The 71,629-nt window shown below is 48.8% G+C and overlaps 1 protein-coding gene and 1 long non-coding RNA gene across 2 annotated transcripts; both read right to left on the bottom strand.

Annotated features, from left to right (window-relative positions):
* Positions 1 to 13,688: 13,688 nt before the first annotated feature.
* A4GALT (alpha 1,4-galactosyltransferase (P blood group)) lies at positions 13,689 to 36,191 on the bottom strand. The gene is made up of 5 exons (XM_033118330.1): positions 36,122 to 36,191; positions 35,402 to 35,482; positions 16,913 to 17,059; positions 16,499 to 16,638; positions 13,689 to 14,936 (listed from the first exon to the last, which is right to left on the bottom strand). Exon 5 carries the CDS (start codon positions 14,888 to 14,890, stop codon positions 13,829 to 13,831), a length of 1,062 nt encoding a protein of 353 aa, XP_032974221.1. The 5' UTR covers positions 14,891 to 14,936; positions 16,499 to 16,638; positions 16,913 to 17,059; positions 35,402 to 35,482; positions 36,122 to 36,191; the 3' UTR covers positions 13,689 to 13,828.
* Positions 36,192 to 37,766: 1,575 nt separating this feature from the next.
* Positions 37,767 to 70,373, bottom strand: LOC117029225 (uncharacterized). The gene is made up of 3 exons (XR_004424192.1): positions 70,112 to 70,373; positions 41,553 to 41,637; positions 37,767 to 37,851 (listed from the first exon to the last, which is right to left on the bottom strand). It is a non-coding gene; the product is annotated as an uncharacterized LOC117029225 (long non-coding RNA).
* Between the last annotated feature and the right edge of the window lie 1,256 nt (positions 70,374 to 71,629).

Genomic DNA, 71,629 nt, shown 5'->3' with positions numbered 1-71,629 from the left:
AGAGCGTGAGTTTTATGCTCAAATCTTTACTGTGTGACTATCTCTCTGAGCCTCAATGACCTCATCTCTAAAATGGGGACTATTTTTGACAACTTAGTAAGGTGGTTCTGTGAATGAAACAAGAAAACGAAGGTGAGGAAGCTGCAATGTGCATCAGGACCATGGCAGTCTGAATTGATCTGTCCACTTCCCACTGACCCCCTGGAGGAAGACCACAGGAAACAGCCCCCTCCCCTATTTGATGTCACAGACCATTTTCTCTGGGGAACAATACTGTGGCCGTACCAGAAAAAAAGAATTAATTTTGCTTGGAAAATGCCTTTTTGCTAGGTTTTGATCATCTCACCTTCCCAGGTGCCCCGCTTGTTGCTGGGGTCCCTTACTGTGCTTGATTAAGCTCTTCGTACAAACAAACGGAATGTGTACAGGTGAAGAACTTGGCTAAACCATGGCTGGACAGAGGCATTGGGTGGCATTTTTTCAACTATCGATGCCGTCAACGAGTACCCCGTCAGGCTCTGTCCTAGGCACAAAAGAGCCAAGTTTTTTTAAAAACCCAAAAACTTACATTCTAAGATTAATGTTATTATAAAAGAAACCAACCCCATTGTTTAAAAAGATGAAATTACATAATAGTTTATATTTGAAGCCAGCACATCCTGGCTCCTTTACGTTTCCTCTTAATTCTACTTAAAACCTGAACGGTTCCTTTTTTAGATCCTCATTCCTCTTGCATTTGATCACAGGCAGCTAAAAGAAGACAGCTGGCATTTTCCACATTCTGCCTGGAAATCACTTTAACTAGATCTACAGGTTCATTACACACCTTTTCGATCCTCTCCTCACCACAGGCAACAGTTGTGCTAAATATTATGGTATAAAAACTAAAATGAAGGCCCAATATTATATGCTGCCTTGACTTCTGGTAAAATGTGCAGGACCTCAGTGGCCTAAAAGCAAGTCTCCCTTACGGGTGTGGGATCCCAACTCTGCTTCTGTGGGTAAAGTGCCCCAGCAAAACGTGCTGTTTTATCACATGGACCAGACACAATGCCTGTTTATCCCTGCATTGCAGGTTTTAGCTCCCTGCCAGCTGTGGAATTATACAAACAAGCCCATCACATCCTCCCAAAGGAACCAGGGGCACCACACTCTCTGGTTACTGTACAGCCTGCCTCCCAACCCCCCTGCTTGTTCACGCTGTTCCTGAGTGCAGCCCGGTGTGGCCTTGTGTGGCCTGTGGTATCCTCTTCCCCTGGGGCTGTGAATATATGTGACTCATAAACTGCTGTCCCTCTCATCTTGTCCCGCATTGGGTGTCATGTTTCGACCATTCCCTCATCCTAAGGTGGGGATCCCTCTCTCACCAAGGAGATTAAAGAGGAGGAGATTAAAACAAGTGTCTGCTTTTTTCTAACCTGGGTTACCTAAATGGGGTCTGATTTCTTTCCACATCCACTAGCAATTTCCGCACTGCTCCGTAAGCTTTCAGTTTCCCCAAGGCCGTTCCTACCACCTGGCGCAAGACCAATGCCACATGTTTAACATTTTGTTTTGACGGCATCCTACTTCTCCATATCAAACTGTCTTCTGGACACCATTGCTGCATAGCAAACCACCCCCAGTGTAGGAGCTTAAAACAACGATCGTTTATTTGTTCAGCTTGCAATTTCATGGGCTCAGCAGGGTCATCACTGAGCTTCACATGGCATCCATTGGGATAGTGGGATGCCAGGAAGATCCCTTCCCTCCGAGCTCAAATATTACATTCAGAAAGAGTTCATTCTAGTGGAGTCTGGGAGGAAACAACGGGGAAAACAGGATGACGATGCTGGCTATAGCAACTAACCTTTTTTGAGCCCTTAGTCTCAGCCAGACACTATCATAAACACTGTATATATATGTTAACTCAATCCTTACCTTCTCCCTTGGAGGAAGGGGCTATATTGACTCCGCTTTGCAAGATGTCAAAGTACCTACTAAGCCAGAATGATTCACTGATGGTCAGTGTCATTTTGACATTGACCTTTAACCATTTTCCACTTCTGCCATGTTTGGCCAGTCTTACCCCTGACTCCTCCAGGAAGGCATTACCAGGCGTGACCCCTTGGATGGGAGCACCCCATCTGAGAGAGAGGTCCCGTCCCAGTCATTGAGGCTGTGCCCCTGGAATCAGCCACCTGTTCCCTGACTCAGACCTCTGTCCTCAGCCGATGCTGTCCTATCACCCTCTCTTCCAGTTTTGTCTCTGCCCGAGCCTCGCCATGCTGGGGCTCCAGGCTCCAACCCTGGCAGCTCTCCCCCACCTCAGTGCTGCTTTTATCTCCTCCAAACCCTGAGACTCCCCATCCTGTTCCCTGTCCCAGGGAAGTCCCCAGATGTCTCAGGCTCAAATGAGCCTGAGAAAAGCCAGATAAAACCTGAATATTTCTTCACCGGGAAACTCCACACCCTAGCTATGCTGGGAAAACAAAGCTTTTTTTTTTTTTTTCCAAAAAAAAAAAATCAGAGTCAAAAAAACAACACAAAAAGCCAAATGCCTCCATGATGTTTTGGTAAAGGAAAAAAAACCAAAAAACAAAACACACACACATACACACACACACACACCAAAAACCCCCAGCATTTTACAAAATGGATTTCTAGCCATTGCAAAATGATTATAAACTGTCCTGACTCCAGAGAAACTGAAAGGAAAATTCATCTGCAAACAGCTTTTAACTTTCCATTTGGGTTTTAAATGCAGCCCAACCCCCAGTTCAATTACAGAAGGTCAGAACTGAGGTTGAGGGAAAATAGTTCACACGAAGAAAGGGAGGAAAAGATCAGATTCAATCCACAGCCTAGAAACTGCTGGAATTTTATTTCTCCCTCATGTAAGAGGCCAGAGGTGGGCAGTCAGGGCTCAAGGATTTAGCTGCCCCCCAAACTCATCCAAACACCCCCCAGGCTTCTGCTGCTCTGCTCTGTCTCTCAACACTCAGTTTTCATCTCGTAGTCCAAAGCAGCTGCTCCAGCTCCTGCCATTGCACCCAAACTCCACCAACAAACCTGACCCAGGGATCATCCCCATTACTTCTGCTGTTATCCCACTGACTAGACCTTACTCCCCTTAATTGCAAGGGGAGCTGGGAAAAACAGCTTTCAGGTGGAGAGCCAAGTGTCCAGTTATAAAGTCTATTGCTATATAAAAGAGAGGAGTCGATTTTGGGGAGAAACTGGCCATGTCTCCACAGAGGGCTCCTCTGGGAGAATATAGACCACTCCATGGCAAAATTTTCCAGAATGCACTGTGGTGAAGCATGAAGAATGTCGCGCTTTGTTTTGTTTGGAACTTGCAAATATCTTGGGCACAGTTCCACCTTGTTGTTAGTGCCAAAACCACATCCCAAGACAAGAATGTAATGGTTTTTGGACTTTGCTGCTGGTTCAGGGTGGGCTCTGGAGCCAGACTGCTCAGGTTTGACTCTGGGCCCTCTTCCTACAAGCCATATAGCTTTGGGCAAGTTACCTACCTGCTTGTGCCTCAGTTTCCTCATCTGTAAAATGAAGATAACTGTTCCTGCCTCATCTGACTGTTGTGAGATCACATGTGGAGGCACCCGGCACAGTCCTAGGCACATAGGAAAAGCTCAATAAACGCTGTTAATTATAGTACTTCTCTGCCGCTGAGCCTGCAGCCCTATGTCTGAGTCTCAGTTTCCTCGTACGTAAAATCAGGGGTGTATGGCTGTAAAAGATCCGTCCCCTCTCTGTGCACATATGCCGCCCCACCTATCAAGATGTGGAGCTTAGTTCTCACCCCGGGAGTCTGGGCTGGGCGTAGGACTAGGCAGGAGTGCTGATGTGCCACTCTGGGTCTGACTCTAAAGAGAACAGGCAGCTTCCACCTCTTCCCTCTTGGAACCCAAACACCATGCTGTGAGGAAACCCAAGCAGCTGCCTGGACAGGCCCACATTTGGGCCTTTAGACCAAGCTGGGGTCAAAGCTGACGCTCCCCTCACCCGTCCCCAGCCCCCAGCCCTGCTCTGCAGCTGGAGAGCACAGCTGTGTGAACTTCACCTACAACCCAGCGGGGCATCTCCAAGGGCAGAGTGGGCCTTCATTAAGCTGTGGTCTCTAAGATGCCCCACTGCCCCCCAGAAACAATAGAATGGGGCATGACCTACTGAAGACTCAAGTTATGTCTCCAGTTGGGAGGCAACACTTAAAAAGATGGGGTTCTGTCTTACAGGATGCAGAGACCAGCATGTCCCACGACAGAATGCACAGCCAGGAGTCAGGATGACACCCAGTAATCGCTCCTGGAATTTTTGTTTCTCATTCCTGAAACTTGGAAGGGGGAGTGTTTCCACTAGCGGACGGGACGACGGCTCCACCAAACTGAAAGCTGAGAGGGACACTGTCTCCTGGTCATGCTGGGCTCCTTATCCACTGAACCAAAAAAAAAAAAAAAAAAAAAAAAGGTATATATTATATATTTAAAAATAATAACATTTTTCAGATACCGTAGCATTGGCCTAGTGGCTTTCCCATCTATTCACAGAGTTGTACAAACATCACCACTAATTTTAGAACGTCTTCATCTTCCCAAAAAGAAACTTCCTTTCCATTAGCAGTCACTCCCATTCCCCTGGCAACCACTAATTTACTTTCTGTCTCTATGGAATTGCCTATTTACATGCAATTGAACATTTCATGTAAACAGAATCATACACTATGTGGCCTTTTCTGTCTGGCTTCTTTCACTGAGCATGTTTTCAAGGTTCATCCGTGTGGTAGCATGTGTCAGTACTTCGTTCCTTTTCATCCCTGAATAGTATTCCATTGTATGGATAGAGCCACTTATCCATAGAGGGATATTTGGGTTGCTTCCACTTTTAGGTTATCATGTATAATACTGTTTTTGTGTGGATATATGTTTCCAATTCTCTTGGGTATATACCTAGGAAGGGAATTTCTGGGTCATGTGGTAATTCTATATTTAACTTTCTGAGGAAATGCCAAACTGTTTTCCACAGCGGCTGCACCATTTTACATTCTCACCAGCCATGTATGAGGTTTCCAATTTCTGACATCTTTACTGACACTTGTCTGTCTTTTTGATGATAGCCATCCTAGTAGGTGTGGAGTAGTGTCTCATTGTGTGTGGTGTTTTCTTTTTTAAAGATTTTATTGGGGAAGGGGAACAGGACTTTATTGGGGAACAGTGTGTACTTCCAGGACTTTTTCCAAGTCAAGTTGTTGTCCTTTCAGTCTTAGTCGTGGAGGGTGCCGTTCAGCTTCAAGTTGTTGTCCTTTCAGTCTTAGTTGTGGAGGGCGCAGCTCAGCTCCAGGTCCAGTTGCGGTTGCTAGTTGCAGGGGGCACAGCCCACCATCCCTTGCGGGAGTCGAACCAGCAACCTTGTGTTTGAGAGGACATGCTCCAACCAACTGAGCCATCCGGGAGCTCAGCGGCAGCTCAGCTCAAGGTGCCGTGTTCAATCTTAGTTGCAGGGGGTGGAGCCCACCATCCTTTGCGGGATTCGAGGAATTTGAGGAATTGAACTGGCAACCTTGTGGTTGAGAGCCCGCTGGCCCATGTGGGAATCGAACCGGCAGTCTTCGGAGTTAGGAGCATGGAGCTCCACCCGCCTGAACCACCGGGCAGGCCCCCTCATTGTGGTTTTAATTCACATTTCCCTAATGATAAGTGATGTTGAGCATCTTTTCATGTGCTTGTTGTCCATTTGTTGTCTATACCTTCTTTGGAGAAATGTCATTGCTCATTTTTTAAATGGGTTGTCTTTTTATTTTTGAGTTGTGAGAGTTCTCTATATATTCCAGATACAAATCCCTTATCAGATAGAAGAGTTGCAAATATTTTCTCCCATTCTGTGGGTTCTCTTTTCACTTTCTTGATGATATCCTTTGAAACACAAAATTTTAAAATTTTGGTGAAGTCCAATTTAACTACTTTTTTCTTTTCTCATTGTGCTTTCGGTGTCATATTTAAGAAACCATTGCCTTATCTAAAATCATAAAGATTAATTCCTGTATTTTCTTGTAAGAGTTTTATGGTTTTTGCTCTTACATTAAGATCTTTGATACGTTTTGAATTTATTTTTCTACCTGGTGTGAGGAGGGGATCCAACTTCATTCTTTTGTGTGTGGATATCCAGTTTTCCATGATCATATGTTGAAAAATGATTCCCCCCCATTGAATTGTCTTGGCATCCTTGTAAAAAAAAAAAAAAAATCAATTGACCATAAGTGTAAGGGTTCATTTCTAGGCTCTTCAGGCAGCAGTGGCACTTAGTTTCACAATTTTCTCCACACTCTGAGAACCAGCTGCATCCCACGTCCTCACCGGCTCTGGCACCAGCTGATTGGTGCCCCCGCCTTAGAGGTCTGGGAGATGGCTTGACGGGACCATCCTCCAAGCTCCTGAGGCAGGAACACCAGGTGAGCAGCACTCCTCCTCCGGTAGGCTTCTGGGTTATAGGAATTCCCACCTTTTCCATTTGGTCCCCAGCTCTAGATTTGGGAGCTGCTTCAGGGGGGTGGCCGTCTCTGCTCACCTCAGGATTCTCTCTGGGTTTTTTAATTCCTCTTTAACCAACTCCTGATATAAAATTCTTTATGATAAAATAACTGGTAAGGCTTCTATTTTCCTGACTGGGCGCTGGCACATACAGTGGGGACTAGGCTTCCTTTCTTTCCTGCATTTATTCATTCATTTAGCAAACAGTCACCTGACACCTCCTTTGTGACAAGGCCCAGGCAGGGTGATGGTGGGGTCTCACGGATGAACCAGACATGGGTCCTCCCCGGGAGGAGCTCACAGTCTGAGGGGGGAGGCACTGACTGACACACAGAGTGAGTAGCGAGTGTGGCTGCAGAGGGAAATCAGGGCCATGCGAGCCCTTCGTGCTTCCTTGCTCTTCCCTGTCCAGCCCCAGGGGACTCAGGGGGACGCTCCACCTCTGTGAGCTACTGTGGGAGTAGGGGCACATGGGAGTAGCCTCAGCTCAGCTGTGGGTCCTCTGCGGCTGTGGAGCTGTTCTATTCTAGCCGGCACCTGCAGAGGGGGAGCTGAGGCCTCTCAGAGGAGCCGGGGGGCAGGCCAGACACTGGGACGGCTGCCCACAGGGGAGGGGACTCCACTTCACCTGGATTCTCCCATTGGAGAGCCAGGCTCTCGGCTTAGAAAGCCCTGAGGGAATGGACCTGACAGTGGGCAGTGCCTGATGGTGGAAGGAGGGGGTCCTGTGACCCTCGCTGCATTTCCCCATGAGTGATTTGGCCCTTCCTGGGTTTTCTGCAGGGGGGCAGGGCAGCGCAATGGCTGGGCTGGGGTCAGACAGACCTGGACGGCGTTCCGGCTCTGCCTGCACCAGCTGTGGACTTTGGGCAAAGTCTCCTTGGGGCATCCGATGTGTCCTGGGTAAAGTGGAGGTCATATAGCCTCATGGTCTTCTTGTGCAGGTGAGGGAGGGGGGCACTTTGTGAGACGTAGACTCCTGTACCTGTGAGAGGGGTTACTCTACCGTCTCGTCTGGTCCTTGAGGATCTCATTGCCGGCAGGGGAGACAGAAGTGATCTGTGCATGAAGTGGCCAGGGTGGGCAGAGAATGGTAAGTGACCACTGGGTCACGCTGGAGGTGGGGGCATTTCTGTGCTCAAGCTCCAAAGCCATCTTGGGCCTTTAAGGGGCCTGCATTGCAGTTTAACTCCTTCTCTGGGGCTGAGTTGTCCTATGACTAAATTCTTGCCAACGACATGAAGTACAAATACCACATGCCACTTTCAGGCACTCTCTCCAATGGGCAGAGTGCCCCATTTTAATCCTTCCTCTTTCATTCTGGCTAGAATGCACATGTGCTGCTAGCGCTTGAGTAGCCATCCGGGGCTGTGAGGTAGAAGCCATGTGCTGAGGGTGGTGGAGCCACCAGCTCATGGGAACCCTGGTCTCTGACACTGTGCAGCTGCCACACCAGCCCTGAGTTGCCCGCCTCTAGGCTTCTACACAAGTGAGAAATTAATTCCTGTCGTGTTTAAGCCACTCTTTTTTGTTGTCGCTATTTACGAAAAAATCCAACTGATATCCTCACAACAAATGGTGTCAGCATCAACCAGTCCTGGGATGAGCAAGGGGCCAAAACAATAAAACTGTGTGCTCATTTAGTAAAACCGATATAAAAGGACAATTTTGCAAAGAGCCTTAGGGTCCTGTGAAATGTGCATTCAGTTTCAATGTAGGATAAAACTTGTGTTTCTACAAAACACCACCATGAAATATTTCACAGGTTTAATTCTGCTGGTCTTAGAACTCTAAGAAGGGCTGGTCACAGGACTTCTGCTGGGGTATCCTGCAGTGGGAAGGAGACTGGCTTTATAGTTAGACACACCTGGGCTGGAATGGCAACTCTGCCAGGTACTGGCTGTGTGGCCTTAGGCAAATCCCCTAACCTCTCTGAGCCTCAATGTCCTCATATGGTGTCCTCTTCACAAGGGTGAAATGAATGAAATCAAACACAGGCAAGAGTCTACTGCTGGGCTTGGGGCAGAGCAGATGAGCAGGAAGTGACAGTTACCATAGAGGGTCCTTACCAGTCATCCCCACCCCTCTTCTTTCTTGCTAAAGGATCCCTGATTTTCTTTAACCCTCAGGTGATCTTGTGCTGTAGAGGAAGTGTGGTCCTTCCCAGCCCCTGGTGAATGTCAACTGGTCTAAGCCAGTCATGCTCATTCCATTCCCTTTGTTAGGCATGTGATATTATTCTGGCCAATAAAGATTAGGGGAAGTCAGTTGGAGAAAGGAGCTTCTGAGAAAGTGTTCCTAGACACAGGAGAGGAACATTCTCTTTTTTGTCTTTTTGCATTAGTGCATTAGGGTGTGATGCTTGGAGCAGTGGCAGCCACCTTGAGGCCATGAGAGAACAAGCCCTCGACCAAAGTCAACACACTGGGTCCTTGAAGATATGAAGATATTGATGAACTGCTGAATTCACTAATCCTGGAGGTCTCCTTTCACCAGGTTCCCGGTGTCACGCGGGGTGTCACGTGCGGTCTCTGGTCCCGCTCCCCGCATAAGAACACAGGACATGGTGAGACCAAAAGGGAACACCCACGGAGACATAGATAGGGGAATCATACCACTATATTCTCACTGGCAGCTGGGTTAGAGACACAGGAAGAAGGAGCTACACGATCCGCAACCCGCTGTCCGCTTTTCTGCCAACCAACCTCACTTGAAAACTGCAATCCGCCGTGTTAACTGCAATCCGCACCTCTCTGCAATCCGCGCCTCTCTGCAATCCGCAATCCACACTTCATGCTTGCTAGTTTAGCCATGGCAGTTATATCAGTGGCTAATGGCTCACTGGTTACAGCTGATGGCCAACTAGTCACAGCTGATGGCCACCTACTACCCGAGCCAGCACCTTTCCACGTGAGGCCGAGAGCCTGGAAACTGCTCTCTGGGACTCTGTCCCCACACCGGGTTACGTATGGCACTGTTAACTATCCTCTAGTGTCCATTCTTCCTGTCATCCACTTAGAACATACTGAGTTTTAGCTGGACATTTGCATCCCCTCCCCAGCAAGGTGCAGACTACACTTGCCAGCATCTTGGCAGCTGAGTGTGGCCATGTGACTAAGTCCAGGCCAATGGGATGTTAGCAGAATTAAGGCTTGCAACTTCTGGATTATCTCCTTAAAGACTTACAACCCCCTCCCCCCACCCACCACCTTCCTACCAGCTGGAAAATAGCGACAGCTGGAGCCCCTTGGAAGCCCCATCTTGGGGATGGCGGCGTGTACCCATGGGCCTTGGAGCACTCACCTTGGGGCTGCGATGTGAGAGAGAAACAATTTTCTACCTTATTTAAGTGGCTCTGTTTTGGAGCCTTTCATTACAGCAGCTTCCCCAGTGCCTTAGCCAATACATCGTGTGGGATAATAGTGCCCTCACGGCTGCAGCCACCTGAGTGGTTTCTAGCAGCCAGAGGCCTCCTCTCTTCTTTCACTCCTTGGAAGTCGGTGGGGACGGAAGCTGTGTTCTGATTTTTGTGGGTGGGGAACAATGGCTACGAGGAATGTCTTCCTGTTTGGGGGTGCCCCCGCCCTCCTCCCACCCCGGTACAGTCTCGCCCACCACCTTGATTCCTTCCTGCTGCTGTCCCCTGCCCAGGGAGTAGACGTTTCCCCCCACCCTCTAGGTAGCCCACATCGCACCTGAGTCCACGGCCAGTTGTCAGGTCCCGAAGCCACGTCCAGTCCTGACCGCCAACCTCAGAGCGGAATTCCCAGCATGCCTTGCATTGGCTGGCCCATGTTAGCACAAGCAGAGATTTAGGAACAAGCGAAGCGTGAAACCTGACTTCCAGGAACGCAGCCCCAAGTTACTCACTCATCCTGGGTCTCTGTGGGCACTCAGATGGAGGACATTCCAATGTAATATTTAAACAAGAAGTTGAATATTGATATAGCGGCAAGAAGAATTATCCCCCCACCCCAGAGCTGCTGGGAAAGCTTGACCAGCACGAAGGTTCATTACATAATTGACAGAATGCCTGCCTCAGCCCAGCAGGGGCCACTCAGCTGCCTCCCAATAAAGGGATGGGTCTTCATCTTCTTCCCCAGCTCAGACAAAAGCACATCTGTAAGCACACCGCCAGAAATCAACCTCAGGTTTCCTAGGATCTGATTACTGTCCCCAGGGCAGGCTTCCACTGGAGCCAGCCCCTCCCTTCCCCTTCTCCTTTCCGAGAACTGGAGTTCCAGCTCCTGCTCCTACTCCAAGGAGGGGCAGCTGGAGGCTACAAGGGCACTGGGCCCCGGCATGATTAGTTTGGGATGGGACACAGCTCAGGGTCTCTCTGGAATCAGGCCCAGGCAGAGGGGGCCCAGGAAGGGCTCTGGGCTCTGGTCTATGGGTGTTGCACAGGGAGGTAAGAGGCAGGCCTCTCCAGCTCCCCCAGCCAGCCTCCTTCCTGCCCTGAGCTCAGGCCCCAGGACAGCCAAGGCCTGGGTTCAAATCCCAGTACTGCCGCCTACTTGCTGAGCCTCAGTGTCCCATGTAGAAAGTGGAGGTGTGCTGTAATAGTGTGCTCCATGCCGGGTGCTGTACGTGCTTATTTTTTGTCACGACCACACTAGGAGGTAGGTACCATCCATCTCCTCTTTGCCAAAGAGGCAACGGGCACGGCTCTGGCCAGGGCACAGCCAGGACGCAGGGAAAGGGGACCTTTGGGCTCCCTCGCCCTGACCTGGGCATTCAGAACTGTTCCTGCCAGCTCAGAGGAAGTGCAAGGGGTGGGTGGAGGCTGGGGTCCTCAAGGCTGAGTGGTGAGGGCAGCAGAGATCATCTGGAATCAGGCCTGAAGATGAATCAGCCTTTCTCATCAGGCCACACCTATCCTCTTAGCATCTTTTCTCTAGGCTGCTGCTGTTATTTCTAGCCAGCTGGATCCTGATTGATTTACAGCTGCTGCATTAAGAGGCTGGCTCAGCGAGGTAGAGCACCCCCCTGCCCCCGATCCTCCACGCTGATGGATGCGGAGTTGTTACTAGACCGTGGAAGAGGAAAAATCAATCCCTAACCTCTGTGTCCCCATGCCCACTTTCTCAGAGACAAGGATGCCCGGAATATCTGCGAGTTCTTCCATTCGTGGCCCTGCCTGGCATGATGTGAGGGAAGTCTGGGGCCAAGGCCGCTTCCTGGCCTGTTTCCAGACCGGGGTCCTCTGGGAAGGCATGTGAACATTTGGGCAGCCTGCACTCCTACAGAGCTGCCTGCAGTTGCTCTGGCCTGGCCTAACCCTCTAGGTTAGAAGGTGTCGGGGTAGCTGGGGGTTCCCTGGGGACTGGGGGTCCAGAGCTGGTGCCTCTGGGCCCTCAGCTCTGCACAGACTGACAGGAACTTCGTGAGGCCCCAGAAAAACTACGTAGATGTGCCCACTGGGAGCCTGAGCCCAACCCCAGGGATGAGCCAGAGAGGGACTTGATACGGCTCTGCCCTTCGAGCTGTATGGAAGGACAGGCTGTGAATATTGCCATCCAACAGTCACGGTGGATGCTGGGAGCTGTGGGCCTGGAGGAGAGGCGGTCAGGGAGGGCTTTGTAGAGAACATGGGAAGGAACAGGAGTGTGTTGGCCAAGATTGTTGGGAAGGGCATTGCAGGTCGCAGCAATGGCACCGAGTATCAACACATGGACACTAGGGTGGGGTGGGGAGTCAAGAATGTACAGTTCAGTGTGGCTGGAGGGCAGCGCTCACGGCTGGGGAGGAACATGGGACCAGATCACTGAGGGCCTTGAATGCTGGGCCCAGGAGCCAGGCTTTGTTCCTTAGGCAATAGGGAGCCACAGAAGAGTTTAGGGTGAGGGAGTGAAGTGTCTGTTTCGTCTCTGTATGCTGACACATAGTAGGCACTCACTATACAATGGCCAAATGACTAATGAAACAATGCTTGACCCTAAGAGGTCATCTCACTTGCTTAAGTATATATAGTTATATATTATTTGTATTATTAAGGTAAAAACCTGCTCATTTGAAAAAAAACTTTAAGATAGGTGAAATGATACGGTGGTTGGAGAAATAATTGACATCATTCATTGTTTTCGTCAAAATACATCACCGGCTCCTGAACACCTCTAGAACCAGGGAACTCACCTCCTTACCAGGCTGCCCAAGACCACTGGAGGGCAGAATCCAGAGGCCTCTAAACACCTCCCCTCAGCTGGCAGAGAGCAGCCTGACGAGCTCCAGAGTTCCTGGCAGCACCCCCAGTTCTGCTGGGGAGGGCTTCTGAAGCCTGGCTGTAATGTCCAGCTCTGAGGCAGCTTCCTCAACACCAAGCGGCTAGGGCGTTGCCCTTCCCTTGGAGAGGTTTTTCTCTGGCCCAGTCCTTCCCATCCAGGCAGGTTGCATGACCTCAGGCAAGTGGCACAACCTCCAGCCCCAACGCTTCCCCATCTGCAGAGCAGGTCTGAAAAGGGCTGTGCAAGTGGATGTACCTTATCAGTCAAGAAGCACTAGATGTCAGTGAGTCATTTTCTGTCTTTATTATCTTTCTTTGTTTATTAGGGGCAGGGTCGGGTGTTTTCTTTAAATGCTTTACCCCAAGCCAAAATAACAATATGCTCCCATGCCCCTAGAGTGGGCAGCTGGCACATGTTACCCTTCCAACATCTCTGGAAAGAAGGATGGGGTGGGCAGACAGCCTCCCCCAAAATGCTCCCCAGGCCACCTCTGCCAGCCTCAGCTCCTCTGAAAAAGAAGCCAAAACCAGGAGAGCAAAGCCCCCATTCCCCAGGCCCACAAGGCTGGGTGTGCACACAGCTCTCCCACCAGGGGCCTCCTCTCCTCTCCTTTCCTCTAGAGGCTCTGCCCACCTTCCTCTCCCCTTCCCTGGGCTTCCCCATGCTGCCATCATGAGCACTTCGGCCCCAAACAGCCTGGCTTCCCTGTGATGCCTGAAAAATGCTTCGCTGTTCACAGCTCCCACGTGCCGTCCCAGACCCAGAATGCTCAGCCAGCTCACTCCAGCTGATTTTGGCTGGGGGCCCTTCCCCCACCACTTGTCGCTTCTACCCTGAGACAGTGTACTGGCCTAAGGGGTGTCCCTCTAGCTTCACCCTGGCTTGAAGGGAGTGGACCCCAGGGCCCACAGCCCGCCCTCCAACACCTCTCAAGCTGCCAGTTCCCTGCCATCCCCTACCCCTGCCCCAAATCCTGGGCTGCAGCAGCTCGGGGCCCCCCATCTCGCCTCCCCAGGAAGGACTGCTGGGAGCCCTTCTCCATCAGGATGTGGGGTGTGGGGAGGTGGCCTGGTAGGCCCCTCACAAGTACATCTTCATGGCCGCGTGTGTCGTGGGGCAGTAGCGGGCATGGAGCTGGGCCAGTAGCGCTCGGGACGTGGCCTTGAAGCGCGTGCCCTGGCTCTTCTTGTTCCACACGTGGACGGCGTAGGTGGCATTCAGCAGCTGGGGCAGCTCCTCGGGGCTGACATCCTCGAAGTACTTCTTCCAGTTCTGCCAGGGGATGGGGTAGAAGGCCTCACAGGGTAGGATGGTGACGCCACGACAGGCGTGGCTGTCGCCCAGGCTGCGGGTGGCGCACCACTTCTTGAAGACCCGCGTGAGCAGCTGCGGGCCCTGGTGGCCCCAGACCCAGCCGTTGTAGTGGGCCACGAAGTCCCGCATGCACAGTGCCATGAACTCGTGGTGGCGCTCGAAGGCCAGGAAGGCGCCGTTGAGGACATAGCGGGACTGGATGCCCAGCATGTTGGTCAGGTTCCTCAGGTTCTTGAGGACGATGAAGTCCGTGTCCAGGTAGATGCCGCCAAACTTCCACATGAGCGCCAGCCGGGAGGCGTCGGAGAGCACGGGCAGCAGGTAGGGTTCCCATCGCCGCCGCACGGCCGTGTACCAGGTCGCCAGGGGCGTGTCCCGGAACAGCTCCTCCAGGTCCAGCCGGAGCATCTGGACGTTGGGGAAGCAGCCCAGAAGCGAGAGGCCCAGGTGCCGGGGCAACGAGGCATTGCCGCCGGGAAGCCCCTTCATCAGGACCATGACCCGGGACTCGGGGTGGGCCCTGGCAGCGGACTCCACTGAGCACATGAACAGGAAGTTGGGGTTGGTCCGGTCTGAAGTCTCCAGGAAGAAGATGTTGCCCTGAGGGGGCGTGCTGGAGGGCGGGGTGGGGGGCACCAAGCGGGGGCAGGGAACGTCTACAGGCAGGTTGGAGAACTGCCCTTGGCGCCTGGGCTCCCCGACAACGTGCCAGTAGATCATAATGGAGACCAAAAACATGAACTTGAAGCTGATGATGAACAGGGTGCAGGACCGCGGCCTCGGGATGCCCCGGAGTGGCCACAGCAGGCAGTCAGGGGCCCTGGACATGGTCTCTCGGAATGACACCAGGAGCCTCCAGCAGGAACCGGCGGGTCTGCAAGAGACAGCGCCACATGTGGGCAGGCTGTGGCATCCCCACCCAAGAGAAACTCCTACAGACAGCAGCCGCAGCCAATGCCAACACTGGCTTCTGGAGCCCACGAGCTTGCTGGAGGCTCAGACCCCATCTCCTTCCTCACCTGGAGGAAGAAGTAGACCATGGACGGAGTTTATGCTCTGTGACACACCTGTGAGCCCCCCAAGGACCAGGCCAGTGCTTCCCACAACATGTGGCCATCAAGGGCCCTGGGCAGGATCTGGCACATGTAGGGGTTGTCAGACGTGATGCCTGGCCAGGCTTGTACCCCTGGGCGTACCAGGCAGGCAGCCCATGATTTGAGACCCAGCACACGTACCCCTCAGCTCCGTTCAGTTCCATAAACCAAGCCTGGAGCTGAGGTAGGAGGGCAGACTGTGGAGCAGCCTTGGGATCTCTCAGCGGAGTCCTGGGGGCTGGCATGCAAGCTCCCTCCCAGGCAGGACGGTGAGCTCTAAGTACGCCAGGGTGCTTGCTGGGTCCTGAAGCCTTGGCCTGGACACGCCAGGATCTCTTGGGCCCCTGGCTTCCCCAGCCCCTGCCCCGGGCTGTGCTTCTCCTAGACACAGGTCTGGAGGAAAAAGGGACGGAGGCCGCGCTGTATTCCATGACCTTGGCTAGTACCGCCCTTGGACCCTCACTCTCTCCTGGTGGTGCCCACTTGGCAGCAGCCAGGAATGTTCCTAGGAGACCTACAGGTGGCTGGGAGAAACAAGATAGGCTCGGGCCCCATCCCCAAGGGTGGGACTGTGGGACTCATGGGACCCCAAGTTGGCCTGAACCAGCTGTAAGACCTGGGGCAAGTCACTCAGTTCTCTGACCCTCAATCTTCCTACCTGCAAGACAGGAACACTGAAACCCACTAAAGGGTTGTATTCATTCATTCATTCATTCATTCATTCATTCATTCATTCATTAAACACTGACTATCTACCATGCACGTGCTAGGAGACCCTCTCAGCATTTCCCACATACTAACTCATTAAACACACAGCCACCCTATGGGGTGGCAATCGTCACCCCCATTTTATAGGTGAGGAAACAGAGAAGTCTGGTAACTCATGCCGAGTCCCACGACTGGCAAGCAGCAGGGCAGGGGTCTGAACCCAGGACGCCTGGCTCCAGAGCCCGTGCTTGCACCACTGCACCATCCTGCCTGGGAGAGATGGTGCAGCCAATGTGCAGACTTGCCTGGCGCTTGCGGGCCTCAGTGCCCATTGGCTTGGACTCTCCTCACTGTTGACAGAACCCCCGCCACCATCTACTCAGCGCACAGTGCCAGCTTCACACCCCCTCTGGCCCTCAGTAACCCCAGTGGGGTAGTTGCATCATTTCTACTTTGGAGGCCAGGAAACTTGGGCAGAAAGGGGTAGAGGGAGCTGGGGAAAACCCCTCCCCAGGACCGATGGGTCTCATGGCTGGAGAGTGATGCCAGAAACCTGGGACTTGAGCAATTGGGTCCGGCCTTCCCCCAGTGCCAAGGGCAGGGAACCGTGGCGAAATCAAGGACTGGAACTGACCAGCCTGGGTGGCCCATGGTGGTGAGGTGGGGATCCGGGCAGCCTGGCAGGCCTCCTGCAGACACGCCCTGGCTCAGCAGCCAACCTTCTCTGCAACACGAACACGGCCTTCCACATGCTTCCCGCGCCTGCAAATCCATCTGCAAAAGATGGTAAAAGACAGAGTGAGGTGGGCCTTGGGCTCTCGGAGCCCTGGGGCTCATTCGTTCATTGGTTAGTTCACTCTCTTGGCCCCTCAGGGAACACGTTCGGCAGAGGGAAGAATTAGGTGCAGCCCTGCCCTGGAGGGGCGCTCAGCTTGTGGGGAGACCATCTGAAAGGAGACGAGGACAAGAGACTAGAGGACAGCTGTAATGGAGCAGAGAGGCCAGCTGAGTGAGGAGAAGGTGGCTTCCCAGGGGAGGTGACACTTACGGAAGGGAGTTGGCCAGACAGACCTCCTTGGCACATGAGGGCCTGTACACTTTCTCTCTCCAGGGCCGTCCTCAGCGCCTGGCACACAGTGGGCACACAGGAAACTCATTCACTCCCTGACTCATTCACTTGGCAGCCAGAGGGACACTTTGAAAACACAAGTCAGGCCACGTGGTCACTCCTCTGCTCAGGCCCTGAGTCATGTGGGAGGTCCACCAGGTCCTGCGTGGCCCCCATCCCGACCTCATGCCCCACTTCTCTCCCCATCGTCTGCTCTGCCCAGCCACACCTGGGCCTCCTCATTCTTTCTCAAACCTGTCCCCCCCGTACAGCCACTTCAGGGCCTTTGCACCTGCTGCTCCCTCTGCTTGGAACACTGTTCCCACCGATGTTCACACAGCTCACTCCCTCACCTCGTTCCCACTTTCATTCAAACGTCATCTTCCCATGGGGCCCTCTATAGCCCCCCGAAAATGTCATGTTCCCCATCCTTCATAGTCTATTGCTTTCTGTACTTATTCTAACATACTGTACATTTTTGTCCTTGTTTGTACTGGCTGTTTATTTGGAGCCCTGGGGGACAGGTAACCCCACGGGGACAGGTATATTTCTGCGCTTTGTATGTTTTGCTCGGCATCTAGAATAGTGCCTGGCTCTTAACATGTAGTAAATACCGAGTGAGTGACTACATAGGTGAGTGAATAAGTGAGGAGCAAGTGAGCGAATCAAGGAGCAAATCAATGAGTGATCGAATCAATGAGTGATCAGGGAGTGAGTCAGTGAGCAAATCGATGAGTGACTAAATGAACCAGTGACCATGAGTGAGGAACCTGGGGCTCAGAGGCTGGGTGAGCTGCCTGAGAGCTCCCAGCCAATGGTGTAAACCAAGGACCAGTGTCCCCTGCCCCACCCTGCTTTTCCCCTGCAGAGAGAGACGCTATTCTGGTCCCGAGTATTTTTAACCCAATGAGAACCAAGCTGAGGAGAGGACAGACCGTTGAAAGGAGGGAGGCCCTGGCTGCTGGGGACCAGTGGTGCTGAGCTGATCTGGCTCCACCATGGTGTGAGGAGGGGTCTGGGCCTGGTGGGGAGGTAGGATGTGCCACTCGAGCCACGCCTGCCACCAGTTGAGGGTGCCAAATGCAAGCAGTACCATATTTGGTGCTGGAGCCCAAGACTCAGGAATAGAAACTCTGCATGGGGCCAAGTGGGCTCCAGCCAATACCCGTGTGACCTCAGGCCAAAAACATGCTCCTGGCCCCCTGGATGGGCCTCGCACTGGGGCCCGATCCTGGTCCTTCAGACAAGCCTGGCACACGCTTGCAGAGCCTCCTCCTACCTCCCGGCCCCCACATCCAGCCCTGCACGGGGGAGGGTTAGCACATTAATGGGGTCAGTCCCTGCTCTAAGCCCTCCTGTGGCTTCCAGCATCAGGAAGCCCCAGGTTCCCTGTCAGGCAGGACATGGGAATGAGAAGTGCACGGCTGGTGGAGATGGGGGCGGGGGCCTCAGGCCTAACCAGCCCCCTGCTGGCCCGGCCCTCAGCATCAGCTCTGCAGGGCCCACATGGGGGGCACTGGCATCAGGGGATCAGGTTCAAGGTCCTGGAAAAGGCTCGTCTTCATGGCCCACACCGACCTCTGCCTCGGCAGTGGGGGTGCTCCACCTCTGACCCTCTCTGGGCTCCCGTGTCCACCCCTGGCTGACCATGACCCAAACAGAACAGAGTTACAGTGATGGTCAGCTTGGTGCACCCTGAACCCCACTGCCAGGTGGGTACTGACCGAGTGGCTCCCAGAACACCAGAGCTGGGCCCTTGGAGATTCCAATGTTCCAATGGGGACACAGCGGCCCAGAGAGGGAAAGGCACTCAGCCCAGGTCCCACAGCGGCAGAGAGTGGGGCTGGCACAGGAACCTGGGAGCAGCTCTAGCCGGGCGCAGCTCAGGGAGCCCCCTGCCCCTCTGCAGGGTTGTCCCACACCCTAGAGGTCTTCCTAGAAGGGCTGACATCTCAGGGGACAGATATCTCAGAAATCTCAACCCAGAAATTGTGCCGACAGAAAGGGACCAGACTCTGATCAGCTCCCTACATTAGTTTCTTGCAGCTGAAACTTTGGGGCTTAAGAGAGACACTTAATTTCTCACAGTTCTGTAGAGCAAACGCTTAAAATCAAGCTGTTGGCAGGGCCGCACTCCCTCTCAGGCTCTCGGGGAGAATCTGTTCCTTGTGTCTGCCAACTTTCAGTGGCTCTAGGCTCCTGGGCTTGTGGCCACATCCCTCTAACCCCTGCCTCCATCTTCTTCACGTGTTCTTCTCTTCCCCTCCTCTGTCTCTTACAAGGACACCTGACACTGGCTGCGTGGCCCACCTGGGTCATCCAGGATCATTTCTTTATCTCAAGATCTTTAACTTAACGTCTGCAAAGACCCTTTATCCAAGGTCACCTTCACAGGATCTGGGGGTGAGGACATGACACATCTTGAGGTCACTATTCATGCCACTGCCCCTCTCCCCTTCTATGTCTCTATTCTGGAGCCTCAGAGCTACCTCGTAAAGAAGGAAGCTCTGTTCTCAAGTCACCGGTGAGGACACTGAGGTAAGCTTAGGGCAGGAGAGTGACATTCCCAGGGTCACACAAGCGGTCAAAATGGAGTGATTAGAACCTAGGATCTGACCCTGGAGTCTGAGGTTTGCTGCCTCACCTGCTGTACATAGATGGATGTCTTGGGGTCTTAGCTTCAAGGGTCCCCTCTGCAGAGAGGCCTTCCGGGCCATCGGCATGAGCGACCACCCTCTACCATCACTCTGGGTTATGTTACCCAGAGTTCCTTTCAGGACTCCGGTCACAGGCCTGTCCCAGGAAGCAGGCTGTAAATTGGAAAGCCACGTGCTCGCATCCCTGTGAGGGTGAGGGATGTACAACCCAACAGAGGGACAGGGACTGTGAGGCAGTCAGAGGCCTCAGCCGGTCCCACGGGAGCCCTGGAGCCGGCACAGCCTTCAGAGATGTCTGTTCCAAAGGAGTGTGGGGGCTTATACCCACACTGGCCACAGGCTGTTCCCAGGGTAGGGGGTTTGACTTTGGTGGGGGCCTCCTTCCAGCCAAGGACAATTCCCTCTGGGCAACAGGTATGACTGCTTCTTCCCCCACCCCAAAGAAGGTGCTCTCCCTGCCAGGGAAAGGACTTCCTCATCCCCAAGTGGCACCAGTGCCCCTGACAGGAAGGGGATACCTGGATTCATTATGTCTTGGGATATTTGGGGCTGGGGACACAGTGGGGGACAGAGGAGGTAGCAGAGCCCCTGCATTCTCCCACTCAGTAAGAAACCATCTGATAGAGTCAGAAGGCGCTCGCCTGGCTACAAGGGGGGTTAGTGTGTCATCTTAATTCAGCCTGACCACCACCGAGGGGGGCAGGTATGATTCCAGCCAATCCTAGCCCCTGCTCCCTTGTTTAACTTTCAGAAAAGTGACTTGTCCAAGGGGCCATAGCTAGTAGCACTGGGGCTGGTGTGTGCTTCCAGGTCTACCCTCTTCTGTTCCTGACTTGCTGTGTGGCCTCAGGCAAGTCACTTTCCTTTTCTGGGCCTCAGATTCCTTTTGTACAGGGGGGAGGAGAGCAGGACTAACCACATATTCTAACCATGGGGACACAGGGCACAGGCTGATCAACTTCCTTAAAAAGTTAACATCTGAGCAGATACCTTAGGCTTGAAGAAGCTTGAGGTAGCTGGGGAAGATTGCCAGGCTAGGAAATGGCAGAGAATATAGAATTCAAACCCAGGTCCCCCCTGAAAGCTTCTAAACCTGCCACTAATTGACTCTGTGGCCTTGGGCCTGAACCTGCACTGTAGCTTCTTCATCTATAAAATTGAGGGGTGGGGACTCTTTGGTCTCGGAACCCAGACCCTCCTTGATGTGAAAAGTCAATACCTAGAGCTTCCGAATCCTGCTTGAAGGGTCTGCTGTCCTCCCTCCACCAATCTTTCAGGGCACAAATGAATATATTATTTCTACTCAAGAAGTAAGACTGACAGTTATAGAAGGTGATGACCCTTGTAAAAAAAACAAACAACGTGGCTGTTTCAGAGGAGAGGTTACAAACTATTCCTCCTCCAAGGCCTGTAAGGTGTTCCAAAGCCAGAAATCGAGAAAGCAGTGACTTGCCTTTTGGGGGAATATTACAAACAGAAAAATTAAGGAGGGGCGACTTCTTTTTCCAATAGGAATAAGGCAGCAATAAGGAATAAGGCAGATTCTTGGTTTGGAATCTTCCATCGTCTACTGATGTCACACAGAGCAACAGAGGAAAGAAAAAACAAACCAAAAACTATAGCTTCAGGGAAACCAGGAGCGAGAAAAACCCATAAATTCCAAGTCACAGGTAAGTGTGGCCCAAAGCACCTGAGGCCAGCAGGTGTGGCAGTGAAGTGGGGAACAACAGGGTGCAGAGGGAAGCCAGTAGTGGAAGATCTGAACAACCAGGGGGGCTCACGGCTGGAGACAGGTTGCCTCTTGTACCAGGTTAGGTTCTGAGAGGCAAAAGAGGACTGGACCCAGGAGAGGACCATATTTTAAAGGAACAATCCATTGCCATAAGAACAGGGGAGGGAGCCTTTCAGCAGAGAAAACTAGAAAACCATCCTGGCCTCTCTCCCATTTTCCACCGAAACCTCCTGTTAATGGCTGGTCCAAGAAAATTCAACCAATTCAAATGCAGACAAAAAAACTTTGTGAAAGAAGTAAACACAGCACCCGTACAAAGATGCTACATGGAAAAAAAAAAGCACTAAAAAAAAAAAAAAAGCACTAAAAAAAAAAAAAGCACTAATGTTCCCCTACATATATAGAAATTTCACCATAAAACAAATAAAAATTCTAATCCAAATTATAGCATGAATGAAAAAACACTTGAAAAATTCCAGCTTGAAGGAAGACAAAGAGTAGAAAGAGCAGTTCTCTACAAGAACTAGAGAAGAAATGGGGTAGAAAAGTGCTGGAAGACATGAGGATGACGTGTGAGAACTGAAAGGAAAGAACTGGGAAAAAAAAGACAAAAACATTTCAGAAGTGAAGACCACACTACAAGAAACATAAGGGAGAACAGACTCCATACAAAGTGTAAGAGATAATAGAGATTAAATTGAGAAAAGTAAATGAAATCAAACAGAAATGATCAAGGAGATCAAAGCATTCTAGAAGAAGAAAAACAGATAGAAAAGATATGTAAAGGAGATCCAACAAGCGTATAACTGGAGTTTCGAAAGACGAAAACTAAAACAATTGAATAGGATAAATATTTAAAATTATAATTCAGGAAAAATTTCCTGAAACGGGGCAGACTCAATTTCATGAATTAAAGAGAGAACAGTGAACCAGAATGGCAAATCCCAAGGCATAGTTTAGTAAAACTACTGGAGATTAGCAACACAAAAATACATCTTTGGGCAACTATACAAAAAGATCAAGCCATCTATGAAGGAAGAGAATCAGGCTGGCATCAGATTTCTCAGCAGCAACATTCAAGGACAGAAGATTGTGGAGCACGCATGTACAGGATCGCCAAGGAAAGACAGTGTGAGTCAAACGTTAATATATAGGGACGGCCGGTTAGCTCAGTTGGTTAGAGCACGGTGCTCTTAACAAGGTTGCAGGTTCGATCCCCACATGGGCCACTGTGAGCTGCACCCTCCACAACTAGATTGAAACAACTACTTGACTTGGAGCTAATGGGTCCTGGAAAAACACAAATAAATAAAAGCTAAAAAAAAAAAAAAAGGTTAATATATAGCTGAGCTGTTCTTTAAATATAAAGGTTATACACCAATTGTTTTGAAGTACAAGGACTTAGGCAATGTCGTTCCTATGAGGACAACTGAGGAATACGCTTCAACCAATCAAATGGTTGAGCAAGTTCAGTAAGAGGACGGGATACATTTAACTGCAGATTAAAAAAGAAAAAAAGAAAAGAAATGAAAATAAATAAAAAATTAAAAAGGCTCGGCCATAAGAAAAGATGAAATAGTGCCATTTGAGATAATATGGATGGGTCTTGAGATTATCATGCTAAGCGAAATAAGTTAGAACAGTATGACTTCACTCATATGTGACATAAAACTAAAAGCAACAAACGAACAAGACAAATAAACAAACAAAAACTCATAGACACAGACAACAGTTTAATGGTTCCCAGAGGTTAAGCGATCGTAGGGGTGGTAGAAGGGCTAAAGGTGATGGCAGAACTGACTCTGGGTGGTGAACACACAATGCAATATACAGATGATGTATGATAGAATTGTACACTTGAAACCTATATAATTTTACTAACTAAGGTTACCCCCAATAAATTTAATAAAATTAAAAAAAGAATTTTTAAAGGTAGGAATAAGGATGACAGAATAGAATGGGATGTCATATAGTCAGTCAATGTAGAAAATGATACAGATAACAAAAAGTTGGTAGGGAAGGGAGAAAGAAGGTATTAAGTGGAACACGCTTGGTGGTTGCCTCATCTTCAATTGCTGAGGGTAAAAGCTAAAACATCAAAGAGTAAGTTTAAGCATATTTATTCTACAAAGGTGACCAATAAGAAGGATAATAATACCCTATTTTGTTGAATCTAATAAGATGAATTTTTAGGTACCACTAAAAAAAAATGCTATTGATTAAACAATGTCACATTGCTTTCTTTTTATATAATTTTTATTATTTATTTATTTATTTTTAAAGATTTTGTTGGGGGAGGGGAACAGGACTTTACTGGGGGAAAGTGTGTATTTCCAGGACCTCTTTTTAAATTGGGGAACAGTGGTATGTTTTTCCCAGGACTCATCAGCTCCATTGAAGTCAAGTTGTTGTCCTTTCAATCTTAGTTGAGGAGGGCGCAGTTCAGCTCCAGGTCCAGTCACCGTTTAGTTGCAGGGGGCACTGCCCACCATCCCTTGCGGGAGTCGAACCGGTAACCTTGTGGTTGAGAGCCGGCGCTCCAACCAACTGAGCCATCTGACCACCCGGGAGCTGAGTGGCAGCTCAACGGCAGCTCTTTAACTTCATTCTAGTTGTGGAGGGCGCAGCTCGCTGGCCCATGTGGGAATCGAACCTGAAGCCCTGTTGCCCAGAGCTCGCGCTCTAACCGACTGAGCCACCCATCCGCCCCTATAATTTTTATTTTGAAAGAATTGTTTAGTCGGATTTCTAAATCACCTATCACTCCTGTGCATACAGAAGAAGAAAAATAAGTGAAATAAATTGGTAATGTGTTCCTGAAACTTTGTCACCTTTAAAACCCGATTCTTCTGAATGACTTCAACTCAGTGTCACTGAGGCCTGCGTTTTCCATACAGTATGATCTGTACTATCCATTGTGGGTGAGGCAGCATTTCTTAAAAGAAGGCTTCACTATTGTCTCCAGAATTTTCTTCCTTCAGGTTTTCATGTCATTGCAGGGGTAGGCAATGGCCACTGTCATGAACACCACGTGACTAAGGGCCTCCAGAGGCATTAGAATAATAATTTCTAAAAAAGCCTTAAAATCACTGGATACAGTGTCAGCTAAAACGGGAGAGTGACAAGAAAAAGGGGAGGAGTAAAGAAGAGGAAACAAGTTAACGTATTGTTCACAGAAGAGAAACATTAGATACTGTGGAAAGAAAGAAGGAACTAGGACTATCAGGTAGAGATATAAATATAAATGTAACCACTAGAACAGAAACACCAGCTTTCCTAAATATCAGAAGCACTACTGTTTTTTTTTTTTAAAGTGAAGAAACAGACCACCAAAAGTGAAAGAATAAAGAATATAGCTCTCCCACATGCACAAAGACATATATATGTACATATACACAATGTGACACAAAGAAAACCAAAGACATCTACCATATCAATAAATATAAATAGATTTATCTCACTGATCTTAAAAAAAAAAACACAGATTTTTAGGTTAGATCACAAGCAAAACCCAGGTCTATCCTGCACTCAAGAGACAGACATCAAACAAAGTGATTTAGAATGGTTAAAATAAAAGAATGAGCAAAAGTATAAAGACAAATACAAACAAAAACAAGGCTGGGGCCATAATCTTAGTATCAGACAATGAAATTCAAGCCAACACTAAATGAGCCAAAGAAGGGCCATTTATAACGCTAAATGGTATAATTCACAGGGCAACAAATAACACTGCAGCGATTTTCAGGAAGAAGAAATTACAGGAATACTAGGATAGATTGGAACCACTAAGAAGAGATTTTAATTCAGCTCTCTGAGCCCAAGAACATTAAGTAGATGAAACATAAATACAAATTCAGAAGACCGAAATAAAATAATCAGTAAGGTACCACAATATAGCAAACTCTCTATGCTAGTAACAGATAATGGACTTTCAAGAGTGACAGAACATTCATGAAAATTGAAAACCTCAACAACGTCCAAAAATATAAAAAATATAGACATGTATGATCACAAGGCAGAATGACTAGAAATTAATGTAAAAATCTGAAAATTAAAAAAAGAAATTCTCATGGATAATTCTTGAGTCAAAAGGAAAATACAAACTGAATTTGTAGGATTTCTAGAAAATAACCATAGTCAAAATATCATGAATCTGAAGCTATAGAGTACAGCTGCAGCAATAATCAGAAAAATATTTATGGCTTCCATAATGTAACAATGACAACAGAATAGATAAAAATACATAAAGCACCAGAGCAAAAACATTAGAAAAAGAACCATAAGATAAACAGAAAGAATAAGGAAAGAATTAATAAAGATTAAAGCAGAAATAAATTAGGAAACAGATAAGTAGTAGAACTAAGAAATATGGCAAAAAGCTGGCTCTTTGGGGAAAAAAAATTCAATAAAATATATAAACCACCATTAACCTAATTTAAAAGAAAAAGGGAGTAGGGGCCTTGGGAGAAAACATCCAGTGCAAACTGAAAAATGCCAAATGGGAAAGTAACCAAAGTAGGGGGAAAACATTTTTAAATCATAAGATAGTACTTTGCAAATAAAATTTAAAACCTGATAAAAGTAATTTCTAGACAAATATAATAAATCAAGACTCTTCCTGGAAGAGATAGATTGCCTAGATAGGCCAATTTTCACATAAGAATAGAATTATAAAAGACAATTAAGAAGCAAAAGCACCACAGCAACGTATTTTTAGAGGAAAATTCTAGCAAACTCGTAAATAACAGAAAATCCCAATGCTTTATAAAGTGTCCAATAGCAAAATTTAAGAGAGAAAACTTAAAAAAAAAAAAAAACCTGACACAATTTCCAACACTCTGGATAACTTAGGAATCAGTAGATACCCCTTAACAAAATTACATATATATCACCACCAAAGCCAGGAGCCATCCATGCCGAATCAGCGTCACACATGGGGCACTCCTCTGAAGACAGGGAAAAGCTAAAGGTACCCACCACCATCACTAGTACTGGAGGTATTCATCAAAGCAATTTGACAAGAGAAAGAAATTAGAGGCATAAAAACTGAATAGAAACTGTTAAAACTATTGTTATTTTCATAAGATATTACAGTATACCTAGACGAGTCAAGAGAAACTATTGAAAAACTACAAACAATAAAAGAATGCTGGAAAGCGGTAGGACACACACGCACACACCCATAAATATAAACAAGCAGAAGATATAATAAGAAAGAAGAGCCCACTTACAACCACCACCGCCACACTACTTAAGCTTAAACTTAACAAGAGATGTTCAAAATCTATGTGCACAGAAATTTAAAGTCCCTGAAGAACACAAAATAAAGTTGGACAAGTGGAAAGACACACTACGTTTTTGGATAGAAGACTTAGTTTCATAATCATGTCAGTTTTCTCTAAGCCGATTTATAAATTGTACGTGATTCTGAATTCGACAAATTGATTCCAAAGTTCATATAGAAAAATAAGCAAGAATCTACATGAGGGGTGGCCAGATGACTCAGTTGGTTAGAGCGTGAGCTCTGAACAACAGGGTTGCCGGTTCGATTCCCACATGGGCCAGTGAACTGCACCCTCCACAACTAGATTGAAGGACAATTTGACTTGGAGCTGATGGGCCCTGGAAAAACACACTCTTCCCCCTCCAAAAAAAAAAAAAAATTAAAAAAAGAACGTACAAGAAAACTCTGAGGAGGAACAAATGAGGAAGGCCTGCCCGTTTAGATATTAAACCACCCTATAAAGTTTCAATAATTAACACAATGTGGTCATATAAACAGACAAACGGGGCAATGAAACAAAAGGCATCACAGAAGTAATGTGGTACTGACACATTTGGTAAAGACAGTTATCTCCAATCAGTAAAGCAAATGCATCTCTTAATACAGATACTGAGACACTGGAGCAGTTACTAGGGAAAAAGAATAAACTGCATCCAACCTCAGAATGCACCCCAGGATAAACTCCCAATGTAAAATAATAAAGCCCATAAAAGTTTAGAACAAAACATGAGTAAATTTCTTTGTAACCTTAGAAGTGGGAAAGTTTTCTGAACTATGTATGAAATCCAGAAGCCATAAAAGAAAACATGAATAAATGTGACTCCTTTGAAAGAACAAACTTCTCCATGCCCTCCCCCCAAACACTACCAGCAAGAAAGTCAAAACTGAAGTGACAACTTGGGGTAACTTTTGGTGCCTCTTGATCCCAAAGGTCTAATTTTCCCAACCTATTTAGAGCTCCCAGAAAACAAGGAGAAAAAGACCAACAACCCGAAAGAAAACAGGCCAACGACACTTCCCACACGTGCAAAAAAAATGACCCTTAAACAACGCCAGCAAGATTGAGGACCTTTCCGAGAGTAGGAGGAATGCAAATGGAAACACTCAGATGGCATCTCTCACCTGTCAGATGGGCAAAAAGCCAGGACTTAGAAACATTCTTCTGGCCAGGCACCTTCTAGAAGGCTTGCCTAGTGGCACTGCTCCAGTGGTGAGTGCGAGTGAGCCACCTCTATCTAAGTTACACCGACATTACGCTCTCACCACAGAATCCCACTCTGCGACCTTATCCTACAGATAAGGGACATTTGTGCAGGTCACAAGTTTGTTTGCAACTGCAACCATTAGAAACAACCCCCAAGGTCTTTTCTGAAGGGACTGATTAAATACACAATGACACACAGATAACTCGGAAAACAATGTCAGCTGGCAGAGTCCAAGGCTGCTTTTACTCGTGGCCCAGTCCCACGTGGCCAGCACAGACCCTAGCACGTACACAGTTTTTGAAGGAATGAGTAAATGATCCCTAAACTGCCCCAAAACCCAGGACCAAAGGTGGTGACTGACCCGGGATGGGGGTGGGGTTGGTGCCATTTGCAAACTGGAAACCATGAGCCATGCAGCTTACAACTGTTAGAACGTGTAACTGGCGTGTTCTTCCTGACCCTCTGAGGGCACAAAATAAGGTTACGTGCCTTTGACTCTTCGTAGTGAAGTACCTGAGTATTCACCGGTCCTAAGAGAGGAAAGGTGACCTTCCTAACCTTCCCAACGCTGCATGGCTAGTAAATGTGGGAGGCAGGATTTTCACCTGCATATGTCTGTCCCCAAGTCTCAGACCCTCCTCCCTTTGCTGAGGCCATGCCCCCTCCCACGGTCACTCCAGCTCTGCAGTAGAGGCTGGACTAAACATCAGGCTGCCAGGGGTGGGCTTCTCGGGGCAGGGTGATGTCACCCTCCCTGAGCTTTAGGCTGAGTTCAGGGAGCAGTAAGTCACCATGAGTCTGAAGCCCCCACACTTGGGCACAAGCAACGCAAACACCAGGACCTCCTGAGGTGCCAGGGTGGCTGAATGTGGACGAGCTTTCTGTACTGGTCACTAGTAGGGGAAACTCTACTAGTTTCCCAGCAAATCATGCCCGGCAAATGAAGTACCTATGGAACAGGCATCTAGAAATTCTGGCCTGAATTAGGAGTCCCAATTAGGAATCACTCTACTTGGAAGAAAGTTCCCATGTTGTCTCTCTCTCTCTCTCTTTAAATTGCATTAAAGATTAAAAATCATTGGCAGCAAGAGAGACTGCCACTCCACCTCCCACCTCCAAACACACACACACAGCACTGCTAATACTGGGTGTTTTATTCTTAACAGTCTCTGCCAACTGGATATTGCCTGAGCAAGGGGCCTGGTTTCTATCTTCTATACATTTGTTCTGTGACCTTGGAGTATGAACCCCCCCGCCCACCACCAATTCTGAGTCTCAATTTCTTCATCTGTAAAATAAAGAGCTTGGGAAGGACAATGTCTAAGGATACTTCTAGAAGGACCTTCCTAATCTGGTCTCTCTGGCCTTGGTTCTGCCCATTCCATCAGCAATCATCATCACTGACTTCTCTAGACAGGGCATCTCAGGGCCACTTGCCCCCTGGTGCCAGGCCAAGAGCACAGATATGAGGCCAGAGAAATGACAGTTCATGGGTGAGAGTTCTTGCACAACCTGATAGAAAAAGTCATTTTGGGGAGAAACTGGTCAAGCCCTTGGTATCACTCCCAGCACCTTGGATCATTCATTCCACACATGCTTGAACACCTACTATGTGCCAGGCCATGCTCCAAGGTTTGAAAATACACACAGCAGTGAACAAAGCAGACAGTCTTTGGCTTCATGGAACTGACATTCCAGTGGGAGAAAATTAACAAGAAATACACGAGGAGGTAAAACATGCTATAGAGAAAAATGTGGCAGGGAAATTAGGCTGCAAGCACTGGGGGATGGGGTGCTACTTTACACAGAACCGTTAGGGATGGCCACTCTGAAAAGCTGACATTTGTGCCGAGACAGAGGGAACACACCATAGGGATATCTGGGGAAAGGTGTCCAGGGAGGGCAATCAGTGAGTGCAAAGGCCCTGGGGCCAAGTACCTGAGGTGTTGATGGAACAGCAAGGCAAGGCAGGGAAGGAGGTATCAGGAGAGGTCAGAGACAGTGGGGAGACCTGGCCATGGGGCCGTAGGGCCATCAGAAGGATCTGTCTCTATGCGGAGGGTGCCACGGGGACACTTTGAGGAAGAAAGGGCTACAGTGTGACTTATGTCTTAAAGACATCTGTAAGATCTGGCTGCTTTTGCAGAGTAAACTACAGGGGACGCGTGACAAGCAGCAGTTATGAGGCCACTGCACTAATCCACAGGAGAGGCGGGAGTAGGACAGGGAATGGGGGAGAACCCCTCTTTGAACAGATTCCCCCCACATCTCTCCGTCTCCCATCAGCCCAATCACAGCGCGTGCAGCTCAGGTCTCTTCATGTCTCTCCATCTGTCTGTCTGTCTCGGGAGCCACCATCACAGCCTCCTCTCTGGCTTCCTGCCTCAGCCCCCTCCAGCAGGCCCCCACACCCCACAATGCTGAGGGCTCGTGGGCACCTCCCCTTAGCCCTGCCCCTCTTAGGCCCACAACTTGCAGACCAGCCATGCTGCTGACCTCCGTCATGCTGCTCAAGCCACCGGGCTCTGGGATTCCAGGTTTCTGCAATGTGCTCTTTGCCTCTTCCCCAGATAATCCCTCCCTCCCTGGTCAGGACTTCCTAACCACCAGAGGAGAGCTTGCCATCGCCAAGAACAAACCATGCGTCGGGTACTCTGCCAAGCAGTTAGCTCTTTACCTCATTTCGGCTTCCCGTCTACCGCTATGGCCCCATTTTACAAACGAGAAAACAAAGGTGCAGAGAGGAAAGGGACCTTCCCAACACGGCATGGCTAGCCAATGTGGGAGGCAGGATTTGCATCCAGGTATGTCTGCCCCCAGGTCTTAGACCCTCCTTCTCCGGGAGTCTCTCCTGACCCAGGTGAGCAGAGCAACCACCTCCAGTTAGTTGCCTGGACTTCAGCACAGCTCCCACCACCGGCTGTGGGCCGGGTCCCTAGTGCTGCACCTGCTGGCACACAGGAGGAGCTTGTGGCTACCTTCCAAATGAGTGGGTGTGTGAACAGCACTCACCCCAAACCCTGCCTCACCTAGGCCACAGGCAGCCCCTGGGGTGAGTCCTGCTGGGAGTGACCAGGGTGAATTTGGGAGCAGAGGGAAGTGGATGCTGAGTCAAACGCGGCCCACCCTGCCTGAGATTGTAAATGACACTGAACTGGGGAGGGCCTGGCACACAGCAGGCACACCATAAATGTGTGATGACTGAGTGATGGGGGTAAAGAAAAGCCATCCGGATACTCTCAGTGTCCTTGAAAACAACGGTAAAAACTTGAAAGGAAAACCCACTCTTCTCTACTGCTCAAAGCCACCGGTTCTGGGAATTCTAAGCTTCTGCAATACGCAATCCCCTCTTCCCACAATGTCCCTCTGCCCCTCCTTTGCCCAGCCGCAACCATAATAGGGAAGAGTTGCCACTTGCCAAGAACCCACTAAGATGCCATTTCGGTTTTATTCCTGGCTGTGAGGGTTATGGGTGATTTTCGTCGTCTTCACATCTTGGAGTATCGTGTACGTATTTCCATGACGCACGTACAGTTAGCCGACGGTAGGACTGGTACGACCAGAGCTAGTCAGGCTGCCCGCTCCCAGTCTTCGCAGAGGGGCTGCGTGTGTGCGTGGGGTGGTCCAGTTACCACCCTGCAGTGACACCTCCCGCTTTGCTCTTTATCAGGAAGACAGTGTGGAGCCCGTGAAGGCTGGAGGGAGGGACATGTGATGTGCTCAGTCCTCCCGTGGCCCTGGCACAGAGGGGACCTCTGTCAGCATGTTGGTAGTCTTTCCGGTCCTTTTCCATTAACATGGAGCCGTGTTTACACATACAGGAGGCACACAAAAGGAGGTCCTATTACACGGGCTGCTCTACAAACACCGTGTTGTATTTTCACTTAAAAACATGCTGGGCCCCTGTGCTCTCACACTAGGTGGTGGAGGTGGCTGCACATTTCCTAAACTCATCGAACTGCATGCGTGCAGCGTGTAAGTTTTACCTGAACAAAGCTGCCGGAGAAATCTGAGCTGTGCCCCGGCCATGACACCAATACAGAGAGCGCCACACCCTCGTCTTCAGGGCTGCATGGCACCTTGTCATGGGGCAGGTCCGCCCCTCATTTTGAGGATCTTATTAGCATTCAGATCTTTTCTGAGCACATCCTTCATTATTTCTATAGGCCTCGTTCCTAGAAATGAGCCTCCTGGGTCCAAGGAAATGGAATCCCCCCAAGGTTGTAGATGCAGGTCACTAACTTGCCTCCAGACGGTTTTAAAAATCCACGATCTCTCCGGTGTTGGGGTGTGCGCCCACCTTCCCATCCTCTCATCATGGGGAGGGAGGCATGTGGCTAACATTTACTGGAAGTTTCCTGTCAGGCACGGAGCTACGTGATTTAATAACCATGGTGTATATTTTCTAAGGGCTTACCAAGCACGGCCACCGGCCAAAGCGGTTTTCATGCAGAAACTCGCTTCATTACTCCCACAGTCCTGAGAAAACTGAGGCACAGCTGGGATCCAACACACCCTTTGCTAGGTAAAAGGACTCTGCCCGGGGCCCAGCCTCGTTCACCTGGGACAGCACTGGCGAGAGAGACTCAAATCTCACAGTGACAAAGAGGCACTTGACTCTGAGTCTCAGTTACCTCATCTATAAAATGGGAATAACAGCACAGGATGGCTTAGAGAGTTAAATAAAGTGTCTGGCACCTAGTGGGGGCTCAGTTGATGGAAGCCTGCCCGCTGCCCCCAACCCAGGGTGTTGCCTTGGAGACAGGGGGGAAGGAGCAATGAAGCCGAGAGACAACTGGAGGGTTGGGGGACCTCTCTGGGCTGTGTCTACATCTGAGACAGAGGCTTCTACTCTTTCAAATCAAGCCTGTTCATAGAATGGGAAGACTGCTTTTCCCATTTCACTCTTCTGTGCCTGTCCACCCAGCTACCTGTTTGCCAACTCAGACTTTGCACAGGTGTGACATCAGAGAAGGCTGTGTGCTTCTGCTGGGGTCGGCTCCTGGTGGGCAAGAGTGGTATACAGGGGAGGGTGTGTAGTCACTGGCCCAGAAAGGAAGGGGACTCGCCTAGTCCCGAGGCCAACCCGACTGCCACTGGAAGCTCTTGAACCCACTGGGGTCTGTTCAGAGGGAAGGCAAACAGAGGCTTACAGGAGCGGAAGGGACACTCACCAAGTTCCAGAAAGAACGAGATGGGTGTCACTTCCCAATATCCACTAGAAATGGAAATTAGGAGAGGGAAGTGATTTTCAAGGTTCTGCAGCTTGTGTGGGGAGAGCCTACTTTGAACCAGCCCTGACACTCCTCAGCTGAGCGACCTGGAACAGTGTACTTTCCCTCCCTCCCAGAATCTGTCAAAGGGGGTGATAACACCAGGGAGGACTTAAAGGGACAAGGCCAGCAAGCAGCACAGGGAGTGGGGACCTTGGGTCCAGAACCCTTTCCTTCCACTGATGCTTTTCTGCCTTCTTCTCTACGAAGACCAAAGCCAGTTCCTAAGGTGTCCTCCCAGCCCCTCCCTCTCACCTCCTGTCCTCACCAGCTCGGAAGGTCTCTCTGGACCAGTGCTGGGCACCTGCCACCTCCCGCATCCGCTGGGACCTCAGTCCATCCACCTGCCCTTCCTTCTCCGGGGGCCTCAGCCACTCTGTCTTCTGGCTCTTTCCCATCCGCTCATAAAAGTCTCCCTTATCAAAAAGCACACACACACAAAGTAAAAAAAAATATTAAAAACACGCTCCTCAAACACACCAGCAGCAGCAAAAATGAAAGCTACGCTAAAACTGAGGGAAGCTCTTGGCCACAGAGATGGGATACGTAACTCACTAATGCGAGCAAACGAGAGATAAGAAACACACAGAGATCCTGGTCATTCATACTCTTTGACCCAGTAATTCCATTTCTAGGAAATAACAAGAAACACACACTCACAGCCTGAGGAAGCAGGGACGTCCCTCTGGGAGCCAGCTGGCTCTAGGGACAGTCCTTCTGAGGTTCATATGTACTGAGTACGAAGAAACACCCAGCCACATACACAAATGGAGTATTCAATGCAGCATTATCTAAAAGAGCCAAATATAAAAAAACCCAAAATGTCAAATGAGACCCATTAACTGACGATGATGTAACAACATGGAAGTGTTGACAAATATAAAAAACGATGTTTGAGAGAGGTGAAGAATTTGGAACACTTATATAGGAAAGATACTCAAATAACTAAAAAAGTGTTTTAAAATTCTGGCAAAAAGGGCAAATTTTACCAATGGGTATCTCCAAGTGATGTAAACATGGACTTCCCCTCCCCCCCACACACCTCTTTCAAGCAACATTTAGTGGGCACCTATGATGTGACCGCCTGGGCACCCGGCTTCAGGCAAGGAGAGAAGAGGGTTCGAGACCTGGAAGCTGTGGCCACACCTGGGAAGCATCCTACGAGGAGGAAATGCATTCCAGAGAGCACAGCCAGCAGCAGAGCTTGGGTGGGCAGGTCCCAGGTGTAGCTATCCACCCCACCCTCGGGAGAGAGAACCAGGAGGGGCAGCGGAGGTTGGGCGGGATGGAGGGGGAAAGTGGCGGGGTGAGGGGACTAGGCGGGGAAGAGATGTCCCCACACTTCAAACTTCTCTTTCTCATCCGCCCCTTCTTCTAGTCGTGCTGCAAATGTCTGGGTCTCACTCTGCCCTCGTCCCAACTCAGACCTTGCAGGCTGGCACCCCTGCTGCCGTGGGTACTTGGAGACCTGCATCCAGGACCCCATGGCGGGTTTGGAAATTGTCGGCTGGGGCTGATGTGGTGGGTCACAATCGCCTGACGTTCTGAGTCAGCCGGAACCGATTCTGCCAACGCTGACACACACACACACACACACACACACACACACACACACACACACACCCTGGAACAACCCCACTAACCTAGGCAGCTAGAAGGCTCCCACTGGTACAAGGAAACAAAACACATTTTTAAGAATTTCCATTTCTGAGTCTGTCCTATAATACTGAGCTGTCCTAGCAGACAAGCAGGGACAGGCACCGGAGGCATAAGAGGAAAATGAACAACAGAGGAGATTCCATCTAGACCCTTCCTTTCTTTTCCTTTGTATTTGGGCCTGACCTGGAGATACCCGCCAGGGGATCAGGGCTGTGGGAACATGGAGCGCAGGTGTGGGCACGTAGGGGTGTAGTCCCGGCCAGGCTGGGTCCTGCTATGTCACCCAGGGCAGTGTGGCCCCCCCTTCTTTGGGAATAGGTAACAAACGGCAGTCCTTGGGCAGCTGGAGGAGAGAGCAGGAGGGCCAGAGGGGGTCACACCAGGTGCTCCAGGATATCTGATGAATGACGGGATAAATGGCTTTCCGTGACTCCCAAGGGCCTGCAGGCAACACTCAGTATTTAGGGGAGATAGAAAGGGTGTCCTCCTGAGAGAGGGGTGGTTGCAGGGCAGATGGCTTTTAACCCTCTCAGGGCCAGAGGCTCAGCTGAGTTTGGCAAGACGGTGGGAACTTCTACCCTCAGGTGTCAGGTGAGGAAACTGAGGCAAGGGGACTCACCTAGCAGCGAAGGGAAGTGGACTCTGAGGTTGGACCTCCCCGCAGCACATCCCAGCTCCCACTTCACTCAATCTTTCCCATCTGGAGAAGAGGGAGGGAGAGAAGCACGCCGGAAGGAGGGGTCGTCTGCAGACGCGTATCCTGACACGAGCGAGCGCCGAGGCCCGACTTTCCGACTTCTCCGCTCTTACCCCCGCAGTTCCCTGCACCTGGAGGGTCCCTCCCCGCCTCGGAGCGTCCAAAGCCTCAGCATCTCCTGCCCCGGCAGCCCGCCCTCCAGCCGGCCGCTCCCTGCAGGGCCAGCGGCGAGCGCGGCCCCGCGGCCAGGCCTCCCGGGACGATCCCGCGCCCCCAGACAGCGTGGCGCTACTCGCCCAAGGTCGCAGCGCGGGAGGGGGGTGGCCCGCCCTCGGACCCCGACTTCTGGCCCCCTCTCCCCCCGCGGGACCCGGCCCGGGCGGGGCTGTTCCGAGGGCTCCCGGGCGGGGCAAGGCTACCCTAGCGGGCCGGGGCTCCCACTCCAGCCGCCCCGCTCAACTTTGGGGAGCAGGGGAGCGGAGGCGGCGGCCGGGGACCGCCGCGCCCAGGCAGTGCGCCCTCAAATGTCCCCTCTGGAACAGGTGGCGGGGCAGTGGCCGAGCCCTCCCCGCCCTTTCCTTCTCAAAACGCCCCTCCCTACCCGGGCCCCCAGGCCCGCGTCCCGGACCCTCGTCCACGCACCCTCCACGCGGCCCCGGTACCTCCTGCTCCGGTGGCGGCGGGCGCCGGTTAACGTTGCCCCGAAGCCCAGCCGGCGGGAGCGCCGCCCCTCCGGCCAGGGGCGTGGTCAGCCCCCGCCCCCCCGGCCCCCCGCCCCGCCCGCTCACCGCCCCGCCCCGCCCCTGCCGAGTCCCGGCTTCCCCGGCCCGCCTGTCCTCCTAGCTCCCGGCGCAGGGGCTGGACCATCAGCAGCCCTCAGGCCAGCAGGTATGGAGCGCACTCTGTGCCTCCCTGCAGCCTCTGTGGGTTTATAATCACATTTTCCCCATTTAACAGATGAGAAAACTGAGGCTCCAAGCGGCTAAGAAACTTGAAAGTCACACAACTGAGAAGGGGCAGTCAGTGTAAGTTACTGAACCTAGGCTTGCCTGTTGCCACTGCCCGGAATATATTTATAACCTCTCTCCTCAGCTGAGACTGGTGCCCAGGTCACTGAGAAAATGGAGACCCTCCATGCCAGCCCCAGGAACTGTCTGGCACTTAGTACGTCCCCCATAATTATCCTTTGAATGAATGAATCAAAAGACAATTCCCACCAGGACCAGGCTGACCCCACACCCCCTCCACTTGTCAAGATAGTGCTTCAAGCCAATACTGGTCCAGCAATTCTACCCTTCTGTCTTCTCCCCATCACTGTCAGCCATCCACGAGCTGTTACTCATCTTAAAACTAAAACAAGTAAACAAAACCCCTCTTAGGACCCCTGTGCCCCGTCCTGCTACTGCTGCCTCACTTTTCTTCTTCCCTTTATGCAAAAGTCCTGCCAGAGTTGTCTCTCCACCCAGTCTGCAAGGTCTCTCCTCCCATTCTGCCTTAAACCGTCTCCAGTCCAGCTGTGGCCCCTTCCTCCCCACTAACCTGCTAAATCTGTTATTTGGGTCCCCAGTGACGTCCATGTTACTAGGTCTGTGCCGAGTCTGCATCCTGCTCTTCCTGGTCCCTCCAGCTGCCGGCTCCCTCTTCTCTGAAAAACCTTCCCAGACACCACACTGGTCCATTCTCCTCCTCCCTGGCCACCCCACATTCTCCTTTGCAGACCCCCTCTCCTCCCCAGCCTCTATAGTTGCGATGGCCCCATGCTCAGCTCTTGATCTGCTCCTTTCCTCACTCTTCACCCTGATGCTGTCACGCTGTCCCGTGGCTTTGGAAAGCACACTTCTCACTCCACGCCTGGTCCAAGCCACCAGACTCTCCCCAGGCTGAGTCCTCCTCTCACTGGTATTCCTGCCTCCCCCACACCCCGTCCAAACAGCACCAGAGGAATGACAGGTAGTAGAACCAGGCCGGATCACATCTCTCCCCTGCCTGCCTCTGACTCCATCCCTTTCTTCTGTGTGGGGGACCCTGCCCAGCCACACGGGTCTCCTTGCTGGCGCTCACCCCCTCCAGGGCCTTTCCTCTCACCACTCCTTTGCCTGGAACGGCCTTGCCCAGATACTTACACAGCTCTCTCACCTCCTTCAGGTTCAAGCTTCAATGTCAGCTTCCCCAGTCTCCCTATTTCAAACTGGACAAGCCCATCCTGCCTTCCCTCCTTGATTTCCCCCCATACACTTATCACCATGGGACATGCTTTATGTTTCACATATGCATTTATTTTATTGCCAATCCCCTGCACTAGAATGCGAACTCCACAGGGCAGGGGTTCCTGCTGACTTATTCACTGCTGTGTCTCCCTCCTGGAACAGCGCCTAAAACAGAGTAACTGGGCACTCAACAAACGTATGTGGAATGAATAAACCTGTGTCCTTTCAGTGCCGGTAATATTCCCAATCCTTTTTCTTTCTATTGGCGTTTTCATTCCAATAAATGCATTTTAAAAGGAAACTGTATTACTGCCCTAGATAGGACACCAATACTATTTCCCTAGAACTGGAGGCAACAGTAAAAATTAGAATAAAACAGTGTTCTAAAGCTCTGGGAAGCCCACTGCCTGTGTGAGGGCTGAGCTCCCCGCTGCCCTTAACCTTGTTATAAAGTGAGATCCACAGGTGGTATAGAGAAGTATTCAAGGCAGGCCAGCACCTAGTGAAGAGTTGCCCCTGGACCTAAGCAGAGGGACTAAAAGAGAATTGAGAAGGAAGTGGTTGCTTTCTGGGAACCATCTCTTGGGCTTAATCACACAAGCTCCTCCTGGCTTTCCAGGCAAGAAACGGCCTCCTAGCAGCTTAGTAATCTCACAACAACCCTCTGAGGTTGTGCTGTCATCACCCCCATTTTACAGATGAGGAAACTGAAACCAAGATGGGGACCTGCCCAAGATCACAGAGCATGTTAAGATGAGCAGAGATTAGAATTTGAGTTTACCTCACCCCAAGCCTGCAGTGAACTCTAAGAACGAATTCCTTCTAGCCTGACCTGGCCTGGCTGTTGGGGAAACTTGGGGGGAGGGCGTGGAGGAAGAGGGCATGCTCTGGCCTCAGTTTACCCATCCATAAAGTGTTGCTGGGGACACAGAACCTGGCCACCTTAGGTCTTTTGTAGACACCGGGAAGGAGATATGTCCTCTTTCTCCTGCATGGGCTCCGGGTGTTCACTCTTTCTTCTGGACCAGGAGTGGGGAGTGTGTAGACTAGAGCTCCACGGGGTCACCACCACGGGAGGGAAGGGTCCGCTTCAGAACAGAGCTGTGAGACACACGCTGGGGCAGTGGGCCTCCCGGAGCCTCTGTGCCCACTGGGCTGCCTGATCGGCCCTTGGGTGCCCCCATGATACACTTTGGTTTAACCAGATGGGCTAGATTCTTTTTTCCTTGTACATAGAAAAACACTCATTGATACACTTCTCAACTTCTGGCACTTTCTGTTCCACTCATAAGCAAGCTGGAGCCTCTCCCATCTTAGTAGTAAAGAGAACAGGGAAATGCAACACACGCGCACGCAAACACACACACACAAACACACACACACACACACACACACACACACACACACACACACACACCGTGATCTCCTCCAATTCTCTTCCCTTCAGCGAGGAGTCCCAAAAAGGCACCTCCATTTGCTGTTTCTCATCCTTCCCTTCCTAGTCCCCCTTATCCATTCTCATCTGCTTTCTGTCCCCTACTGAAGATGGGGGCTCTTCTCACAGTTGCCGCCTGGGGCCAAATCCTGTCAATATAGAATTAACAATAACAGTATTGTTAACTTTTGTAACAAAACCACAGAGTGAAGAATTTACTGTAACCTTCTGACCTTAAAAATAAAGGAGTATTTCCAGCTTTGTTTCTGACAAGAGTGACCCCAAAGCCACAGTAACTTCAGCGCCCTCCCGCACCCCACCCCCAACCCCCACCTGGTCTCATGGGCATCCCAGTGCCCAGATTTGGTCTCTAAAACCTTCTCCACTAAAGGAGACCAGGATTCCTTGGAGCATATAAAGAAAATTAGAATGGTCTCTAATGCCCTGTTGTGGCCAGGAAATAAGGCCACCCTCAGGAATCTTAGCAAAGAAGAGGCAATGGAATAATCAACAGTTTTCCCCGGGTGGCCGTTTGGCTCAGTTGGTTAGAGCGCAGTGCTCATAACACCAAGGTCACCGGTTCAATTCCCCCATGGGCCAGTGAGCTGTGCCCTCCACAACTAGAGTGAAAACGACTTGACTTGGAGATGATGGGTCCTTGAAAAACACACTGTTCCCCAATATTCCCCAATAAAAATGTAAAAAAAAAAAAGTTTTCCCTGATGCTAGCCAGGCTGTATAATATGAGCATCAAAAATTATTAATTGAAATAATTATAGTGACCTTGAATAAACTCACTCTGTGAAAGGTTATGGCTGTAATGAAAAAAGTTAACATAAAGCACTTAAAGAGAGTTGTAATATAAGAAAGATGATTGTCAAATGACGTGTTTGCATTTGTATCCAGCTTAACAAGTTGGGCTGTGTGTTTTGTTTCTTTTATTGATGTTAACAAATTAGAGAGGCGTGTTTGCTTTATCTGTGTAATCAGAAAAGCATAAACTCACAACTGTAGGCTGGGGCCTGTGGGGACAGGAACCACACCAAGGAAAAGGACACACTCACAGCCACCAGAGGCCACAGACACCGCTGGGTGAACGAAGCTCCTTCCGGTACACAGCACGGGGGTCACCCTCAGGCGTCCAGGAGAAGGAAGGTTCAACAGAGAATGTCCAAACTGATTAACTAGCCAAGTATCCCCCTGGGAGAGGCAGCCAAGCCCTGTGTCCCAGCCAAGGATTAGGGTCAAATATTCAGATTGAGTGACCTTAGCTTGTTTTGGGAGATTATTACAAACATGAGAGGGTATCCAAATTCCACCACCAAAGCCCGAGGGAGAAACCAAAACAAGTACAGCAAAATCCCTGAGAAGAAACAAAAGCAAGGCTGGAAGGGATGCAGAAATGAATGGCCCCTGGCCGTGACATTTTAGAAGAGTTTTAAGTATAAATGTTATGACTGGTGCTGTTCTCGGATTTAACCATAAGGAATCTGTAATTGCAGTTTAAATTATTGACAGGGAATTGACTTAATCGACGTTGGAATACTCAAGAAAAACTGGATTGCTAAGTTTCGTCTACGAGATAGAAGATCTTTAAGGAGTCCACAGAACTGTGGCTGTACCCTCTGGGAACTGAGATCTCTTTTTTCCCCCCTTCTTCTGCCTCCCCCCCGCCCCACTCCGGTTCAAGCCGTTGTTTCTCAGTCTAGTTGTGTAGGACACAGCTCCCTGGCCCGTGCTGGTCTTATGAGCCTTGCGCTCCCCCTGGCTGAGGCAGTCAGTCGCCAGTCTTTGGGGGGCTGCTCACAGCAGCTCAACGGCAGCCAGTTGGCAGCACGCAGCAGCCCAGCTCCAGGGAGAGCAGCCGTTGTTCACAATCTTAGCTGTAGAGGGCGCAGCTCACTGGCCCATGTGGGAATCGAACCGACAACCTCGGTGTTAGGAGCAGGGCGCTCCAACCACCTGGGCCACCAGGCCGGCCCTGAGATCCCTTAACAGTAACAGCTCACTCAGCAAATGCAATGGGGGGTGGAGGCGGGGTTCAGGCTGACTAACTTTGGTGGCATTTGACAGTTGACCATGAACTCTCTGTGCCCTTGGCCTCCTGCCGCTCTGACTGGTCATCCTGTGGAGGACTCTTGGTTCTCAACCCACCCTCCCTGGGTGTCCCTGGGCCCTTTTCCAGGACTCTCTCCCTTGCCGCGCATGTTGCCCAGGCGGTCTCATACGCATGTGGTCTGGCCTCCATCCCACCAAGGCCTTCCTCCAAAGCTGAGCCCTAGTCTAGCCCTCCAGGAGCTGCAGGTTCCCAGAGCTCCCGTTCGACATGGGAGTCACTGGTTCCCATTTCAACCTCTTGAAATGGTGGCATCAACCCTCTTGGGCCCTCATCTCCCCCCACCCCCTGACCCAATCAACCTCCAAGTCTTACCAATTTCACCGCCTCTATGTCTTCTCCTTTCCAGCGTGTTCAGCCAGCTGTCAATCATCACAGTCCTTTGTGAGCACTCGCAATCCTAGAAATACAAGGACCACAAGGACAAGGGCCTGGCGTGAGGAGTGTAAGCCAGCCCTTCTCAAGCTTTGCTCTGCACAGCACTCCCCGGAGGCTGGTGAAAATGCAGGTACTGATGCTACAGGTCACGGCTGGGGTCTGTGATTCTGCATTTCTAAGAGGCTCCCAGGCACTGCTGCTGCTGCTGCTGGTAACCCCAGGTCCACTCTTTGAGTAGCAGGGTCCTAGATTACACAGAGGTTTGGAGTCTTGCCATGCAGATGAGCAGAGGGCCCCGGAAGGAGGGGTAGAAGGTAAGTCTTTCTCCGGGACAAATGCAATAGACTGGTTTCTTTCATCAAGTCCTCTTGCCTGGGATGGAGCCCTTCTCCCATTCTCGGCTGGATCATAGAATTTCCCACGATGCTTAGTGAGCCTCTTGCCTCCTGAGCTTAATAGCTAAGATGCCCAAGGTTGTCACCCTATCCCTGGGGAAGAAAACAAACACCCTTGCCTCCAACCCCCTCCTCGCTCCCTGAATCTAGCCCCAGCCCCTGAAAGGGCTTTTACCTGGCTAGCTCTGTGCCCCACCCCAGCAGCTCTTGACCAGTCTCCTGTTTCTAGGATATCTGGCCCAATTTTTCTTTCTGAACTCCCCAAGGCACCCAAGGCTGAGGATGAGATCCAGCCCCTCCGAAGCCTACCTTCCCGGACCCCTCCCGTCCTCACCTACCGTGGCCCTCACTCCTGCCTTTCAGTCAAGGATTCACAGGTTCACTCCAGCCAAGAGGACTCATCCTTTCCTTCCTGCTTCTCCACTCTCCTCCTGCTGGTCCTCAGAATGTCCTCCCACTCCTTTGACTGACCTCTTAACTTCTAACAGGATTTTATGGTGTTTAAATCCATTTCATTCCTAACCAAGTTTAGGAAAAACATATTATTTTGACCATCTTATAGATAAAAAATCTGCGGCTCAGAGAAGCTGGGTCATTTTTCTCAGCTCACACAGCCAGGAAGGCATTGGGTGAGGATGAGAACTGAGCTTTTGATCTATCCTTCCCTTGGGCCATCCGAGGTAGGTTTGTTCTTTAACATTTCCTTGTGCTCAGTACTTTCATGGAGGGGCATACAAGCTGTGATGCGAGCCCAGAGGAAGCTCATCCACCAGCTGGGCGCTGGAGGGAACTCAGATCAGCTGAAGAGAGCTGATGGCGGCGAGCATCCCTTCCCGACTTGTGTTCAGTGACATCACATTGGTTGGGTGAGACTGGCCATGTGGGAGTATTTACACCAGGGAAATTGACAAATGCTACAAATCATGGCTTCCTTCCTGGAGAACACGTGGTTAAATGTTTGCCAGCACATCACTGATCTGGGGGACAGGGAGAGCCTCCTAGAGGAGATGACATCTGAACTGAACCTGGCAGGAAGGGTGGGAGGTGGACAGGTGAGCAGTGTCGCCTTCACTTGGAATATTCTACCTGCCTTCCTGCATCTCATACATGGGTGAGCGAGAGCATGTGATCTATTCTAGAAAGCAAGCGAGCAGTTTCAGTGGAGAAGATTCTGGGAATTGGGGAGGGGTTCTAGCTGGAGGACAGAGCAGGAGACCCAGAAGAAATAGTTGCAACCCAGGAGAAACAGTTTAGAGTTTCTCCTGAACACACCTGGGGGCCAATGGTGGTTTACATGCAGGGGAGGGACACAGATGGATGTTTGGGGGGAAGACCTGCTGGTAGCAGTGGGAAAGAGTAGAAGGTGGCTGAGAAGGTCTGATGAGGAAACCAGAGACAACCCAGGGAAGAGATGCTGAGGGCAGCTCTAAGACAACGGCCTGGGTGTCTGGGGGCAAACTGGCCGGCTGTAATCTCCGCAAAACCTGGTGACTGATGGGTGCTGCCGGGTGGGGAGAGGAAGTATCTAAAAGGAAGCATAGATTTCTGGCTTGAGCACCTGGATGCCAATCCCTTGAGATAGAAAGCCTGGGCTGTGGATTGGTTTTGTGGGGAAAGATGGCGAATTCAAGTTGGACATTTGTTTGAGGTACCTGTGAGACGTCCAGGTGGAAGATCAAAAGCAGATGGACATTGGAGCTAGAGCACCAAGGACAGTATCTGGGCTGTAGATACATAGTTGGAGGTCATTGCCTCATAGTGATGGACACCTGAACAGAGCCCCGAGGGGCATCAGGTTGAAAAGTGTGTCAGGAGAGTCACCAGGTATTCATCAACAGGGTGGGTTTTTTTCTCTTAAAAAAAAAATTGAGAACTCCCACTTTCCAGTCCAGCACGTGAAGAACTTGGAAATCATCACTCCCATCTTGTTGTGAGTAATCACCCACGAGAAAAAAGCTTAGTAAGCTGAAAGTCAACAATTCTTCTCAGATGCATCAGAGAACGGAGGTCACAGGACAAACCAGTGGCCCCAAAAGTGGAGACAGACAGAGAATCACAACCGCCCAGGAGCAGAAGAAGGAACCAGCTCTGGTGTAGACCCTTAAACTTCAGTTGACAAATGCTGGAGGCTCCGTGTAGACTAGCTTGAGAGTTAAAAACTTAAGGGGATCCACACACTTTCATGCCGTGCTTTGAGCAGGGAGAGGAGAAAACCAACCATGTTGAAATACATTATCAAGAGCTTTCCCTTCTTCTGTCTGTTCTCTGTAATGTAGAGGAAGTAAACATTTTACTCTACCCTCTTAGGGTTTCCAGCTGGGACTGACATAAAACAGATTAACAGCAGAAAAGCATACAAACTTTATGTACATGTCTATGGGAGCCCTCACAACAAAATGGAGACCTGAAGAAGGGAGAGGCCCGAGTGTGCATTAGGTTGAAGAAATAGTAGCAATTGTGGAAAATAAAATACGTGGAGGGACTAGAGGAAGATAAGAGAAAGAGTTACTTTAACAAGGTGCAGAAGTCTCTGGGCTCTACCTCCTGGTTTCCAGAGATAAGAATTTTCTTCTTCCTGGTACAGAGAGGGCACATTTCACATGGGAGTTTTAGCTCCCACTTGCAGAAAGAAAAAACAAGGTCAGAGAGCCCTTTCTTGTATCTGTTGTTTTAAAAGTGCCTTTAACTCAAAATAACCAATATGCCAAAGTGACATGTTTTGGGGCAGGGAAGAGGGCTGTCCTGAACCCTAAGGGCAATGACTTGACCAGAGCTTTAACCCACCTGGGTGTTGGAGGAGGTCATTGAGAGGACGTGACTACTAGCTGACCCCTGAGCCAGCCCTGGACAACTGAAGGTTCCTCACCGTCTCCCATTTTGGGAACGTGCATTCTGCTTGCCTTCCCTGAGCTATCAGCTGTCCAAGAACTATGTCCTTGACACAGTGGGGTGTGGTTGAGACCGCCTGAATGGTGTATGTGACAAAAACCAGTTATACCTTCTACATAAACTTTTAAGATGCTGTTGGGTGGTTAGAAATGGACTCATCAGGTGGCCGCCCGAGACAAGCCTCATAAATAAGTTCGCTTGCTCATTAAACCTGCCACCTTACCCATCTGGAGTGGTCTGCCACTTATTCAGTCTCTCCTTGCCTTCCGTATATGGGGGCTGTTTTCAGATTTCACCTGGGAAGCCCCTAGGATTTCTAACCAACACTGGCGAGCCCAAGAAATGGGCCTCGGGAAAGAGGCATCTGCAGGGGAAATCCGAAGTCTGTCATCAAGCTCCATATGGGAAGGGCTGGCTCGCATGTTAGATGCTTGTGGCCTGCTACATGAGTCTGGGGACACCCCCAAAACACCAGCTGGTTTAAGGCACTCATTTGAGGGACTGCGCATAGCACAGGGCAGCAGAGGGAAAAGTGGCTGCCACTGTGGGCTGGCCTCTACCATGTGGGTTGGGGCTGAGCACCAATGAGCAACCAGAAGCTGAAGCTCCAATTAGAAAGTTGGAAGAAGAGCTGAGGTTAGAGAAGGACATGCGGTTGTCTACCACTCTGCCAGCTTCGGGCTGGCAGACAAGGTCGAGGAGCAAGATAATACATTAGAGACCTTAACGCATCCTTTTGCAAAACTAGGAGGGCCCAAGCCGCTGCCGATTGAGGTCTGAGTGCTTGTGACAAAGCCTGGTTAGGACTCTAAGAGGTAGACCCCCTAGTGAGAAGAGCAAAGGGAGGATGTGCTTGAGGGCCCATGCCATCCACCCCTAATACAAAGGAAAAATTTAAATAGCAATTACCCTCAACTTCTGATAATAGAGAAAATATATCCCAAAACTCCCAGGAGAAAACTTGCATTCTTTCTCTGTTCCCTTGAAGTTGTAAATCTTATGTCTTGGAAATGTAAACACCCAGGAGATAAGTCAAACACTACCCACAGAGACTGAAATAAAAAAAAAAAGGAGGGAGAAAGACTTTTAAAAATACAGACTGCTATAGAAGTTCCCTGTCCAAAATCTAGCCTACAGCCTCCATAAAACTATCTGTCAGGGGGAAATGCAAATCTTACAAGGCTTCTCCACAAATATTAGTAAATAGCTTTAGCCACGTGAGTGGGTACCAGTTTCATGTTCAAAGTTTTGGAATAAAAGCTATGGGGTTTCTTTTGTGTCCGTCTGTATGCATATGTATGTTTGTGGATATATGTTATGTATATGTGATGTTTTTCTACCTCCGGAGGGTAGTGCCAAAATTATTTTTGTAAAAGAGCTCTCTACAATTGGCTTTAAGAAAAAATAAGCTTTAATATCAATAATGTACTTATGTGAAACTGGAGCTGAATGTTCTTCCACCTGCTAAATGATCCAAGTTTTCTAGGACTATTGGTCTGTTCTTGATAAGATTGTGAAAGCTTTTTCTTTACCTTTTAAATTATCTGCCTAGAAAACAAAGATTCTGTGTTTTATCAAAATAATGTCCTGAGAGAGGCCGGTTGACTCAGTGGTTAAAGCACAGTGCTTATACACCAAGGTCGCTGGTTCGATTCCCACATGGCCCAGTGAGCTGCACCCCCCACAACTAGATTGAAAAAAACAACGACTTGACGTGGAGCTGATGAGTCCTGGAAAAACACACTGTTCCCCAATTTAAAAAAATAATAATAATTTTCTGTGCTTCATGTTATCTTTATCAGGTCTCTGATTACTTAAGAAAACTGAATCTTCTCTACTAAACGAGCCAAGTTTTTTTTTTTTTCATTTTGTAATGGCTGTGTAACTTCCTGTATTTGCTTTTCTACAGCAGGCCCACTCATGCCCAACAAAGAAATCAATCTAGGATGACGTCATAACAATGGCGGTGTGAGGTGAGCCTCTTGAAATCTCTCCTGGAATTTACAAGAAATTGAACAACTATAACTCCACAAAGGACTCCCTGCACAGCAGACAGGCAAGATGAAGAGGCTCACTACTGAATTCACCTAAAGGTGGGCAAATTGCTTGAGCAGGGAAGGAGGGAAGGGAGAACTGCGGAGACGGAGCCGCGGGGCGCAGGACGCAGATCTGGCTCAGTGCTCTGAGCTCGCTGCATCCCGGAACTACCGCAGCTGCGGGAGAGGGAAGAACTCGGACTGCTAGGGCTCTGCTTATGGCCCACAGGGCTGAGGGGGCAGCATATAACACAGCTGAACCCAACGCTCACGGCAGAGACCTCGGAGCAAAGACTGAGGGAAGAAGGCTGAAAACGGTGGTTTAAGCCCTCACTGCTGAGCAGAGAACGGAAGCCTTAGGCACTGAGACTAGCTGGCCCCTCCCTACTCTCCCAGAGCTCGCCCCGCCCCCACCTGCCCGGTGCTAGAAGTGGAACAGTAGCAGTGTCAGATCAAAAGAACAGAATATTTGCTGTTCTGAGAACTGTGGACCGCAGACACAGATTCGCAGCCCAACTAGTTCTGGCAAAGGGGAGGGAGCTGTGGAAGCAGGACCTGCTGTGGTGGTGGTCGCCGCCATTGCTCTGGGCCACCTCTCACAACTCACCCTGCCCCTGGCCCCACGTATCTGGGCAGATCCCTGCAGGAGTAAACAGAACTGCTGAAACACACGGGCTCTGAATCTGGTGCAGGAAGAGCTTTGGAACTTCAGAAGCTCTCCGCATCCCCACAGGGATGTGGCACCCTATGACCCAGGTGCACTGTTAACAGAGGAGAAGCCAGCCTTCCAGGTAATCCCCCCACTGTGTGAGAAGCAGGAATAGTGCAGAGAAAACATAACACTACAGTGTGAGAGAGAATAAAACACTCTACCTACACCTACTGGAAAACAAAAGAAAGACCTCTTTCTATCAACGTGTTGTAGAACTCACTCCTGTAGATGTCTAGGAAGAGAAATAATAAATCATTAATTACATGAATAACCAAAGTAACAAGATGGCTCAGAAAGAAAATGAAAAGTCTCCAGAAAATGAACTTAAAGACATGGAAATATGTGACTTAAATGACAGAAAATTCAAGATTGCAGTTCTTAAAAAACTCAACGAGATGCAAGAAAACACAGACAGGCAGTTTAATGAACTCAGAAACACAATCAAAGAACAAAATGAACATTTTACCAAAGAGACTGAAATTTTTAAAAGGAATCAAATAGAATTTCTGGAGATTAAGAACTCAATAAAAGAAATGAAGAATGAAATAGCCAGCCATCCGTCCCACACAACGAGGATTGTGGTGAGCGAGGAGGGCGGCGCAGGGTTAAGAAAAGACGGTAGCCCTGAATAGAGTTTAAGCTGGGCCAAGGGATGTGCAGCCTCAAGGAATGGGCTGGGTGCCTAATCAGGCCTGTGCATTAGCTTTTATTAGTTAGGTGGGGGAAGTAAAGGAGATAAAGCTTGTCAATCTCAAGATCTGTGAATTCCATACATTATAATAGGAAACTGATTCAAGCCAGTCACCCTTGCCTGCAGGCAGCTGAACCATAAGTCTCAACTTCCCCAAGGGACAAAACCTACATGCATATGAATAGATGGAGAGCACCTCATTGAATCACTTCCTTTGCAGGTTTCGGGAAGGAATGAAGCCACAGAGGCTGAGGCTTTCCTTAGCCTGAGGAAGGTGGGGGGCTGTGCCCACCTCTGTGAACCCCGTGGGTTCTCCTGTTGGTCCCCACGACTGCACCTGGCTTGAGTTGTCCTCCTTCCCCTCCGTGGGGAATCTTACTCGTCATTGGCTGACCAGCCATATTTTTGGGGCCAAACAGGGAGACATAAGGTGCAAGCACAAAGGTGAAGCAAAGTCCCTGAAAGGATCCGTCTCACAGACTCTCCTTTCTTTAGGGTCAGGTACAAGGAGACAGACGGGTAGGCTGCTGTGTGGCAACAGCCAGCTTAGGTAGTAGAGTTGACCAGATGGAGGAAAGAATCAGAGACATCGAAGATAGAAATCTGGAAATGACATGGATGGAAGAAAAAAGAGACTTGAGACTTAAAAGAAATGAAAGAACTCTACAAGAACTTTCTGACTCCATCAGAAAGAGCAATATAAGAATAATGGGCATACCAGAAGGAGAAAAAAGAGAAAAGGGAACAGAGAGTATATTCAAACAAATAGTCAAATAGAACTTCCCAAACTTGTGGAAAGAACTGGATCTTCGAGTCCAAGAAGCAAACAGAACACCTAATTACCCCAACCGCAACAGGCCTTCTCCAAGGCACATTGTATTGAAGCTGTCAAAAATCAATGACAAAGAAAGAATCCTCAAGGCAGCCAGGGAAAAGAGGACCGTAACCAACAAAGGAAAACCCATCAGATTAACATCAGATTTTTCGTATATCTATTTGCCATTTGTATGTCCTCTTTGGAGAAATGTCTCTTTAGGTCCTCTGCCCATTTTTCAATTGGGTCGTTTGTTTTTTTGTTGTTGAGTTTCATGAGTTCCTTGTATATTTTGGATATTAGCCCCTTATCAGAGGCACTGTTTGCAAAAATCTTCTCCCATTCAATTGCTTGCCTCTTTATTTTGTCGATGGTTTCTTTTGCTGTGCAGAAGCTTTTACGTTTCATATAGTCCCATTCGTTTATTTTAGCTTTTACTTCCACTGCCTTTGGAGTCAAATTCATAAAATGCTCTTTGAACCCAAGGTCCATAAGTTTAGTACCTATGTTTTCTTCTATGCAGTTTATTGTGTCAGGTCTTATGCTTAAGTCTTTGATACATTTTGAATTAATTTTGGTACATGGTGACAGCAGTCCAGTTTCATCAGAGAAATGCAAATAAAAACCACAATGAGATATCACCTCACCCCAGTCAGAATGACTATCATCAATAAGACAAATAGTAACAAGTGTTGGAGAGGCTGTGGAGAAAAAGGAACCCTCATACACTGTTGGTGGGAAGGCAGACTGGTGCAGCCATTATGGAAGGTAGTGTGGAGGTGCCTCAAAAAATTATGAATAGAATTACCATATGACCCAGCAATCCCTCTCCTGGCTATCTACCCAAAATATCTGAAAACATCTACACATAAAGACACGTGTGCTCCAATGTTCATTGCAGCTTTGTTTACGGTGGCCAAAACATGGAAACAACCAAAATGTCCTTCGATAGATGAATGGATAAAGAAGTTGTGGTATAGATGCACAATGGAGTACTATTCAGCGGTAAGCAAAGATGATATAGGAACATTTGTGACAACATGGATGGATCTTGAGAGTATAATGCTAAGCGAAATAAGTCAGACAGAAAAAGCAGAGAACCATATGATTTCACTGATATGTGGTATATAAACCAAAAACAACAAAAGAACAAGACAAACAAATGAGAAACAAGAACTCATAGACACAGACAACAGTTTAGTGGTTACCAGAGGGTAAGGGGGTGGAGGGTGGGAGATGAGGGTAAGGGAGATCAAATATATGGTGATGGAAGGAGAACTGACTCCAGGTGGTGAACACACAATGGGATTTATAGATGATATAGTACAGAATTGTACACCCGAAATCTATGTAATTTTACTAACAATTGTCACCCCAATAAATTAAAAAAAAAAAAAATTTGTCGGCAGAAACTCTACAAGCCAGGAGGGAGTAGAATCAAATATTCAAACTATTAAAAGAGAAAAATTATGAGCCAAAAATAATATATCCAGCAAAGATATCCTTTAGATATGAAGGAGGAATAAAGACCTTTCCAGACATACAGAAGCTGAGGGAATTTTCTAACACATGACCTGCACTACAAGAAATATTGAAGGAGGCTTTGACCAGCATAAATAGGGATAATTTGTGACCACCAAAACATAAAAGGGGGGAGAGTAAAGGCCTGAACCAGAATATGGGAATGAAAAAAGTAAACATGCTGAAGAAAATGGAATATGAAACTTTCTTTTACATAAACTTAATGGTAACCACTCAAAAAAAATCCAGAACTGAAATATATAATGTAATAAAAAAAGAAACAGAGGGGAAAATCATAGACTACTACCACACAAAAATAATAGACAACAACAAAAAGACAAAGAAACCATGGAGACACAGTCCTACCAGAAAACTAAAGATAGAATGATAGGAAATCCTCACATATCAATAATCACCCTAAATGTAAATGGACTGAACTCAGCAGTAAAAAGGCACAGAGTAGCAGATTGGATCAAAACACTAAACCCAACCATATGCTGCCTCTAAGAGACACATCTCAGCTACAAGGACAAGCATAGACTCAAAGTGAAAGGTGGAAACTGACACTCCAAGCAAATGGTACCCAGAGAAAATCAGGTATATCCATACTGATATCAGGTGAAACAGACTTCAGGATAAAAAAGGTAACAAGAGACAAAGATGGACATTATAATGATAAAGGGGACTATACAACAAGAAGACATAACAGTCATCAATATTTATGCCCCCAATTAGGGAGCACAGAAATATATCAAGCACCTACTAACAGAACTAAAGGGAGAAATTGACCAAAACATAATTATAGAGGGGACTAAAATACATCATTGACAGCTATGCATAGATCGTCCAAACAGAAAATAAATAAATAGCAGCCCTAAATGACACATTATATGAAATAGACATAATTGACATTTATAGAGCACTTCATCCTAAAACATCAGACTATACATTTTTTTCTAATGTACATGGAACATTCTCAAGGATAGATCATATATTGGGACATAAAACTAGCCTCAGCAAATCTAAGAAGATTGAAATCATACCAAGCATATTCTCTGATCACAAGGCTTTGAAATTGGATATCAACTGCAAAAAGAAAACAAGAAAAACCACAAATATGGAGATTAAACAACATACTTTTAAAGAACATCGGGTCAAAGAATAAATAAGAGGAGAGATCAAAAGATACATAGAAACAAATGAGAATGAAAATATATCCTACCAAAATTTTGGGGATGCAGCGAAAGTAGTTTTAATAGGGAAATTTATATCATTACAGGCCTATCTCAAGAAACAAGAAAAATCTCAGATAAATAACTTCATGTCACACCCTTAAAGAACTAGGAAAAGAAGAACAAATGAAATCCAAGGTCAGCAGAAGAAAGGAAATAATAAAAATCAGAGCAGAACTAAATGAAATAGAGAACAAAAAGACAATAGAAAAAAATTAATGTGACAAAGAGCTGGTTCTTTGAAAAGATTAATAAAATTGACAAATCCTTGGCTAGACTCACTAAGATAAAAAGAGAAAAGACACTAATAAACAAAATCAGAAATGAAAAAGGGGAAGTTACCACGGATGCCACAGAAATACAAAGGATCATCCAAGAATACTATTGAAGGACTATATGCCCCAAATTCAATAACCTAGAAGAAATGGACAAGTTCTTAGAAACATATAGCCTTCCTAGGCTGAATCCTGAAGAATTGGAAAATCTAAATAGACCTATCATCAGTAAGGAAATTGAATCAGTCATCTGAAACCTTCCCAAAAGCAAAAGTCTGGGACCAGATGGCTTCACTAGTGAATTCTACCAAACCTTCAAAGAGGATCTAATACCTGTCCTACTCAAACTCTTCCAAAAAATTGAAGAAGAGACAATATTCCCTAACTCATTTTATGAGGCCAACATTACCCTGATACCAAAACCTGGTAAGGATAACACAAAAAAAGAAGACTACAGACCAATATCTCTGATGAATACACATGCAAAAATCCTAAACAAAATTCTAGCAAATAGAATGCAACAATGCATTAGAAAGATTATTCATCACAATCAAGTGGGGTTCATCCCCGGGGCACAAGGATGGTTCAACATCCGCAAATCCATCAATGTGATACATCACGTAAACAAAATACAGGACAAAAATCATATGATTATATCAATTGATGCAGAAAAAGCATTTGACAAGATACAACATCCATTTATGATTAAAACACTTAATAAATAGGTATAGAAGGAAAATACTTAACATAAAAAAGACCATATATGACAAACCTTCAACTAATATCATAATTAACGGTGAAAAACTGAAACCCTTTGCTCTACATTCAGGAACACGACAGGGCTGTCCTCTATCACCTCTGCTTTTCAATATAGTGTTGGAAGTCCTCGCCAGAGCAATCAGGCAAGAGAAAGAAATAAAAGGCATCCAAATTGGGAATGAAGAAGTTAAACTGTCACTCTTTGCAGATGACTTGATACTATATATAGAAAACCCTAAAGACTCCACTAAAAAGCTATTAGAAACAATAAATGAATACAGTAAAGTTGCCAGCTACAAAATCAACATACAAAAGTCCATTGCATTCCTATATACTAACAATGAAATCTCAGAAAAAGAAACAAAAAAAATTCCTTTTGCAATTGCAACAAAAAGAATAAAATACCTAGGAATAAACTTAACCAAGGATGTGAAAGACCTATATGCTGAAAACTATAAGACAGTTTTAAAAGAAATTGAAGAAGACACAAAGAAATGGAAAGATATTCCGTGCTCATGGAATGGAAGAATCAACATAGTTAAAATGGCCATATTACCCAAAGCAATATACAGATTTAATGCAATCCCCATCAAAATCCTAATGGCATTTTTTAAAGAAATAAAACAAAAAATCATCAGATTTGTATGGAACCACAAAAGACCCCGAATAGCCAAAACAATCTTACAAGAAAAGAACAACGCTGGAGGTGTCACACTCCCTAACTTTCGCGTGTACTACAGGGCAACAATAATCTAAACAGCATGATATTGGCAGAAAAACAGACACGTAGACCAATGGAATAGAATTAAGAACCCAGAAATGAACCCACATATATATGGAGAGATAATTGTTGACAAAGAAGCAAAAAACATACAATGGAGAAGAGACAGCGTCTTCAATAAATGGTGCTGGGAGAATTGGAAAACCACGTGCAAAAGAATGAAACTGGACTGTTATCTGTCACCATGTACCAAAATTAATTCAAAATGTATCAAAGACCTAAGCATAAGATCTGACACAATAAACTGCATAGAAGAAAACATAGGTACTAAACTTATGGACCGTGGGTTCAAAGAGCATTTCATGAATTTGACTCCAAAGGCAAGGGAAGTAAAAGCTAAAATAAATGAATGGGACTAAATCAAACTTAAAAGCTTCTGCACAACAAAAGAAACCATCAACAAAATAAAGAGGCAACCAACCAAATGGGAAAAGATTTTTGCAAACAGCGACTCCAATAAGGGGCTAATATTTAAAATACATAAGGAACTCATACAACTCAACGACAAAAAAACAAACGACCCAATTGAAAAATGGGCAGAGGACCTGAAGAGACATTTCTCCAAAGAGGACATGCTAAGTGAAATAAGTCAGACAGAAAAAGTAGAGAACTGTATGATTTCACTGATACGTGGTATATAAAACTGAGAACAACAAAAGAACAAGACAAACAAATGAAGGAACAAAAACTCCTAGACATAGACAATAGTTTAGGGGTTAGCAGAGGGTAAGGGAAAAGGGGGTTCTAGAAGAGGGTAAACGGGGTCTTAATATATGGTGATGGAAAGAGAACTGACTCTGGGTGGTGAACACACAATGTGATATATAGATGATGTATTACAGAACTGTACACCTGAAACCTATGTAACTTTACTAACAATTGTCACCCCAATAAACTTTAATTTAAAAAAAAAGAACAGAAATCAATCTAATTGTTGGGTTTGTGGGCAGCTGCCCTCTCTAGCTGGTCAGGATTCCCATGGTGGGTGCCACCACTCCAGGCAGAGGACCAGAAGGCCCTAAGGCAGTACATTAAGCAAGAAAAAGCGAGGACCAGTACTCGTAAGTCATCTGACACTCCCAGTACTTATCCAAAAATCCGGCCTGTAACTCACACTATCAGTAACACTGGGTATGGGTGTTCTTTTTCTGTCAATCAAACTACGAAGGCAGCCTGTCCAATTGCTGACCGGAAGGGTCCTAGAAATACCACCGTTAGGGCCATGGGTGGCTACGTGCACACTTGGGGTGGGTTCATGTGACTCACATTTGAACACCTGGGACCCCTATGTTAGGAATGGAGAAATCACTCTAAACAGAAGCAACCCAATTATACCTGAAATATGGGATGGATATCACTGGAACTCTGTAGTCATTCTATTATATTTCACAGGATGGTGATTGGTTTGGCGCTGACTTGTCACGCCACCCAGGTACTTATTGAGTAGTCCCGAATAGGACCCAATGGTCAGGTGGCACCGATTTTTGGCCGTGGGTTCCACCTTGGTGGCTGAGCCGCTGCACCCTCGGTTTTCCCTGGGCACTGGGGAGAATCTGCCCAACAGTAACAGTTATCAAACTCCGTCCAAGGCCAGATGGGCACTCTGTTTTTCACTGGTACAGTCATCTGGCCGTCTTTTCTGCTCTCTCCATTGGCCTGGAAGACGTTACTGCACACATAGAAGCCCTGACTAAGTTCTCCCAGCTAGGCTTGAACGATAGCCAACAACCCGTCCTCACTGAGCACTGAAATGTCTCTAATGAAAAAAGCTGTCCTCCAAAACACGTTGACCTTGGACATTGTCACTGCCTCACACGGGGGACCTGCGCCATTATCCAAGCAGAATGCTGTGTATTCACACCTGCTGAGTCTGCTAACATATCTTCTTTAGTAAATCACATGAGGACACAGGTGAATGACCTAAATGATCTGACCCCCAGCTAGGGGACTTCATAAACCTGTGGTTGGGATCACGGTGCTTTTGGTGGAAGAAATTATTACTTATTGTGGGAATCATTACCTTTTTTGTTTTTTAATTTTTTATTGGGGAATATTGGGGGACAGTGTGTTCTTCCAGGACCATCAGCTCCAAGTCATGTCTTTGTTTTTTCCAATCTGGTTGTGGAGGGCGCAGCTCACTGGCCCATGTGGGAATCGAACTCGCGACATTGGTTTTATGAGCACTGCGCTCTAACCAACTCAGCCACCTGGAAGCCCCGAGACTCATTGTCTTTATCACTGTACTGTTGTTATGGTCTCCGCCTCCCATGCAGCCAGGCAGCTGCCAAACAAGCTGCCTTCATACTAGTGAAACCGCTTGCTGACCACTCAGGGGACACTGCACAAGAGGGGGGGCAAATACAATAAGAGCTGGTCAAGAAGGTAAAGTGTTGGAGGAGGTGATTGAGAGGACGTGATAGCTGAGACCTGGGCCTGGGCCCCCTAGGCCATCAGAGTCGTCTCAACCCCTCCCCTGACCTTGGAACGTGCGCTCTGCTTGCCTTCCCTGAGCTAGAAGCCTCCCAAGGACCGTAGCCTTGAGACAGTGAAGTGTTGTTGACACCATCTGGATGGTACACATGTCTGAACCCAGTAAAGGCCTCTATATAAACTTGTAGGATCCTGGTAGGCAGGTGTGGAGAGCTACTTGTCATACCCGGCCAGGACAAGCCTCGTAAGTAAGTTCCCTTGCTCATTAAACCTGCCGCCTACACATCTGGAGTAGTGTGCCCCTTTCTTCACTCTCTCCTTAACCCTCCATGTACGGGGGCACTTGCAGATTTCACCTGGGAAGCTCCCCAGGTTGCAAACTGATACTGAGAAAGGGAAATTAGCCAACTGTGCCCCCTCTCACCTTCCAGTCTTACATAAGGGAAGGAAAAAAATGGCTAAGAAACTCCTCTGAGTAGGGTTCTAAGTATGCCTTTTGTTCACAGCCCACCACCACCACCACCACCACCAAAAACCATGGAGATTTAATTATAAAATTACAAAAGCTTCTCTTCCATCAACTTCCAAAATAGTAAGCACCAGGCCCAGATGGTTTCACTGGTGAATTCTACCAAACATTTGAGGAAGTAGTGACCCCAATTCTCTGCAATCTCTTCTGGAAAATGACGCAGAGGAAATATTTCTCAACATTCTACCATATTTCCCCGAAAATGACCTAACCAAAAAATAAGCTGTAGCCTGATTTTTCAGGATGCTCGTAATATAAAATAAGCCCTAACGTGTCTTTTGGAGCAAAAATTATTATAAGACCCAGCCTTATTTTCAGGGAAATTTTATATTACGAGCATCCTGAAAAATCAGGCTAGGGCTTATTTTCCGGTTAGGTCTTATTTTCGGGGAAACACAGTATGAGGCCAGCATTATTCTAACACCTAAACCAAATAAAGACATTATAAGAAAGGAAAACTATAGACCAATATCTCTCATGAACACAGATGCAAGTGCAAAAAATGAATTATACACCATGACCAAGTGGGATTTGTTCCAGGTATGTAAGGCTGGTTTGACATGAAAAAATCAGTTCCTGTAATCCATTGCATCAACAGGATACAGAAGAAAAATCATCTGATCATACGAAGAGATGCCGAGAAAGCATTCAACAGACTCCAACAGCCACTCAGCACGTTAGCATAGGGGGGGACTTCTTCAATTTGATAAAGAATATCTATTATCTGCTCAATTTTCTATAAACTTACAACTGCTCTAAAAACTAAAATCTGTTAATTTAAAAAATACTATTAAACACACACACACACACACACACATACACGCACAGTGCCAAAAAAATATATACACATTTTAAGAAAGGAAAGCTATTAAAATTGTCATACTCAATATATACTGATAACGAATGATGAATACAAGTCATGTTTGACTTCTGCAATTACAAGAGGTGCTCAAAGTGGTTACCATCAGCGTCCAGACACTTCTGATGACGGAGAACTACTGCTTGAGCAATGTTGACCAAAGTGTCTACTTGTATCCATTTTTTGGCCCCCCTGGTGTAGTGATTTATCGGGGTGGGTAATACTTGAATATGGTACAAAATGCAAAAAGTCTGGAGGAGAGATGTGAGCCTCCCCGCTCTCCGATCCTCAGCCACCAAATTTGCTCCTCTAGCGGCAGCTGCTTTAAGCAGATTCTCTGTATTCTTCTAGAGATATTCTTTGCATATGCTATCCTTAAAATGCAAACACACAGACACTCACACACACAACACACTCGCACACAGTCACACTCACATATTCACACTCACGCACACACTCACACACTCACACACGGTAGCATTTTGGGTGCAGTCTGCTCCTGCTTTTTCCCAGAATTACACACCCGGGAGGCTTTTATGTGGCAGAACAAGCAGCCAAGTCTCTCTCAACGGGGTTCACTGGGAGATTTAAAATCTACAGAAAAGGATTTGGAGAGCTATTTTCTTGGTGGTCCCAACGTTGGGACATAGCGGATTCCTTTCTAGATGCAGGTGAGAAAACCCAGTTCATGATCTCAGCTCTCCTGTGCAGCGGGGTGAGCCACGCTGCCACTGCTGTCCTACGACTGTATGTAGCTGCACGGTGTCCCCTGGAGTGGCTATTTTATGGTTATTTAAATGGTGCCCTATAGCTGAACACCTTGTTAATCCTTTTTTGTCTTTTTTGTTGCAAGGAAGGGATGGCTATTGTAAACAGTGCTGCAATTAACATGTTTGTGCCTGTTACGCGGGCTGGGTTGAAATCCTGCCTCTGCTATGTGCCAGCTGTGTGATCTTGGGCATGTTCCATCATCTCTCTGTGCCTTGATTTATTTTCATTCATTCCTTCTTGTTTGTTAACATGAATGAGACCTGGCCTTTAAAACACATGCAGCCCTGTTTGACTCCGTATCCCAAAAGTTCTCACCTACCTTTACTTCTCTCTTTTCTAGATCTTCTGCAGTTTGGATTTTGATGTCTTTTTTCCCCCAAGTACTGTGTTTCCCCAAAAATAAGACCTAGCTGGACAATCAGCTCTAATGCGTCTTTTGGAGCAAAAATTAATATAAGACCCGGTATTATATTATGTTATGTTATATTATATTATATAAGACCCAGTTTTATATTATAGTAAAATAAGACCAGATCTTATATTAAGTTTTGCTCCAACAGATGCATTAGAGCTGATTGTCTGTCTAGGTTTTATTTTCGGGGAAACACGGTATTGCTTAAGAGGGTATAAAATTTTCTGGGTGATAGAAACTTTGGGGAGTTTATTTCACTGTTGGTTAGGAACTAAATTGTGTCCCCCAAATTTATGTGTTAAAGTGCTAATCCCCCGGTACCCAGTATATGACTGTATTTGGAGATCAGGCCCTTAAAAAGGTAATTAAGGAAAATGAAGTCACGTGGATGGGCCCTAATCCAATATGGCTGGTAACCTTAAAAGAAGAGAATAAGACAGACACAGAGGGAAGACCCTTGAGGACACAGGGACACCTGGCTGGGCTCTGCCACGTCTGGGCTCAGCGTTCATCTTTTCTGGGTCTCATAGATGAGTTAGTCTCACCCATCTGCCTTCCAGCTTCCAAACTGCTGTCAGCATCTCCTTTCCTATTATTTCTGTCCTTGAGGATTTATGCCTTTGAAAATATTTTTTTGGTGTCATTTTGGAAGAAAGTGGAGGTGGTACTTGTTTAAGAACAAAAATTCAACCGAGTAAATGTAAAGCTCTAACTGGCTTTACTGAACGACGACAGTAGCGTCCCACCGGAAGGTGCTCCCAGAAGCTGGACACGAAAGTTACTCGCAAAAGAAAGGATGGTTTCAGGCAGGAGCACCTGTCTTTGGGGGAAGGGTGCAGGGGTCTTATCAGGCAGATTCCCGCCCTAGTGTTGATCAGGAAATTCCACACTGGTTTAAGGTCACATTTCTGCGATGGGCTGAGACCGCAATTAAGTCTTGGTTTGTTGTCTTGGGGGCCTGTTATTTTTCTCAATATTCCACACTACAGTCGCAATACAGTTATGCACTCACTGAGGAGGATGATGACAGTGTTTCAAGACCAGATTATAATGGACCTGAAAGATTCCTGATGCGGTTGAGACGGCAAAACACCTGGACGTGAATGGGCCCGAGACAGAGACACTCCTAAAGGTGGTTCCTGAGGGACTGGCTAATGAGGAATTGTTGGAACTGGAACAGGAACGAATGCGTAGCTGAGACAGAGGCAAGAGAAAAGGAAACTGCATTAGAAGGAAAAGAACTCCCAAGAAAATCCAGCGAAGCTTGTGAGGACCTCAACAAGCTCCTTAAAAGGTTTGAAAGCATGGACCGTGACACTGAAAGGTTTTCATTAATACAGAGGATGGCTTTCTCCTCTCTTGGCCCCATGGACCAAGAGCTGGAGGGCAGGCCTGGAAGATACTAGATACTTGGACAGTGTTTGATGAATGAATGAATGAATGAATGAATGAATGAATGAAGTCTTCTCCAAAAGAGTCAGCTCAAAGTGCCTTTCCATAAGCAAGTGGTTTGGTTTCAACCCCCTTTCTGGTCTCTAAGAAAGAGACATCTAACTCATGCTCCCACTTGAAATGACTAGGGCTTAGCTTTCCTCTGACCTTCAGGTCAGTCCCAGGCAGCAGGTGAGTTGGAGGTTACCGTCCCCATTCTAAATATGAGGAGACTGGCATTGTGACTACGTAGGCCTGCAGGCTCCTGGCAGCCTCTCCCACCACCCCACGACTCGGGCTTGGACACAGGCGTTGTCTGAGTTGGTGGATGTCAGCGGTGCTGACATCTGATCAACTACAAAGGAGGGAGTGACCGGCTCTGCTCTCAAGCTGAATCCGGGAGCATGAAAGGCATTTGTCTGTAAAGGGTCAGGGTGGTAAGGGCGTGCCCAGCAGAAGCCACTGTTCAAGGAAAGACTGTGTGTTTGGTTTGGATGTGCTGCATCCGGGGAGTGACTCTTCTGAGGGGCATCCAGGTACAGCTGTGTGGGAGGCACCTGTGAACCTGGCGGTTGGCAGAGCCAGTTGGGCTGGCAACAGGGATTTGGAGGACATGATTCCCCTGGGAGTGGTGAGGGAGGAAAGTGGTAAGGCGCCCCCGGGCCTAAGGACATTCCACGACTGGCCAGGGCAGGAGACCCTGGAGGGGTCTAGGAGGATGAGGACTGGGCGTGTCCCCGCAAGGGGACTCAGGGAGGAGAGGCCAGAGCAAGGAAGGCGAGACAGCAAGCGGACACCACTCTCCTGAGAAGGCAGAATGCAAAAGGCAGGCAAGGGATGGCCGCGAACCTGAGGGTGATAAGCAGAGTTTTGTGTTTGTTTTAGGATTGGGAGGCCCTTGAGTCCTGAATGACAGTAGTCCCCCCTTTTCCATGGTTTCAGTCACCCGCGGCCAACCATGGTCCAAAAACATTAAATGGAAAATTCCAGAAATAAACAATTCATGTTTTTAATTGGGCACCGTTCTGAGTAACGTGATGAATCCCACGCCGTCCCACTCAGTCCTGCCCAGCGTGAATCATCCCTTTGTCCAGCGTCTCCATCCTGTACACGCTACCTGTCTACTGGTCACTTAGTAACCATTTTGGTGATCAGACAGTGAGACACCACATTCACCTAACTTTTTTTTTTAAGAGGAAGTGCTCATCTTTTTATTCTTTTCTTTTCTTAAACATTTTATTTATTCAAGTGTGTTTTTCCAGGACCCATTAGCTCCAAGTCAAGTAGTTGTTTCAATCTAGTTGTGGAGGGCGCAGCTCACAGTGGCCCATGTGGGGATCCAACCAGCAACCTTGTTGTTAAGAGCACCGCGCTCTAACCAACTGAGCTAACCGGCTGTCCCTACGTAACTTTTATTACAGTATATTGTTATAGTTGTTCTGCTTTATTGTTGTTAATCTCTTACTGTACCTGTTATACATTAAACTCTATTATAGTTACGCCTGTAGAAATAGGAGGGCAGAGAGTCTTTCTTGCACCAGCTGCTCCTCAAGTGCCTTCAGCTCAAAGTAATCAACATATCCAAGCAGCATATTTTGGGGAGGCACGTTCTGAATCCCTCCAAAACCAAATCTTGGGGAAGACAGAAACACCCCAAAAGTGGGGTTCAAATGCCCCTCAGTCAAGAGAAAAGAGAGCTCTTATTTTTTTTCTCACAGGGGGCCATGATCTCTCCCTGGAGATCAGCTTCTCCCACGTGGTCAGAAATGGCACTGCCAAAGGCTTTCAAGTTCCCCCTGGGACATTTTCCACCACTGGGGAACCTGAAATTTTCTTCCCCAGCTTCAGTGTGCAAAGTCCTGGATCTAGGCTCTGACTGGTCTTCCTGGGGGCCGTCCCGGGGCCAATCCACTGGGCTGAGGTAGAGGTTCTTCCTGGGACCCTGCTGTGAGGAGTGGCACTGGCTTCCTGTTTGCACCCCCTGACCAGCGCACCCATGATTTAGACACTGTCAGTGGCTGATCAGACTGTCCACCTGCTGGGACGACCTTGCAGGCCCAGTGGTGGCCCTCTGGTGTGGTAGGAAATTGAAAAACTAAGGGTCTGGGGCTGGGGGACACTAGGGCTGGGCTGGGGGCTTCTCCGCTGACCTTTTTCTTCAGTCATGTCACTACCTCCAGGGGCTTCAGCGCTGCCTGCCTCCTCTCACCTCACCTGCTGGGGTCCCCTGTCTGAAACACTCCCCAGAGCCTGAGGCAGGAAGCCCCTGGTTGTGGGGGTTGGAATAGGCATTTGGAACCAGGCTCAGTCTCAGCCCTGGGGGCAGCCGGCAGGAGACCAGTTTGGCCTTTCTCTAGGGGAGGAAGGGAGGGCTCTGTTCTTTCCATTGTTTGGCCTTTATTTGCTCCGAGTTTCCTAGGAAATTTGCTTTGGGGGAGATAACCAGCTGGTAGGTCTCAGCCGGAGCAAGAGCACCACACTTTCCTCTGCGTGTCCCTCAGGCCCGGGAGCCTCCCTGGAGAATGGTGCAGCCCTGGCATCGTCTGGAGAGTGAGGGGGGAAGCCAGGGGGTGGGGTGGGCGTGGGGCAGAGGACGGAGAGTGTGAGAGGGGGAGAGAAGTGCGGAAAGGGTAAGAAAGAGGATGGAATAGCAAGAAAGATTCACAGAGGACCAGAGATGGTGGCAGGAGAAAAAGACAGGGGAAAGGATCAGGGGGAGGGAGAGAAGGTCTCGGGAGGGAGCCCCAGCGCCTGCGCCCTGCCCCCATCCCAACCTACACACACACTCCATCCCCAGGTACCTCACGTCAGTCTCAGCTCCACGCAGGTAGAGGCCTTTTGCTGCTTGGGTCTGAGGCTGAAGAGCCCTGGGCAGGCCCTTTGGTTCCCTGAGCCCAGAGAGAAGGGAGTTGAAAGCTGCAGCTTAAGCCTCAGCCTCCTGGATGGACACAGTCATGCAGGAACTCAGCTCCCCGCTCCCCGCACAAGAACGCAGGACATGGGGAGGCCAAAAAGGAACAGCAATGGAGCCATGGATGGGGGTTCATACCACTATAGTCTCGCTGGTGGCTGGGTTGGAGACACAGGGAGCAGGAGCCACACGATGTACAGTCCGCCATCTGCTTCTCTTCCAACCAACCAACCCCACTTGCCAACTGCAATCCGTGCTTGCTAGCGTAGCCACGGCAGTTGTATCAGTGGCTATGGCCAACTGGTTACAGCTGATAGCCAACTAGTCACAGCTGATGGCCATCTACTACCTGAGCCAGCACCCCTCCACTTGAGGCCGACAGCCTGGAAACTGCTCTCTGGGAGTCTGTCCCCACAACACATCTGGGAGCTATGCGCCCAGGCGGTTGCCACACAATGGAAGCACATGAGCTCCAAGTGGGAACAATGTGTGACCTGGCTGAGCCAGGCCACACACCACGGGCGCCAGGACCACACTGGCTACTGGCCCTGGGCTTCCTTCTGACCAGACACTCAGAAGCTGCCAAGGGCAGGGCTGTGACCACAGCACCACGCGTGCAGTCAATACCAGCACAGGCTATTCACATGAGCAGACCCACTCATTCATCCAACACACCCCCACTGAGTGGCTTCTGAGCCGGCTGTGTGCTCGAGGCCACACCAGGGGCTCACAGAGTAGTGAGGGGGACAAGCCAATCAGTCAGCGCAGTGCGGTGTGTCCAAGAGCCCCAGGAGCCCAGAGGAGGTGTCTGAACCAGCAAGGCATTTTAGGGGAGGCTTCCTGGTGGGGTAAGAAGAGGAGAAGTTGGCTGGAAAGCGTGCTTCACCTGGAGGGGAAGCAGCCTGAGCAAAGGCTCAGATGTAGGAAAGAGCAAGGTATGTGTGGGAAGCACCTGCTGGTTGTGTAACAGTGAAATTTGGTAAATCGATAAAGTAATTAGACTTAGCTAGTTTGCAGTTAGATCTGTCCTGATATTCAGCTGTGTTCTCTTTGCTTTTCCCTCCACTGATTAACTAAAGAACTCTCTTTCCCTTTCTCACCTCGTTAATCCATTTAATCAGCAGAATCCTCACCTGGAAAGGGCAATTTCTTAATCCTCAGCTGCCCAGACACCGGAATCCGATTTGCAACACCAGTTACAGTTTTTACTGGTGACACATAAAGCCCCAGGCCCCAGTGGAGTCTAGAGTCCGGAGATAACATTATCTTAAAACAGACTAGACCCCAGGAAGAATATCAGCCTTTGGACCTGACTGACTGACTCCCCCTTTCCTTTGTTCTTCTTGTGTACCTATAAAACCTTCTGCCCATTCTAGGAACGGGGAGATGGCCTTTGGACAGCGGTCCGCCATCTTCCCAGAATGCCTGCTTTCTGAATAAACCTGCTTTTCTGTCCACCAACCTTGTCTCTCGATTTTTAACTTTTGCAAGTGGCAGGCAGCCAGACCTTCGCATGGTATCAGTTGGAATTCTCAAGCTGGAGGCTTGCCAAGGCCAGAACCAGGCACAGAGCAAGGAGGAGTGTAGTGGAGAGGGAGCATGAGTGTGGAGGGGAAACTGAGGACACCCAGCGCAATCGTGAAGGGAAAGGACAAAGGACAACCTGAGCTGAGAGAAGAGAACAAAAAGAAAGGGATTACATACCTCCCCCCCACCCCGACGCTGCCCCCCAAGGACTACACATAGCCAATATTAGATTGTGGCCGAAAAAGGGGTTCTAAGAAAGTCACCTCACAGGGTGAGCCGATCACAAATTCCTCACTGGGCAGGTCATCATGGGGAGTCCCACCCCAGGCACATCAAACCTTTTTTATAAGAGGTTTATCTTTGGCTTAGGCCAGGCCTGTGCATTGTTTTGTGCATCTAGGTTAACTGACACACCTTTGAAAGAAGTGCAACCGCCCTCAAGAGAGCGTATAATCTCGTTAAGTACGCTGGAATCCAATCCCTGCCTTGCTTCCTCCCCCCCCCCCCCCCCCCGTCATCTTCCTTAGGGTCCCTCCTCAAACGCATAAAAGAAGCTGCAAACTGTCCTTCTCCAGAAGCATTTGAGATCTTACTCCCTGGCATATGTCACCAGTTTGGCTCAAACTCTTATAAAAATTCTCTACAGGTTTGGACATTCTTGCATCAATAAGATACAGCATATAAAATAATAACCAAGTTTCAGATGTTGAGAAACATAAAGGAGGGAATAAAAATAGTGAGTAGGGAACAAGAGACCATCAAAAGTGGCCAGGCTGATTTAAAGTAAACCAAACAGAACTTGTAGATATTAAAAGTATAATTTTAAAACTTAAATTTTCAGTGGAGAGGGGTTTAAACAGCAGATTGGACACGATGAAGAATTAGCTGGAAGACGGATATAAAGAAATGATTCATAATGCAGCCCAGGGAGACAAGGAGCTGGAAAATGTGGAAGAGACCAGGAGACAGAGGGTAGAATAAGGAGGTATAGCAGAGTCTAACCTGAGTCCCTGAAGGCAGGGTTGCAGGGCAGGCGGCAAACGAAGTGATAAATGGCTGAGAATTTTCCAGAAATGGTGCAAGTCTTGAATCTACAAATACAGGAATCACAATATATATTGAGCAGAATCACTACAAATAATCTAAACATAGGAATGTTTTCACAAACCTGCAAAGGTCAGATACACCCTCTGGGCTCCTGTGGCCCTCACTTCTACCACGCTGCCCCCACCTCCTCGTAGCCATGTCCTGTGGCCTCACCGCCTGGGGGGGCCTCACCACCGTGTGGGGTCAGAGACTTGCAGGGGCCACTGTGCTGCCCCGCCCCCCAGCCCTATCCTCTCCTAAGAGCTGCTTGTCCACCCTCCCCAGCTTTGTAGGCCAGGGGGCTGGCCCTCACCACCCTCCACAGCTAGGGGTGCCTCTGCCTCACTGCCCAGTTCTCAGGCCTGGCTGGGCTTCTCTGTCCTCAGCCTCAGGAGCTGTGTCCATGTCCTGCCACCAATCCTGTGTGGAACTGGCCAAGTCCCTGCCCTGTCTGGGCCTCAGCCCTCCCCTCTTGAAGATGGAATTAGGCTCCCTGCCCCACCTGCCTGAAGGGCTGTGTGAGGACAACCCTGGAGGGAGGTTTTGATTCTTTGCTGGAAGAGGAAGGAAGGAGGCCTGGGGAGGCTGAGCCCACCGGGGGGTTTCAAATGACTTCTTCCTGCCCCGAGGTCTGAGCGGCCCGTGCACTGCATTCCTGGCCCTGGACCATCCAAGTATCTTCTTCTCTCGGCAGCGCCTACTCTTGTTACCAGTCCAAAATCCGTGTGCCCGACACTGGGAAAGGTCAAATCTCAAAACAGTAGAGTTTGGAGTAAGGAAAGTTTTAGTGAGAATGCATCAAACCGTGCCAACCGAGAAGATGGGAGATCTAATCTCTAAATCCATCTTAAGAAAGTACAGAGTCCAGGCTTCCTTTACGTGGAGGGAAGGGGGATGGGCGGGGAAGAGGTGATTGAGGACCGCAGACATGTGGGCGCCAGCAGGGGCCGGGGAAGAGTGTGCTGGTTGCTGTGCGTCTGGTCAGAAGGTTCCTCCAAAACTTTGATAAACTTCCCTTATCTCCTCACGCCCAAAGCAGAATTCTAATAATGATTAGTGTGTCTACATGCAAGACTAAGCAGAAGCTATGAGCCAGAAGGCCAGGAACACAGCAGCACACTTGAACAAGAGACGGAGCGTTTCACTCTGTGACATCCTTTCTTTGGAATGACAAGCGTGTTCCCAGCATGTCGCGTCTCACGGGGTGGTCTCTCCAGGTGCCTTAGTGCCCCTGTTCAAAGGCTGGGTGCAGAGCCAGCCAGGCCTGTTGTGGGCACCATGAGAGCCCTGCCCCGAGAACGAAGGCTCACGGCCAGCTGATGACCGAGGACTGATGGCCTCAGCTTGGCGCCCGGAGAGTAGGTCCCTCATCACCATAAACTATAATCCCATGAGTTCCCTCCCATCAGCCAGAGCTCCGCCTCCTGCCATTTATTTATGGCTCTTGGCCACTGAGCACCCAAGGGGTCTGGCTTGGCTCCAAGGCTTTCTGGGCATCAATCAGATAAGTCTCCAGGAGGCAAAACTAGAAACACACACGGGGAGGGAGAACGACGACCAGGTCGGTTGGCCCTTGCCACAGCCTTGCAAGGTGGGGCAGGGACGACTGTTTCCATTTTGCAGCCAGCAAGGGGCCAGCAGCAGGAGCTGGGCAGGGCTTTGGGGCTGCGCGCCAGGACTCCAGGGCTCTGTGACAGCGCCAAGGGCCAGGCCTCTCTTCGTAACCCTGATTCATGCAGTCAGGTCAGGACATGGCAGGACCGAATGAAGCCCCCCACGGCCAGCATTTCACATGAGTTTCTACCCGTGGAGTGGAGACCTTCCCTGGTCATGTCTGACTGTCTCTGAGAAAGTCACCTCACAGGGTGATCCAAGCTGCTTTGACCCGCTATTTGAAATAAAACAAAACAATCAGGAGATAGAAATAGTCCCCTAATGAACTTAAAATGTTTCCACAGAAAAGGAAGACAAAGGACAGCGCTGCCTAGGGTGGTGTCGACCCTTTGGGAAACAAGAGAAGACTTTCCATGGTTCCTTTAATCAACAGTTCATGTCGGAGGGGGTGACAAGCATCTCTGTACTCTCAGGCAGCATTGAGAGGCCGCTTCCTGACCTGAACCTGTCCTGGTGCCCTCCTGGGGGCAGGGGCACAGAGGAGGGGCAGAAATGCCAGGGCCCTCACTCCCTCTAGGCTGGAGGAGCAAGGGGACGAAGGGGCTGGAGGCCATCCCCGCCCCCACCCCCACAGCCCTCTCTGCCCTGCGCACACTTGGCTTAGTATCACTCAGCTGTTCCTCTTCCAGGAGACTGTGGGTCCTTCAAAACCTCAGTTTCCTCATCTGCAAACTAGGAAGAATGCTCACCCTTCCCTCCCAGGCTCTGTGGGGGAAGCGCTGGTTTCCTGGGGCCCTGTACAAGGAAGGCACTGTGGAGGAGGAGAGGGTGACCTCGTCACCCCCAAGGGCTTGCGGTTCGGCAGCTCGTGGCCTCTCTCCCTCAGCTGTCCCAGGACGCCCATCAGGATGTCTTTCTGCACATCCTTAGCCTTAACCAAATCATCTGGGCATCTGGCTCCAGTCCTGGCACGTGCCACCGCTGCTCCACCCCCCTCCAAACAGACAAGACGGCAGATTAAATACCAATTATGTCCCTATGACCCATGACTGGGTTTTCCTGGCGACATGGGATTTTTCTAAGTGAGAGGAAGCCAGAGAGGTCCTGGGCGACTTCCAGGGAGACTCTCATCCCCCAAGCCCAGCTGGCGCCTCCTCCAGGAAGCCTCAGGAATGTCTCAGTTTCAGCCACCTCGGAGTACGTCCCTTCCATTGGGCTCTGAGCTTCGATCTTCTAGCTGGGGCCAGCCAGGGCCAGTGGGCTGGAATCTCAAGTCCCTTCCTGATTGCAGGGTGCTCTGAAAACTGTATAGTCACCCCAAATACACAGACTCATCACCATCATCACCCTCCTCATTTAAAGCAGCCGTGGAGCTGGCCATGTGTGGGTTTAGTCCCAGCTCGCTGAGTACCAGCTGTGGGCTTTGGGCAAGTCCCCAGGCTCCTGGGCCTCAGTTCTCCTCTGCAGAATGGGGATGACTGGCGACAGGCAGGGGGAGCTTTTAATAGGAAGATGAATGATGACCTGGTAAGTGCCCGTCACACAGCCGGGGCTCAGCACCCGGGGCGGTTTCAGTGGTAGCAGCTGCCCAGCCTCTGCAGGTCAACCTAGCACCCTTGTGGTCCCTCAGTTTTAAGTACAGTTTTAAGAAGATTCATAATTGTTGAAAAAGGAGAAAAGAAATGTGAGCAATCCTAAACTCAAACAGTGACAATAACATGTTTTCAGCAAATGGTGTGGGGTCAATGGAATGTCCACATGGATGTAAGTGAAGTTCGATGCCACTCCCCACACCATACATAAAACAGAATTCCCCGTGGATTGAGAAAGGTGAAACAATAAAGCGTCTAGAAGGAAACCTAAGGGACTATCCTCATTCCTTTGGGTTATGCAGAGCGTCTTATAGAGGATGCAGAACCCACCAACAATAAAGAAAATGATTGATATTTAGGCTGTGTTAAAATTAAGAGTTTCTCTTTACTAAGAGAGAAAATAAAGATAATCCACAGAATGGGAAAAGATATTTGCAATATAAATTCATGACAATCACCTGTACCTAGACTATAGAGGCGCGCTACTTATCAATATGATAAAGAGAATCAAAAAGTGGACAAAGGACTTCACAAAAGGGGATCTGGAAATGGCCAATAAACAAACAAGAAGAGGCCCAAATGTATTAATCATCAAGGAGACGAGAATTAAGAGTTTCATGCCATATCATAGCCCTATGTCCCCATCAGCAGGGTTCGAGTGAGAAGACAGACACCAGTAAGAGCTGGTGAGGACGTGGAGCGATCGGGACACCCACACATTGCGGGTGTGGGTATCAGCAGGTACAGCCTCTCTGGAAAAGCTTTTGGCAACACCTACCATAGACACAAGCCCTACAACCCAGGAATTCCACCCCCAGCGACATACAACAGAAAAACGCACAGATGTTCCCCAAAATCCTGTACCTGAATGTTCACAGCAGCTTCATTCATAATAACCCCAAACCAGAAACAACAGAATGGAGACATAAATTGGGGCGTATTCACACAAGGGGACAGCATACACCATTGAGCATGAGCAAACCACCATCACACAAGAGCTGCAGGGCCAAAGTTCACCAACATAATAATAGTGGGCGAGAAAAGCCAGACACAAAAAAGTCCAAAAGCTGGCAACGCTGACTGGGGTCTGAGACCATCTCACGATGGGAGGGAATGGTGGGGAGTGGGCCCAAGAGGACTTTTTGGTGCTGTTATGGGGGGTGTCATTGGAAAATTCATCCTATTGTGTACATTCCGTAGTTATGGAATATTTTAATTCAAAAACTTACTTTAGATAGTAGCAGTAAGGATCCGGTCAAGATGGCAGAGCAGGTAAAGGCTGAGTGCGGCTGAGAGAGAAGGAGGGCGGCTGCAGTCCCAGGTGTTCCTCTTAACGGGCCCACGCATGAACTTATTCGCTGACCCTCACTCGCGCTGGACTCCAGCACTGGGGCAGCAGCTTGAAAGGTGCCAGGGACACATGAAGGAACTGAATTGTCTGGCGTCAGGGCAGAGGCTGGAGGGGCAGCTTTCTCCCGGAGCGGAGCTGGCAGAAGCCATTGTTTCTTTATTGAACCCTCCACCCTTCTGGAGTGCAGACGTAGGCAGCTGCCATATTTGAGTCTCCATCCACCTGGCTAACACTGTTCATTGGCCCTGATTCCCTGAGACCCTGCCCCACCCAACTTTTGGGCCCACCCAAGCCACTTCCAGTGGCTTTTCTGTATAAAGAGCTTGTCTTGGCTCACGCTGTGGACTTTGCTAAAATCTCTCAAAGGTTCACAATACCCAAACAACTAGCATCTGGCTTTGGCATGCCCCGTACCTCTGGCTGAGCAGCCCTGGGTCTGGAACTAGTGACAGCCAGCCTCAATTCATAGCTTGGCCTCTTGAGGCACCTTTAAGCACAGTATTAGCGGTGGCCATCTGTGGATTGCTTTGTGGCTCGTGCCAGGTGGCCCTGGGCAGGGCACAGGCTGTAGCTGAACTTGGCCTGTGGTGAGGCCCCTCCCAGGAAGCCCCGGACTGACATGCTCAGTGGCCAGCTTCTGATCGAGCTGGAGCACCACCTGGCCACTTCCAAGGACCACACACCCAAAGGCTCAACAGAAGGGCACACCCAACCCAAACCTGGGACACACCTGCAGCACCCAGTTTGGGTGACCAGGGAGACTGCACCACTGAGCCCCACAGGACACCTACCTACTACATAAGGCCACTCTACTAACTCCGGGAGACAGAGCGGCCCAACCTAATACATAGAAACAAACACCGGGAGGCAGCCAATAATGGGGAGACAAAAAAACATATCCCAAATAAAAGAACAGAACAAAGCTCCAGAAAAAGAACTAAACAAAATGGAGACATCTGGTAGATTGCTTGTCTCCATTTGTAGACGTGATTAAAATCAGTGATCAATTGCCTTGTACAGGAGATTATCCTGGATAATGTGGGTGAGCCTGATTCTATCAATTGGAAAAAAGGCCTTAAGGGCCAAACTGAGGTTTCGGGAGGAAGAAGGAATTCCACTGTGGCCAGCAGTGTCTGTTCCTGCCTGGGAGTGTCCTGCTCACTCCTCCTGGAGGCCACCCCTCCACAGCCAGACCTGAGCCATACAGGGCCCTTCTGGGTGTCCAGCCCTTCTGGGCTCAGTAGCCGGGGACGTTTCCCCAGGAGACTGCCTGCCGTGTGGCCCACGTGCTCTATTGATGACACATCACCCTCTGGACCTGAGGATGTCTCTGGAAAACAATCCTGAGCCTCTCTGGTGACAAATGGCTTTGGAGAGGGTTTCTTCAAATTCTGCT

Source organism: Rhinolophus ferrumequinum, chromosome 10 (assembly GCF_004115265.2).
Source record: "Rhinolophus ferrumequinum isolate MPI-CBG mRhiFer1 chromosome 10, mRhiFer1_v1.p, whole genome shotgun sequence".
NCBI lineage: Eukaryota > Metazoa > Chordata > Mammalia > Chiroptera > Rhinolophidae > Rhinolophus > Rhinolophus ferrumequinum.
This window is presented reverse-complemented; position numbering and strand designations above follow the sequence as displayed.

Bases quoted from the DNA above. Each gene is read 5' to 3' on its own strand.
- A4GALT (XM_033118330.1), bottom strand. From the start codon at position 14,890: ATGTCCAGGGCCCCTGACTGCCTGCTGTGGCCACTCCGGGGCATCCCG.